Source organism: Myxine glutinosa, chromosome 2 (assembly GCF_964187855.1).
Source record: "Myxine glutinosa chromosome 2, kmMyxGlut1.1, whole genome shotgun sequence".
Classification (NCBI taxonomy): Eukaryota; Metazoa; Chordata; class Myxini; order Myxiniformes; family Myxinidae; genus Myxine; species Myxine glutinosa.
This window is the reverse complement of record NC_136262.1, coordinates 99,682,861-99,754,949: the sequence shown is the minus strand read 5'-3', so window position 1 is coordinate 99,754,949 and position 72,089 is coordinate 99,682,861.

The following is a 72,089-nucleotide window of genomic DNA, read 5'->3' as shown; positions in this document are numbered from 1 at the left end:
CATTCATCACATTTCTGAGTTAAGTATGATGATGTTCAGGAAGAAGAATAAGAAGCCTTACCACCAATTTCGACCACTTCCAGAATTGTTTGATTATAATTTGTGTTCAAATGTCTGCTAATTGTTTTGTATTTATTTATGCAAATGTGTACTTGTATATAAGTGTCATTAATCAAAAAGGTTTAGGCAACATAGAGAGATTTTTTATCCAAAAAACGAACTTTTTTTGCCTAAAACTCCCCCAGGCACTCACTGATGAACCTCAGAAAGTTTGAAGAAAATCCGTTCAGCCATCTCTGAAATAAATGGCGACACACACAGACAGACAGACAAACGGCTCTCATATATATATATATATATATATACACAGTCACGTGAAAAAGTAAGGACACCCCATGTAAAGTTTTGACTTTCTCAACATATTTCAACATACAGCTATTTGATCTTCATTTCAACAATATTGATAGATAAAGGTGATATAATATAACAAATATCATGAAACATTTACATTTTGTAGTCCATTGTAAAATTTAAATAAACATAAATGCAAATTTCGCATGTGGAAAAAGTAAATACACCCCGACATTTATCACTACTTCAAATACCTAAAATTAGAATCAGGTGCACCAGCTCAGGTGCAAATGATTAGAACATCGTTAGAGAGGATCTTGGAGGAACCTGTCTTATTTAAACCTCAGACATTTAGTTTGGTTTGCTCTTTTTTTTCTTTTTTTTCTTTTTTTTTTGTATACAAGATCGAGGCTCGTGAAAGAGCGAACATTAATCACACAGAAAGACAAACAGACACACAAAACAAATAACATCGGGAGCGGTAGACAAGATGGGGAGAGAGGGGGAAGGACACAAACACAACATTTGAGAGCAGGGACCGAGAGACATGGAGACATCGAGAGAACTGTGGGAGGGAGAGGGCTTTGGGGGGGAGGCATGGGAAGGGGGGGGGGGGTGGGAGAGGTATAAAACATATGGACACTGCCAAGACTTCCAGGAAAGAAGTTGGAATTTCAAACAAGGTGGATAGTGGGGGTAGAAAAGATCAAGGTTTTGGATGGGGGAAGATAAGAGATGGTGGTGAACAGCTGTTTTGAAGACCTGGAGGGAGGAGTGTGATTGAAGTGAGTGTGGGAGTTTGTTCCAGAGGCGGGAGAAAAGAGGAATGAAAGAGTGAAGGTGAGCAGAGAGCCGAGATTTCGGCAGTTTAACCATCAGAGGGTGGCTGGCAGATCTTGTGCGACCTGTAGGAATATTTGGGGGACAGAGCACAGAGAGAGCTGGGGGAGCAAGGCCGGAGAGGAGTCGGTAGAAGACAGAAAGACCACCTACCTGCCTGCGGTGAGTGAGTGAAAGGCCCTCAGAGATAGCTTCATCGCGGGAGATTCCAAAGATTCTGAAAGCTTTGGATTCAACAGCGTGAAGCCGAGCCAGGTGTGAGGCAGGAGCACCAGCCCATAGGGGAGAACAGTATTCCATTGAGCTGCGGATGAAAGCCTTGTATGTGGTGAGGAGCTCAGGTGTGCCTAGGAAGGACTTCGCACGACGGAGGATGCCCAGTCGGCGACTGGCTTTGGAGGCCAGCTTGGAAATGTGGTTTTCCCAAGAAAGATCATGGCAGATGGTGAGACCCAAAACCTTGAGCGACAGAACTTCTTGGAGAGGATTGTTGAGAAAGTAGATGGGAGGGTTGTCCAGTCGATCTTTTCGGAGAGACATAGTAAGAGTGTGAGATTTGTCAGGATTGAAAGACATGTTCCACATGTTTGACCAGTCTGTGATTTTGTCCAGGTCTTCAGAGAGTGAGGAGGCTGCAGACTGCCGATCTGAGGGAAGAGGAATGGAGCGGCAGAGAGTGGAGTCATCAGCAAAGAGATACAGAGGATTTTCCAGAGAGTCGGAGAGATCATTGATAAAGACCAGAAAAAGCACAGGGCCCAGCACACTGCCTTGGGGAACTCCAGCCTGAACGGGAAGGGGAGATGAGAGAAATCCATTCAGGGCCACACGTTGACTACGACCAGAGAGGAAGTCCGCAAGCCATGCATGGAGATTTCCATGGATACCATAGGAGGAGAGTTTGGTGAGCAGAGCTGGGTGCCAGACCGTATCGAAGGCACGTGATATGTCAAGGGAGACAGCTCTGATTTCCTGTTTGGCATTGAGGACCTCCATCCATTGTTGAGACAGCAGAAGCAGCATGTCCAGAGTAGAGTGACCTGGTCTGAAACCAAATTGATGATCAGAGATCAAGCCATTGGAGAAGAGGAAAGATTTCATATCCGAAGCAATGATGGATTCCATGACTTTGCTGATAATTGGGAGCAGGCTGATTGGTCTGTAGTTGCAAGGATCTGTTTTTGCACCTTTTTTGTGTAAAGCGGTAATGTTTGCTGATTTCCAGGATGCTGGCAGATGACCTTGAGCAAAGGATAGGGTGAAAAGAACAGAGAGAGGGTGAGATAGAGCGGCAGAGCAGGATTTTAGGACCCGTGGGCTGATGCCATCTGGTCCAGTTGCAGAATCAGAGTCGAGGTTTGACAAAAACTCCTCCACCTTGTCAGGAGAGAAGGTCACAGAGTCCAGGAGCAGTTTGGTTCGACTGGGAAAGGTGGGAACAGAGAGAGATGGGTTTGGGACTAAGGATTTTGAGGCAAACACAGAGTTGAGGCATTCGGCTTTGTCACGTGCGATGTCAACTGTGTGGCCATTTGAGGTAAGGGAGGGGATGGAGGGGGAACAAACACCAGAAACGGATTTGACCAGACGCCACCAGGATTTGGAGGAAGGAGACAGGTTTGAGAGTTCATTCTTGAGTGAGGAGAGATAGTGCTTCCTGGCACTCCTGAGGGTAGACACACACTTGTTCCGAGCTTGGTGGAAGGAACTGAGATTTCCTTCAGTTGGATTACCCTTCCAAGAGGCAAAGGCAAGTTGTTTCAGGGCAACTGCCTCACCACAAGATTCAGTGTACCATGGACGGGAGGAAGGGTAAGACAACTGAAGGCGAGATGGGATAAATCTGTGCATGAGAGAGATCAGTTTGCTTTGGAAGAATTCCCAGGAAGAATTGATGTCAGAGGCAGTGGAGATGGGAGACCAATCCAGACGATTGATGGCTGCTTGAAGACCGTCCCAGTCGGCCTGAGTGAAATGCCAGACTCGTCGACGCTGAGGAGGCTCTCTGAGAATGGCCAGAGAGATGTCCACTTTGACAAGCACATGATCAGAAGAACCGATTGGAGCAGAAGAAGAGCAGCAGACATTAGCAGGGAAGTTAGTCATAACCAAGTCGAGAAGAGAAGATACTCCATTGGCTGAGATCCGGGTCGGGAAATTGACAGATTGTGTCAATCCCAGTGAGTCACAGAAGTCCTTTGCTGAGGTGCCATGACTGGTGAGAGAGGAACCCACACCCAACCAGGTGGCATGATGACAATTTAAGTCACCACATATGAGGAAGAGAGAGTTGGGATGAGTGGATAGAAGTTGGTCCATGTTGTCAGACAGTGAAATGTAGATGGAGTCATCACTGTTTGGGGGACGGTACAGAACACATATGAACAAAAGGTGGGAGCGGAGAGGAAGCCGTAGCCAGAGGTACTCCTGGGGGTGAGGAGGAGAGAGGGCAGTGCAAGGAGAGTGAGGAAGAGAGTTTTTGATAAAGATAGCCACCCCACCACCAGGCCGAGGCTCAGGTCTATCATACCGGAGGAGGGAGTAACCAGGATGAGATATTAAGGAATCAGAGACATCTTGAAGGAGGAAAGTCTCTGTTAAGCAGATCAAGTCTGGATTGTCAGAAGCAACCTGTATGGAGAGATCAGTCAGGTTTGAGCGAAGGCCCCGGATGTTTGAGGTCCATACCGTTAATGAAGAGAGAGGGGGAGCATCGGGTACAGGACAGGGGAGGGGAGGAGTAGGGTAAGATGAAGGATGAGAGGGGGAGGTAGGGAGAGCAGTTGTTAGTGTGTCAGCGATTGCAGAAGAGTTCCAAGAAAGGGAAGGATGAGGAGGATGAAAGGTTTGAAGGTGAAGGGATGAGGCACAGAGAGGGGTTGTTTGAGGGGGGGCAGAGGAAAGAAGAAGGTTGGGGGGGGTGGAGGTATGAGATAGAAGGGAGACGAAGTGGGGAGGAGGCAGCTTTGAGGAGGAGGGGGGAGGAGGGAGAATTGGAGAGGAATGGTATGGGGGGAGATTTGAATGGGAGGGGTTGGGGGGGAGTTTTGAAGGGGAGGAGTGAGGGGGGAGTTTAGGAGGGGAAGGGCAAGGGGGGAGTTTAGGAGGGGAAGGGCAAGGGGGGAGTTCAGGAGTGGAAGGGCAAGGGGGGAGTTCAGGAGTGGAGGGGTAGGGGGGGAGTTTAAGAGTGGTGGGGCAAGGGGGGAGTTTAGGAGTGTAGGTGCAAGGGGAGGGATTTGGATGGGAGGGATTTGGATGGGAGGGGCAAGAGGGGAGTTTAGAAAGTGGATGATTAATGAAAGACGAACATTGAAAACAAATTGGGTTTGTTGTGATTTTCAAGTTAGCAATCCGGTTCAGAATGATGGAGGAGGGATGGAATGAATGTGAATTTAGACCATGTAGTGAGGGAGACGTATAAGATATTGAATTTCTTTTTTTTGAGGTGGAATGAGTTGGAGAGGAAATTGAGAAAAGCCTTTTAAATAGGAAGAAAAACAGCGTGTTGTAAAATACCACTGAATAAAACACTGAAGGGGAAAGGTTAAACATATTTAAATAATATTTAAACAGAACCGTGAACAATCTTATGTGCACAAAAATACCAACGGGGGGAGAGCCGAGAGGGACCACCACGAGTCACGTGAAGGGCAAACGGTGGATGAAGTGTGCATAGTGTGCAGTGTGCATCTTTGTTGTTGAAGTGTGCGGCATCACCATGCCGAGATCAAAAGAGCTCTCTGAGGCCTTCAGAAAGAAGGTTATAGATGCCAACGAGTCTGGGAAGGGATTTAAAAAGATCTCCAAACAATTTGAAATCAATCATTTGACTGGCCGGAAGATCATCTACAAGTGGAGAAGATTCCAAACAACTGCCAACTTGTTCAGGCCAGGCCGCCCCAGCAAGTTCATCCCGAGAGCAGACCGCAAGATGCTGAAAGAAGTCTCTAAGAACCCCAGAATGTCATCACGGGACCTACAGATAGCTCTTGCCACTGTTTATGTCAAAGTGCACGAGTCTACCATTAGAAAGAGGCTGCACAAATTTGATCTACGTAGGAGGTGTGCCAGGAGGAAGCCTTTGCTGTCCAGAAAGAACATCAGGGCAAGACGAAAGTTTGCCAATGAACACCTAGGCAAAGACCAGCACTTCTGGAACAATGTGCTCTGGACAGATGAGCCAAAGGTAGAGCTATTTGGCCACAGTACCAGAAGACATGTTTGGCGAAAACCAAAGACAGCATTTGACCACAAGAACCTGATACCAACTGTAAAGCATGGTGGTGGAAATATTATGGTTTGGGGCAGCTTTGCTGCATCAGGGCCTGGGCAGCTCACCATCATATAATCCACTATGAATTCTTCATTGTACCAGAGGGTGCTTGAGGATAATGTGAGGCCATCTGTCGGAAAGTTGAAGCTCAACCGAAGGTGAACCTTGCAACATGACAATGACCCTAAACATACCAGTAAATCCACCAAGGAATGGCTGAAAAGAAATAAATGGAGGGTTCTGGAATGGTCAAGTCAATGCCCGGATCTAAATCCCATCGAGATGTTGTGGGGTGATTTGAAACGAGCTGTGCATGCAATTGTGCATGCTGTGCAACATTTTTTCGTTGAATAAATTATTGCAAAGTCAATTTTCCATTGTTTTTTGTTCAATTTTTTTTTTTTTATTTTTTTTTTTTTTGGATACAGAGTCGAGGCTCGTGAACGAGCTAACATTCATCAAAGAAACAAATCAAACAAACAAGCAAACAAAGTATATAAAAAGGGGAGCGGTCGACAAGATGGGGAGAGAAGGAGAGGAAGCACACAAACACAACATTTGAGAGCAGGGACATCCGGAGATGTGTGGGATAGTCAGGTTCACTTTGTTAACAAATATAATTTCGTTCAAAATTTTGGTAGATTAGCAAAACTATACATTTTTGGAATATTCAGAGCATGAGGAATCCAAAAATTAATGTTTACATTTGCGTAGACACCATTGCGAAAATGACACTCAGGACAGTGATGAAGAGTCAGGTTCACTATGTTAACAAATATAATTTCTTTCAAAATTTTGGGATTAGCAAACCTGTACATTTTTGGAATCTTCAGAGCATGGAGAATCTGAAAATCAATGTTGGCATTTGCACAGACACCTGCATGGCCGCCATTTTGGATTTTGAAAATGGCCGCCATAAAATACATATTTTGCGCGATCTCGGCTTCTCGTCAACCTCGAGACTTCATTAAATATGCTAATCCTATGTTTTCTGGGTCAAGGAATCCAATAAAGGCCTCAAAATAGTGCTCAGGATTATAGAAAAGCAACAAACAAAGGTAATTGAAAACCATTGTCTTTATATTTGTGATATAACTGTATTACATAATACATGATATTGCAAGTCCTTTGAAGTTATAGGTTGTTATAGGTTGTTATAGGTAGTATCAGATTGAACTATAAGTCCTATACACAGGATCTACGAGGTCTATACCGTTCAGGAATATGCTTTTACAGATCTTCATCACTGTCCTGAGTGTCATTTTCGCAAAGGTGTCTACGCAAATGTAAACATTAATTTTTGGATTCCTCATGCTCTGAATATTCCAAAAATGTATAGTTTTGCTAATCTACCAAAATTTTGAACGAAAAAACATTGTGAACCTGACTATTTCTGTATGGCAATTTCTTTGCTTTTCAGCTTTATAAACTCAAACTAGTGGGGCATCCTTGCAGACTGCAAGCAGAAGCTGGCGTGCATCCTGTGTGCAGACATAATAAACATACGCTTTCTATATTTCATGAAGTAGATTGTGCTTGCATTCTGAAAGCAGCTAAATAAATTGAGTAAATCAAGAATGAGTTATTTATTCAACAATTTACAAGTATAGTAATGTTAAGGTAAAAGGTCAAAACTACTTCTGAAACAAAACTATCGTTAATGGGTTGCTCGACAACATTAAGAGGCGCCTCTTCTTTGGTGGTGCAGATGTATTTGGTCTCGGCCATGTATTTCACCCCCAGGGAAATACAGCAATGCAGGGACTAATAAAATGATTGTTTCTTTTGATATTTTTGATAATTACTTTTGGCAATCTCATCTTTATTTTGACGATTTACTTAATGTAGGTCCTTGTTTTGTGTTGAACTTGCCAGGACAAAGTGATCATTATTTCTGGGTTTTCCAGCGATGTGGGTCATGATAACAGGATGAATATGCATTGAGGAAAACATGTTCTGAATGTCACGATCATTATATTAGAAGCGGGATTTTGTTATAACCAGGGTGCTGAACACAGATGTCTGACTCCAAATGCAAACAGCCAATACTTAAAATATGCACTGTAACCCTTACCAATGTACACCGACCATTAACAATAAATGATTACGACTTCCTAAAATATAACAAAAATTCGTGAAATAAAATAAAGTTCTAAAATGAAACAATTGTTTCCATTGTTGGGGGTTGCCAAGCAACATTAACAAGCAGAGATTGTGATTCTAAGTTAGAGATGTGTAAAGGGACCAAGCTGTTCGAGTTATCATCATGTTAAGTTAGCATCTTTCATTTTTGATATGTTGATTGAATTTAGATTAGTAATAATTGTATTAGATTAGTAATGGCTGCTAAAGAGAGAGTGATTCTTTGTCTGGTCTGGGTTCAATTCCTAACCGACGATAACATTTCAGATTGGTGATTCATTGCCTCCAGAATATCATGTACAGACTGCCCCAGGCCATGATATTCTGCCCCCTCTCTCCCGGGAACAAGAACGAAGCAAAACCACCAGGCTTTTCTTTATGGATATTTCTTCATTTATGGACATTTTCCAACTGCTTTGTGATTTTGTTTTCCTGTAACATTGGCTTTAGTTTGCATCAGTATGCAAAGCTTCAGCATTCTACCCCACCTAGAAGGTACTAAACATTTATATCAGTGAGTCACAGTCAGTGGTTATAGAAAGCGCTTTATATATTAGATATGATCACTGCTCACCCCCACCCATTAGTTCCTTTCTTTTCCCACCTTTGGGACCAACTTCCACATTTTCTTCAATCTCGTTCCTCCCTCCACGTACTCAAAACAGCTGTTCACCACCATCTCAGAACATCCCCCATCCAAAACCATGATCTTTTCTACCCCCATTGACCTTCCTCAAACCCACCTCATTCCAAGTTTTCATTCCTGAGAGTTTGCTTCTGTATCAATTTTGCCCACCCATGCATGTGTGTTTTGCATCCTGTTTTTTTCTGTTATGTCCTGATTTATTTACTTGTTTTTCCTGGGCCGGTGCAGTAGCGGAGTCTGAATCGAGGGTTGAAAGAACCTCCTCTACCTTCTCCGGTGAAAAAAAAGGTCACAGAGTCAAAATATATTGTTATGAATTTTGGGGTAGAGTGACATATAGATCAGGTAGATCTGTGTAGGTATCATGCTCCGACTGTTGTGAAGAAGAAGAACCATTTCGATGTACATAAGTAGAGGACCTGTTTAGCCCGGATGTCGGTTTAAGCTTGTATATTTGTGGTCATACGAGGATGGTCCTGTGCTAATTATCGTAGGGATTATGCTAATTCCCTTGTGTGTGAGACCTGGTGATTTATCCTTCGTCCTGTATGGCAACGCACTAGACACGTAGAGCAGGAAAGGCCCATTAGCAACACACACACATACTAATTAAATTCCCACCCCAAAATAAAACTCACCGGAAGGGCAGGCAGGAAGCGCCCACGCATTGGGCTGAGGCCATGCCCACCTCGCAATGGATTGGTTGAGGGGTTGATGGGGAGATCACACCATTGGGCCAGTCGCTGTCTGGGAATCTTCTGTCGTGCAAATTCCTTTCTGGGCACTTCTGATCCTCACTTCAGCACATACAAAGCTTTCATCCGCAGCTCAATGGAATACTGCTCTCCCCTCTGGGCTGGTGCTCCTGCCTCACACCTAACCCGGCTTCACACGGTTGAAACCAAATCATTCAGAATAATTGGTATCTCCCACGATGAAGCTGATTCTGAGGGGCTTTCTCTCTCTCTCACCGCAGATAGGTAGGTGGTCTTTCTGTCTTCTACTGACTCCTCTCCGACCTTGCTCCCCCTGCTCTCTGTGCTCTGTCCCCCAAATATTCCTGCAGGATGCACAAGATCTGCCAGCAACCCTCTTCTGGTGAAACTGCCAAAATCAAGACTCTCTGCTCACCTTCACTCTTTAATTCCTCTTTTCTCCTGCCTCTGGAACAATCTCCCAAACTCTCTTCGATCCCTCTTTTCCCTCCATATCTTTAAAACAGCTGTTCACCGCCATCTCTTATTGTCCCCCGTCGCACCGCGGAGTGAAAGGGGGACTATGGTTTTCCCTTCCGTCCGTGTGTGCATCAGTGCGTGCGTCCGTGCGGACGTGCGTGCGTGCGTAAGCGAAGGACCGAATTCTAATTTGGTGTGTGGGTGCAACTAAGCATAAGGAAGAATGCTATTGAAAATTGGGTCGCCACGTCAAATGCCAAGATGGCCGCCACCATATATATGTCTGAAACTTGTGAGTGAAATATCTTGAAATATAAGCGAACTACTAACTTCTAATCTGGTGTGTGGGTGTATCTACGCATAAGGAAGAACGCTATTGAAAATTGGGTCGCCACGTCAAAATCCAAAATGGCCGCCTTGCGTCTTCCACTTTGTCAACTCACTTCACTTCACCGAGGGGGGACCTAAGCGTAACGCATGTTGTATGTTTTATTTGGCTGTGCCTGTTTTCATGTTCAATGTGTTAGCTCTCACACGAGCCTCGATTCTGTATACAAAAATAAAAAACCCAACTCCTCTCAACCCCTTTATTTCCTCCAAATTCCTACTCCATATACTCCAAACCGTCTCCCCTGCCCCTTCCCATCCATCCCATTCCACCTCATCTGAGAATCGACACCAATCTCACGCTTGGCCTTTTCAGTTTTGAAATTGAAAACTATGTTGACAATACATGAATCCTACTCTCCTCAAGGAAGTCTGTTTTCCATTTCTCAAACATGCAATTATCGGAATTTAATGAATAGCCATACAGTCCATATAATTCCTTACTCTGAATAATAATAGAATAAAGATTGAAACTTTTGTTAAAATATGTGGACAACTTACAAATAAACGGAAAAGCGTGTTTCAAAGGCAAGAAAGCATTTCAGCAGAATGAACAAACGCAAATGAAAAGAGAAATGCAATTTATATTATAAAATGCAACAAAGAGAGTCTGGTGTCTTTTGTAACTTACACAAAGATACAACGAAGAGTAACTTATTCTTACAGAACAGGTCATTATAGCTCCACAGTCACCATGTGATGAATGACTGCTCTGCTAATGGTACCGCAGCATATTTACTCTCGACCCTAACCCTCACAAATATGACATGCCACATATAAATGCATTCTTTTACATACACGACCTAAATACACATAATCATGAAAAAACAAAATATTGTCACCTTCAAACACGAAATAATACTCTTGGGTATTATGGTGTGGAAAAAAATGGTGGTTCCATCAGCTACATACAAAATTAAAGTTAGAGTATCTTCTCTAAAAAGTTGTTTAAGCTACATATGAGAACCTAGATGCTCTGTTCAACTGATTGTCAAGGCAGGGTGTTATATTTTTTATATTTTCATTTTATTTTCAGTGTTATATTTATGAAAATACAACATGCGTTACGCCTAGGTCCCCCGTCAGTGACGTGATGTGAGTTGACAAAGTGGAAGACGCAAGGCGGCCATCTTGGATTTTGACGTGGCGACCCAATTTTGAATAGCGTTCTCCCTTATGCCTAGATACACCCACACACCAGATTAGAAGTTAGTACTTCGCGTATTGTCCCCCGTCGCACCGTGGAGCGAAAGGGGGACTATGGTTTTCCCCTCTGTCCGTGTGTGCGTGCGTCCGTCCGTGCGGGCGTGCATGCGTGCGTACGTGCGTGCGTGCATAAGCGAAGGACCGAGTTCTAATCTGGTGTGTGGGTGTAACCCACGTCAAAATCCAAGATGGCCACCGCCATGTATGTCTGAACCTTGTGAGTGGAATATCTTGAAAAATAAACGAACTACTAACTTCTAATCTGGTGTGTGGGTGTATCTAGGCATAAGGAAGAACGCTATTGAAAATTGGGTCGCCACGTCAAAATCCAAGATGGCCGCCTTGCGTCTTCCACTTTGTCAACTCACATCACTTCACCGACGGGGGACCGAGGCGTAACGCTTGTTTTTCAAGATATTTCGCTCACAAGGTTCAGACATATATATATGGTGGCGGCCATCTTGGATTTTGACGTGGCCACCCTGTTTTTACCTTTGTCACCGAAGATGGGCCACGGTTATGCTTTCACCCCTGTCTGTCTGTCTTTCTGTCTGTTGCTTGGCAAAAAAAAAAGTTTTTTGACAATTATGTTGATCACTCCGGTTTGTGTGTGTTTGTTTGTTTGTGTGTTTGTCTGTCCGCTCTCTTATACTTGTCTACAGGTCACAATTTTAAACTGATCTTCACAAAACTTCACCAAACGGTAGAGTTAGTGGTCTGACAAAATCCTATATATTTTTGAGGTCAAAAGGTCAACATAGACCAAAGGTCAACCACTTTTCTTCAAATTTCTAAAATCCTCAATTGATTTGAAATCTGAATAGGATTTGCATATCAGCTTACTGAAACCAACCACTAACTATTTTTGAGGTCAACATCAACATCCATCCACAACATCAGCCCCTGGGCGATCATCTGGTAGAATTATGCGGTACACTACACTGACTAAAGGTATTTTAAACAGTATCACAGTATTTTAAACCAATTTCAATGGTTGCTAGAACACAGGGCAGCATGTAGAATTATACTAACATAACCATAAGACTTTAAAGAAACAAACAAAATTACCTATTTTGTGGGGCAACCCCCCACCCCTCAAACCCCCTCAGACCCAGATTTTTCAAATGCCATGAACAAAATTGTGTCTAGTTTTGGAGAAGAGAGAAAATACCTAGTTTAGGGGTCAAACACCCCACACACCCCTTACACCTTGATCATTTATGCCATGAAGAAACGTTGATGCATCACGGGTGATGAAGGTTGGGGTCAAGTTTAATCAAAATCATGTGTGTAGTTTCTGTGAAGAAAGCAAATATCTATTTTGGGGTGTCAAACCTGGACCCAGTTTGCCCTTGGTAGACCCCATAGAGCCCGATTTTTAAAATGCCGTGAACAAACTTGAGTTGTAACAGACTAAATAACATTTGTGCCAAGTTTGGTCACAATCGCATCAGCAGTTTCGGAGAAGAAGTTGCAAGTGTTTACGGACTGACGGACGATGCGCCATCCCATCAGCTCCCCGAAACTACATTGGTCATCAGGAAGTCTCTTGGTCCACATACAGAGAACAGCTCAAGTCTCTTGAACTTTACCACCAACAAGCTCTCCGTGATGTATTTTTTTTTTTTCCATCAACCTCCTCCTGGTTAAATTACTAAAATTCAGGTTGATTGCACAGGCATGGTGAGGAGCAAATTAATGTGTGTGCCTCCAGGCATGGTGAGGAGGAAATCAATATGTGTGTGCCTCCAGGCAGGGCAAGGAGGAAATTAATGTGTGTGCCTCCAGGCAGGGCAAGGAGGAAATTAATGTGTGTGCCTCCAGGCATGGTGAGGAGGAAATTAATGTGTGTGCCCTCCAGGCAGGGCGAGGAGGAAATCAATGTGTGTGCCTCCAGGCAGGGCAAGGAGGAAATTAATGTGTGTGCCTCCAGGCAGGGCAAGGAGGAAATTAATGTGTGTGCCTCCAGGCAGGGCGAGGAGGAAATCAATGTGTGTGCCTCCAGGCATGGTGAGGAGGAAATCAATGTGTGTGCCTCCAGGTAGGGCGAGGAGGAAATCAATGTGTGTGCCTCCAGGCAGGGCGAGGAGGAAATCAATGTGTGTGCCTCCAGGCAGGGCAAGGAGGAAATTAATGTGTGTGCCTCCAGGCAGGGCGAGGAGGAAATCAATGTGTGTGCCTCCAGGCAGGGCGAGGAGGAAATCAATGTGTGTGCCTCCAGGCAGGGCGAGGAGGAAATCAATGTGTGTGCCTCCAGGCATGGTGAGGAGGAAATTAATGTGTGTGCCTCCAGGCAGGGCGAGGAGGAAATCAATGTGTGTGCCTCCAGGCATGGTGAGGAGGAAATCAATGTGTGTGCCTCCAGGTAGGGCGAGGAGGAAATCAATGTGTGTGCCTCCAGGCAGGGCAAGGAGGAAATCAATGTGTGTGCCGCCAGGCATGGTGAGGAGGAAATCAATGTGTGTGCCTCCAGGCATGGTGAGGAGGCAATCAATGTGTGTGCCTCCAGGCAGGGCGAGGAGGAAATCAACGTGTATCCCTCCAGGAAAGGCAAGGAGGAAATCAACGTGTGTCCCTCCAGGCAGGGCAAGGAGGAAATCAACGTGTGTGCCGCCAGGCAGGGTGAGGAGGAATATCAATATGTGTGTTCCTCCATCAGATGGTCGTTAAACTGGACGCCCCCGGTCGAGAAACCAATGCCCGTCTACAGACATTAGTTGGTAAATGTAAGAGATCCCACGGTGTCCTTCGCGGAGAGTTGGCGAGCTATCGCCTGCACCCTGAACAAATTCCAAATTCCCGCTCTAACCTGCAGGGGGAACTGCATCGGCGGCACAACTGCCCTCCTCCCTCTCTTATAATATTAGTCAATGATGCTGCTCATCGCAGCCTTGTTCTGCATACGGAAGAAGAAGCATAGATCTTGTAGAAAAGAAATACAAAAAAAATGCAGTTTCCATTGTCAAGCAAACAATTAATGGAAGTTGGTTTTAGAATAAAGGGTAAAAAATAGGATGTTCATGTTATGTTCACATCTGACATGTTGCTAAATGTGAGTGAAAGATGCAGAAACGAAAGGGAAGGTTGATCAAAGAGTGAGCAGAAGCTCTGACAATCATCAAATGAAAGCTCAAGGGTACTGGAAGGGTGGGAGAGGGGAAGACGGGGTATGGGGGCAGGAGGGGTGAGGGTAGGGGGGATTCCGTGCCATAATTAACGTTGTCTACTTAGTGTAGCGTAAAAGAATGGCTTTGCAGGTGGCGGTGGAACGGAGATACGTAATGGGTTCGAGACATGCAGTAAGCTTTTCCTCCCTAATGAGACTAGGTAATTAGAATTTGGTGTGCATGCGCCAGCTCGTTCATAATGAAGAAGACCATGTGTACGTGCGCATTGCACACGCACTGACATGTGTGTATAAGGGGACTGGAGGTGGGATATTTGATTTTAAACAACCCCCATATCTGCACTGTTCATTAGCACAGGTGTGCGTGCCTATGTAACTATTTGAGCATGAATGAATTACCATGTGCGCCAATAAGGTTCTCAGACTGCATTTTTAAAGAGATTTTCTGAGAAGCATTTAAAAGATGCAACATTCCAGGGATGGATACTTTGCCTGGAAGATTGCTGGAGGCTGCGCTTATTGTTGTGCTGGAGGCTGCGCTGATTGTTGTGCTGGAGGCTGCGCTGATTGTTGTGCTGGAGGCTGCGCTGATTGTTGTGCTGGAGGGTACACTGATTGTTGTGCTGGAGGGTATGCTGATTGTTGTGCTGGAGGCTGCGCTGATTGTTGTGCTGGAGGGTACACTGATTGTTGTGCTGGAGGCTGCGCTGATTGTTGTGCTGGAGGCTGCGCTGATTGTTGTGCTGGAGGGTACACTGATTGTTGTGCTGGAGGGTACGCTGATTATTGTGCTGGAGGGTATGCTGATTATTTTGTTGGAGGGTACACTGATTGTTGTGCTGGAGGCTGCGCTGATTGTTGTGCTGGAGGGTATGCTGATTATTTTGTTGGAGGGTACACTGATTGTTGTGCTGGAGGCTGCGCTGATTGTTGTGCTGGAGGGTATGCTGATTATTTTGTTGGAGGGTACACTGATTGTTGTGCTGGAGGCTGCGCTGATTGTTGTGCTGGAGGGTATGCTGATTATTTTGTTGGAGGGTACACTGATTGTTGTGCTGGAGGCTGCGCTGATTATTGTGCTGGAGGCTGCGCTGATTGTTGTGTTGGAAGGTACACTGATTGTTGTGCTGGAGGCTGCGCTGATTGTTGTGTTGGAGGGTGCACTGAATGTTGTGCTGGAGGGTACCCTGATTGTTGTGCTGGAGGGTACACTAATTGTTGTGCTGGAGGGTACACTGATTGTTGTGCTGGAGGGTACACTGATTGTTGTGCTGGAGGGTACACTGATTGTTGTGCTGGAGGGTACCTTTATTGTTGTGCTGGAGGGTACCCTGATTGTTGTGCTGGAGGGTACCCTGATTGTTGTGCTGGAGGGTACGCTGATTGTTGTGCTGGAGGGTACGCTGATTGTTGTGCTGGAGCGTACGTTGATTGTTGTGCAAGAGGGTACTACTGATTGTTGTGCTGATTGTTGTGCTGGAGACTGTGCTGATTGTTGTGCTGGAGGCTGCGCTGATTGTTGTGCTGGAGGCTGCGCTTATTGTGCTGGAGGCTGCGCTGATTGTTGTGCTGGAGGCTGCGCTGATTGTTGTGCTGGAGGGTACACTGAATGTTGTGCTGGAGGGTACCCTGATTGTTGTGCTGGAGGGTACACTAATTGTTGTGCTGGAGGGTACACTGATTGTTGTGCTGGAGGGTACACTGATTGTTGTGCTGGAGGGTACACTGATTGTTGTGCTGGAGGGTACCTTTATTGTTGTGCTGGAGGGTACCCTGATTGTTGTGCTGGAGGGTACCCTGATTGTTGTGCTGGAGGGTACGCTGATTGTTGTGCTGGAGGGTACGCTGATTGTTGTGCTGGAGCGTACGTTGATTGTTGTGCAAGAGGGTACTACTGATTGTTGTGCTGGAGACTGTGCTGATTGTTGTGCTGGAGACTGTGCTGATTGTTGTGCTGGAGGGTACACTGATTGTTGTGCTGAATGGTACACTGATTGTTGTGTTGGAGGGTGCACTGATTGTTGTGCTGGAGGGTACACTGATTGTTGTGTTGGAGGGTGCACTGATTGTTGTGCTGGAGGGTACACTGATTGTTGTGCTGGAGGGTACACTGATTGTTGTGCTGGAGGGTACACTGATTGTTGTGCTGGAGGGTACACTGATTGTTGTGCTGGAGGGTACACTGATTGTTGTGCTGGAGGGTACACTGATTGTTGTGCTGGAGTGTACCCTGATTGTTGTGCTGTGGGCTCTCCTCTTTGGGCTGGCTCCCATGCTTCACACCTTGGTCAGCTTGGACGCTGTGGAAACCAAGGTCTTCAAGATCATTGGAAGCTGCGTCTATGGGCCTATCACTTTCCCATCACAGACAGGTCGGTGGTCCCTCTGTCCTCTACCACCTCCTTTCTGGTTTTGCACCCTCTGCTCTTTCCTCAGGTTTCTGCAGGGCGCACATGGTCCACAATCAACAACCTTCTGGTTAAACTACATAAATCCAGGATCACTGCTCACCTCCACTCACTTGTTCCTCTTTTTCCCCACCTGTGGAACCAACTTCCACATTCTCTTTAATCTCATTCTTCCCACCAGGTTGTTCTGTTCTGTTCATCTGAGATCTTCCCTAATCCAAAACCATATTACCTCCCCTTTCTCCCCCTTTCTCCCCTCACCCGACCCCTTTTTCCAGATTTCCAGGTTTTCCCTCGTGAGTTTCCTTATTGATCCATCTTGTCCACTCCATGCTTCCTTTCCTGCCCCTCATCCTCCCCCCCCCCCCCCCCACCACCACCCATTGTTTGGCCTAGTCTACCTCTATCTTGTCCTTCATCTCTGCTGTTGATGCTCCCCCTCCCTTTTTCAATGGTTCTTTTTGTCCTGCAACGTCCTGATCTGTTCAGTGCACTCGCTCTTCCATGAGCCTTGACTCTATAAAAGGTGTGCTGCCATGTTTATGCTCCAATCAGAATCCCTGGATGATATGTCAGACCCAAACTGTATCACACATGTCATTATAATGAATGTAAAAGTATGCCAATGTCTCCCAAAATCTTCGTCCTGCATGTGTTTTATGTACGAGCTCCACATTAGCCTTGGATAAATGTGAGACAAAAATACATCATCAAGGACAGAATGTTAACCTACATTGTTGTGTTGACCTTCTTTCTGACATTTTACCTGTATTATCCTAGGTAGTAGTGCTAATTCTGTCTGACCTTTAAGCTGTATTGTTGCCAGGTAGCAGTGCTGATTCTGTCTGACCTTTAACCTGTATTATCCCCGGTAGCAGTGCTAATTCTGTCTGACCTTTAACCTGTATTATCCCAGGTAGCAGTGCTAATTCTGTCTGACCTTTAACCTGTATTATCCCAGGTAGCAGTGCTAATTCTGTCTGACCTTTAACCTGTATTATCCCAGGTAGCAGTGCTAATTCTGTCTGACCTTTAACCTGTATTAACCCAGGTCGCAGTGCTAATTCTGTCTGACCTTTAACCTGTATTGTTGCCAGGTAGCAGTGTTAATTCTGTCTGAACTTTAACCTGTATTGTTGCCAGGTAGCAGTGCTAATTCTGTCTGACCTTTAACCCGTATTGTTGCCAGGTAGCAGTGCTAATTCTGTCTGAACTTTAACCTGTATTATCCCAGGTAGCAGTGCTAATTCTGTCTGACCTTTAACCTGTATTATCCCAGGTAGCAGTGCTAATTCTGTCTGACCTTTAACCTGTATTATCCCAGGTAGCAGTGCTAATTCTGTCTGACCTTTAACCTGTATTATCCCAGGTTGCAGTGCTAATTCTGTCTGACCTTTAACCTGTGTTGCCAGGTAGCAGTGTTAATTCTGTCTGAACTTTAACCTGTATTGTTGCCAGGTAGCAGTTCTAATTCGGTCTGAACGTTAACCCGTATTGTTGCCAGGTAGCAGTGCTAATTCTGTCTGACCTTTAACCTGTATTATCCCAGGTCGCAGTGCTAATTCTGTCTGACCTTTAACCTGTATTGTTGCCAGGTAGCAGTGTTAATTCTGTCTGAACTTTAACCTGTATTGTTGCCAGGTAGCAGTGTTAATTCTGTCTGACCTTTAACCCGTATTGTTGCCAGGTAGCAGTGCTAATTCTGTCTGAACTTTAACCTGTATTATCCCAGGTAGCAGTGCTAATTCTGTCTGACCTTTAACCTGTATTATCCCAGGTCGCAGTACTAATTCTGTCTGACCTTTAACCTGTATTATCCCAGGTCGCAGTGCTAATTCTGTCTGACCTTTAACCTGTATTGCCAGGTAGCAGTGCTGATTCTGTCTGAACTTTAACCTGTATTATCCCAGGTAGCAGTGCTAATTCTGTCTGACCTTTAACCTGTATTATCCCAGGTCGCAGTGCTAATTCTGTCTGACCTTTAACCTGTATTATCCCAGGTCACAGTGCTAATTCTGTCTGACCTTTAACCTGTATTGCCAGGTAGCAGTGCTGATTCTGTTTGACCTTTAACCTGTATTGTTGCCAGGTCGCAGTGCTAATTCTGTCTGACCTTTAACCTGTATTATCCCAGGTCGCAGTGCTAATTCTGTCTGACCTTTAACCTGTATTATCCCAGGTCGCAGTGCTAATTCTGTCTGACCTTTAACCTGTATTGCCAGGTAGCAGTGCTGATTCTGTTTGACCTTTAACCTGTATTGTTGCCAGGTCGCAGTGCTAATTCTGTCTGACCTTTAACCTGTATTGTTGCCAGGTAGCATTGTTGATTCTGTTTGACCTTTAACCTGTATTGTTGCCAGGTAGCAGTGCTGATCTGACCCTGTGGAATCGATACTCGACTCCCTTCTCTCCTGTTTCTCCCTCTCTTTTCCAGGTGTTACCATCATCTTAAATTAACAAAAAACAACTCAATAAGTTTCAGAACAGCGAAGCTGATGTTGAACTACAAACACAAATGTTGCTTTATTTTCATGTTTAATACTAGCCTGCCACAACTCAGGTGTTAAAGCACCTCACCATAGTGAGCGCAGTGCTCGCCATGTCATCCAGGGCGACTCGAGTAGGTATAAAGACTGCAGTTTTCATTCATTGAACCGTCACTCTCAGTCTCTCGTCTTGGCCTCACGATAAAGAGACATTGACAGGTGGGAGTAAGTGTGGATGTAGATCAGGCGGGAGAAAATTTGAATTTTGTTAACGTACCAGGGCTAAGGCCCATTTTTTATAGAGATCATTACATGTATCTGATAAAACAGGTTTGCTGTAAAAATCACTGGCCCAGCTTGGTAATGCATTCATGTTGGAATTACTAACAGGGATAACAGTCTCGGTTTTGCTCTCATCGGTGATGTAAAGTTAGACTGATGAATGATTATCCACTGCAACCCTACTAGCTGGGACTGTGAAATAATCTCCTTCAATGTGGATCCAAAACAAACTCCCACAAGGAAGCAATTGCTCAAGGAAAACTCCCACAAGCTCTTCCACAATAATCAATTATCCCACAATAATCAATAATTATCCCACAATAATCAATAATTATCAATTAAAGGTCAAATTAATTAAAGGTCAAATTATCAATCAATAATAATTATCCCACAATAATCAATTATGGGAAAACTCCCACAATAATCTCCTTCAATGTGGATCCAAAACAAACTCCCACAAGGAAGCAATTGCTCGAGGAAAACTCCCATAAGCTCTCCCACAATAATCAATTATCCCACAATAATCAATAATTATCCCACAATAATCAATAATTATCAATTATCAATTAAAGGTCAAATTAATTAAAGGTCAAATTATCAATTATCAAAAATAATTATCAAAAATAATTATCAAAAATAATTATCAAAAAAAAATTATCAAATAATTATCAATTAAAGGTCAAATTAAAGGTCAAATAATTAATCAATAATTATCCCACAATAATCAATTATGGGAAAACTCCCACAATAATCTCCTTCAATGTCGATCCAAAACAAACTCCCACAAGGAAGCAATTGCTCAAGGAAAACTCCCACAAGCTCTCCCACAATAATCAATTATCCCACAATAATCAATAATTATCCCACAATAATCAATAATGATCAATTTATCAATTAAAGGTCAAATTAATTAAAGGTCCAATTATCAAATAATTATTTGAAATAATTATCAAAAATAATTATCAAAAATAAATTATCAAATAATTATCAATTAAAGGTCAAATTAAAGGTCAAATAATTAATCAATAATTATCCCACAATAATCAATTATGGGAAAAACTCCCACAATAATCTCCTTCAATGTGGATCCAAAACAAACTCCCACAAGGAAGCAAATGCTCAACGAAAACTCCCACAAGCTCTCCCACAATAATCAATTATCCCTCAATAATCAATAATTATCAATTATCAATTAAAGGTCAAATTAATTGAAGGTCAAATTATCAATTATCAAATAATTATCAAAAATAATTAATCAATCATTATCCCACAATAATCAATTATGGCAAAACTCCCACAATAATCTCCTTCAATGTGGATCCAAAACAAACTCCCACAAGGAAGCAATTGCTCAACGAAAACTCCCACAAGCTCTCCCACAATAATCAATTATCCCACAATAATCAATAATCAATAATTATCCCACAATAATCAATAATTATCAATTAAAGGTCAAATTATCAATCAATAATCATCCCACAATAATCAATTATGGCAAAACTCCCACAATAATCTCCTTCAATGTGGATCCAAAACAAACTCCCACAAGGAAGCAATTGCTCAACGAAAACTCCCACAAGCTCTCCCACAATAATCAATTATCCCACAATAATCAATAATTATCCAACAATAATCAATAATTATCAATTAAAGGTCAAATTAATTAAAGGTCAAATTATCAATTATCAAATAATTATCAAAAATAAATTATCAAATAATTATTATCAATTAAAGGTCAAATCGTCAACCCTCGACTCTGATTCTGCAACTGGACCTGACGGCATCAGCCCACGGGTCCTAAAATCCTGTTCTTCCGCTCTTTCACTACCTCTCTCTGTTCTCTTCACCCTCTCTTTTGCTCAAGGTCATCTTCCATCTGCTTGGAAATCTGCCAACATCACCGCTTTGCACAAAAAAGGTGCAAAAACAGATCTCAGCAACTACAGACCAATCAGCCTTCTCCCAATTATCAGCAAAGTCATGGAATCCATCATTGCTTCAGACATGAAATCTTTCCTCTTCTCCAATGGCTTGATCTCTGATCGTCAATTTGGTTTCAGACCTGGACACTCTACTCTGGACATGCTGCTTCTGCTTTCTCAACAATGGATGGAGGTCCTCAATGCCAAACAGGAAATTAGAGCTGTCTCCCTTGACATATCACGTGCCTTCGATACGGTCTGGCACCCCGCTCTGCTCACGAAACTCTCCTCTTTTGGTATCCATGGAAATCTCCACGCATGGCTGGCGGACTTCCTCTCTAGTCGTAGTCAACGTGTGGCCCTGAATGGGTTTCTCTCATCTCCTCTTCCTGTTCAGGCTGGAGTTCCCCAAGGCAGTGTTCTGGGCCCTGTGCTTTTCCTAGTCTTCATCAATGGTCTCTCTGACTCTCTTGAAAATCCTCTCTATCTCTTTGCTGATGACTCTACTCTCTGTCGCTCCATTCCTCATCCCTCAGCTCGGCAGTCTGCAGCCTCCTCACTCTCTGCAGACCTGGACAAAATCACAGACTGGGCAAACAAGTGGAACATGTCTTTCAATCTTGACAAATCTCACACTCTTACGATGTCTCTCCGAAAAGACCGACTGGACAACCTTCCCATCCAGTTTCTGAATAATCCTCTCCAAGAAGTTCTGTCACTCAAGCTTTTGGGTCTCACTATCTGCCATGATCTTTCCATGGAAAACCACATTTCAAATCTGGCCTCCAAAGCCAGTCGCCGACTGGACATCCTCCGTCGTGCGAAGTCCTTCCTTGGCACACCTGAGCTCCTCACCACATACAAGGCTTTCATCCGCAGCTCAATGGAATAATGCTCTCCCCTCTGGGCTGGTGCTCCTGCCTCACACCTAGCTCGTCTTCACGCTGTTGAAACCAAAGCATTCAGAATCATTGGAATCTCCCGCGATGACGCTATCTCCGAGGGCCTTTCACTTACTCACCGCAGGCAGGTTGGTGGTCTTTCAGTCTTCTACCGACTCCTCTCTGGCCTTGCCCCCCCAGCTCTCTCTGGGCTCTGTCCCCCAAATATTCCTGCAGGTCGCACAAGATCTGCCTGCAACCCTCTTATGGTTAAACTGCCAAAATCAAGACTCTCTGCTCACCTTCACTCCTTCATTCCTCTTTTCTCCCGCCTCTGGAACAAACTCCCTCACTCTCTTCAATCCCACTCCACCCTCCAGGTCTTTAAAACAGCTGTTCACCACCATCTCTTATCTTCCCCCATGCAAAACATTGATCTTTTCTACCCCCGCTTATTTCACCCCAATTCCACTTTTTTTAAATACCAACTTCTGTCCTGGAAGTCCTTGGTGTCCTTGTGTTTTGTACTTCTCCCTCCCCCCCCCCCCCCTTCCCACGCCTTCTCCCCCCAAGCCCTCTCCCTTCCACACATCTCCCTGCTCTCAAATGTTGTGTTTGTGTGCTTCCCCTTCTCTCCCCATCTTGTCTTCCGCTCCCTCTTTTTATATATTTTGTTTGTCTGGTTGATTTGTTTGTGAAGTAAATGTTAGCTCTTTCACGAGCCTCGATTCAGTATACAAAAAAATAATAATACTAATAATAATTAATCAATCATTATCCCACAATAATCAATTATGGGAAAACTCCCACAATAATCTCCTTCAATGTGGATCCAAAACAAACTCCCACAAGGAAGCAATTGCTTAGTCCTTGGGCCTGTCTATCACGCACTAACCTTTACGAAATCCTCATATTTCTTCTTCGTGACAGATCCTCTAACTCCCCTGCTTAACATGGCAGAAAACAATCTTCCAAATGAGTGATGGAGCCATTATTTCACTGTTTCGGACAGCATTAACTGTTCCAGTTTGCTCGTCTGTCTTGTGCTCAGGCCCTCTGGAGTAGATGATTATCTAATGGGTAAATCTATAATCTCGTTAAACTCAACCAGAGAGTGAATAGTGCAAATATCTCGGAGCCAGGTGGAACTGAAGTCGGATGGATTTAAATGATGGGGAGAGATTAGGTGGAAAAGGACATTGTTACTCGGAAAATGCTTAGCAAAGTACATCTCGTATGGTGCAGGTGAACGATGGCCAAGGTAACATGCTTACGGCAGGTAGAAAAGTGGTGCTCCAGCGCAAGGAAAATTTAAATAAATGCTTCGGTAATTGTGAGCCAGAACCTGCATGGCAGGTGCCTGGGAAGAAAAGTTAATACAGGACACATGACGACAGCTTGTTTGAAGTGAGAGATGTAGAAGGTGTGCTACTGGTGTGGACAAACACATGCATGATGTGAAGACATGCTTCAGTGGCCATGACCTGCCGCAGCTTCGTTTATAAGGTATCGGTTGTCATCATCTTTAAAGGAAAAGGTTGTTGGATAACAGAAGACCAATGGAAGAGATCTAGTTGTTGAGTGCCTACCTTTCTAAGATTGTAGATTATTTCAGAATCTAACTAGAACGGAACTCGGTGGAGAGCAATCTCCGCCAGGCTGAACAGTTTACGTTTTGGATCCCACTGATAGGCCGGATCTGGATTCTTACCTGAACCAAAATCTAATTGGCTTCTTCCTGTCACCTAACCAACTCATCCCCCAAGTTTTGCCATCATCCGTCAACAACTTTTTGAAATATCATGCTACATATCGTTTCTGGCCCCATCACTCAATGGTGAAGAATCACTGAAAAAATCAAAAAAATGTCGTATCCGGATCCATTTTCAAATCTTCACTAAAACCTAATTGTTCGTCCTTGTCTCATACCCAACCTGTCCGGCAACTTTCGTCCGTATATGTCCTCAGCTTTTTGAGATATCGTGCTAGAAATCTGTTTTTGCCCTATCTCTCAGCGGTTTGTCCCCCAAATATTCCTGCAGGTCGCACAAGATCTGCCTGCAACCCTCTTATGGTGAAATTGCCAAAATCAAGACTCTCTATTCACCTTCACTCCTTCATTCCTCTTTTCTCCCGCCTCTGGAACAAACTCCCTCACTCCATTCAATCCCACTCCACCCTCCAGGTCTTTAAAACAGCTGTTCACCAACATCTCTTATCTTCCCCCATCCAAAACCTTGATCTTTTCTACCCCCGCTAATTTCACCCCAATTCCACTTTTTTGAAATACCAACTTCTTTCCTGGAAGTCCTTGGTGTCCTTGTATTTTATATTTCTCCCAACCCCCCCCCCCCCCGCCCTCCCTCCCCTTTCCCACGCCTCCTTCCCCTAAGCCATCTCCCTGCTCTCAAATGTTGTGTTTGTGTGCTTCCCCTTCTCTCCCCATCTTGTCTACCGCTCCCTCTTTTATATATTTTGTTTGTCTGTTTGATTTGTTTTTGTGATAAATGTTAGCTCTTTCACGAGCCTCGATTCTTTATACAAAAAAAATCAAAAAATCACTGTAGAACTCTCAGATCCATATTCAGATCTTCACCAGAATCGAAAAGATTCGGCCTTGTCCCATACTCAACATCTCCACCAAGTTTCGACCAAATCCGTCCATAGCGTTTTGAGATATTGCCTCACCTATATATCATCACCTCACCTCACCTATATACCTCACCTCACCTATATACCTCGCCTCACCTCACCTATATACCTCACCTCACCTCACCTAAATACCTCACCTCACCTATATAGCCTCACCTCACCTCACCTATATACCTCACCTCACCTATATACCTCACCTCACCTATATACCTCACCTCACCTATATACCTCACCTCACCTATATACCTCACCTCACCTATATACCTCGCCTCACCTATGTACCTCACCTCACCTCACCTATATACCTCACCTCACCTCGCCTATATACCTCACCTCACCTATATACCTCACCTCACCTCACCTATATACCTCACCTCACCTCACCTATATATCATCACCTCACCTCACCTATATAACCCTACCTCACCTATATACCTCACCTCACCTCACCTATATACCTTACTCACCTATATATCCTCACCTCACCTATATACCTCACCTATATACCTCACCTCACCTCACCTATATTCCTCACATCACCTATATACCTCGCCTCACCTCACCTATATATCCTCAGCTATATACCTCACCTCACCTATATACCTCGCCTCACCTATACCTAGTACCAATCCCTATATATCGTCTTTGCCCTATCACTAATAATGAAGAATCACTTTAAAATTCTGAGATCTGGATCCGGATCTTCACCAAAATCTAAATATTTCGTCCTTGTCACATACTCAACCTCTTCACCTAATTTCGTCCAAATCCATCCGCAACTTTTTGAGATATCTTGTTCACAGACAGACAGGGGTGAAAACATAACCTCCATTCACCTTCTGTGCCGGAAGTAATACAACTGTTAGAGAAATGCCTCTTATCGTGTGCAGTCATACACTAAATATTACACCAATAATTGTCACACACCAACACCTTGTTTGTAGCATCAGCTAGGTCTAATGTAGTGCACACTACTCCTACCTGGGGTTACACGAGCACACGTTTCGTGGTCTGTACCTCTCGCCACAGTCACACAAGTCGGGATCTGAGGAGAAATCCAATTTGAACGGCCATTACTGCTTTGGACCTTCCAACATCCGTTCTCAGAAGGTTTACCGTAGTCATTTCCAGATGGCCAGCTGTTCTTCCCACCTGTTGGTAGATGTTCTTCTGGTTTGAGATGTGTCTGGATGGCCTCGTCTTCCTCCACAAAGTCCTCCAGGATCCCAGATGTATTTTTATTGGAGTATCTGCAATTGGCTTTGTGGAGTTGTTGAAACTCTTCCTTGATCTCAGCTTACTCTTCACTACATTATGTTCATGGAGGAGGTGTATTTTCTCATCAATCAATCTTGATCACTCCATTCTGCTTTCTGTGGCTCTTCTGATACTTGGAGGGCATTGTGGAAAGGACCACGGGCTGTTGACATTTCCTACTTTCAGGAAATCCTGTATCATTTTGGGAGCTGCCATTCAGTGCAGGGTCTAGTTCTTTTAGCATGGAAAGATCTTTCCCACGCTGGGTCGGGATATTCTGCTATGATGTACCATTAGATCAGTGCTGTCGGTTGAAGTGTGGAGGGTTGACCATCCCCTTTCGAGTTAAGCTTTCTGAAAATCTTGTGACTGTTCACTCTAGCCTTTGCCTGCTCTCCTGTACCTTATAAGACAAAGTGCAGTCCAGTGTCATTTCCAGGTAAACTGGGCTGCATTATTGGGTAAATGGTGCCCTATTGTAGGTTTTCCGTTGGCATCACTGTTCCGTAAGTAGAAGCTGATGTATCTTGTAGTATGAGGACGGTCTAGACTTATCAGCTCTGAGATGATGGTGTAGATGTTGAAACAGCTGAGGATCTAGTACGCTGCCCTGTGGCAGGCCAACTCTATCTGTGCCACCAGCTCTGACTTTCTAAATTTTTTGGAATATAACACAGAAAAGGAAATGAGGTCAAGTGGTGGAAGGAAAATCCATATGGCTAAAGAATACTAGTTTCACCACAATGGCCTGATCTTTATTCCCGTCTTTCGTACTTCCTGCGTTGCTGCAGAAACCAGGCTGGTGGAGTCCTCCCCAGCTGTGCATTATTTCTGCAATGGGTTCCTCCATTTAATATCTCTACATTAGCCTTCCTGAACCTTCATGACCCCGAGAAATGTTGATCAGTCTGTGAGGGTCACTTCCCCACATGTCGTCAATGGCTTGTCGTTACTATGACATCAATAACCATTCTTTCTTCCTCTTTTTCCTTTAAATTTCAGGTGCACTACTCAGAAAGGGGATTGCTTGAGGCTTACCAGGTGTGTTATCACCTTGTCCCACCAATGAATGGCGTTTCACATCATCATCTACCAACGGAACGAATGTTGAACTTCCCTCGCATTCATGGCTTCCTCTCTCACTCTGTTTCCTGGAGGTCAGATATTACTTATTACTGCAGCAATGGGGCAATTATGTCATAATCTCCTTCATTAGTCTTAATTAATTGACGTTATAACATTCTCCATTCAAATGATGGCAATTCTGCCACCAGGGAGACCCGTAATTGATCTGGCGGGGTATAGCAAAGGGGCAGGTGGGGCTAGTAATTCTGCTAGACTGACCCATCGATTGATTATGGGTTATTGGCTCATTTTAAATCAGCACAGATGCCCCTCTCAGTAAGAGGAATACGTATACTCTCATCTTGCTTCCGAACACGTCCGTCACCTGATTCGCAGGAGTTGCCCAATACTATCCTCTAACATGGCGACTTCCAATACAAAAGGCTCAAATGCAGAAGGAATTTAGAGCATCGAATGGAAGTTCCAAGAGGCTCCAATCACTGACAGCAGCACAATGAATTACAAAAAAAAAAAAAAAAAATGTTTGCCTGTCCTTATCCAGGGCTTTCCTTTTGCCCTGACATTTTCACGCTCACATGGTTGGTGCTTTAATTGTACCGCCACCCCCGGTGCCCAAAAGCACGAGGAAATGGCTGTGTGTAATGACAGCTCGTCTCGCATAATAAGCACAACAAGCCTGATTATAGGCTGAGGGCTCTGGCCATGCGGAAACTGTAGCCGGCATGATGGATGCCAAGCCGGACTGTCTGATCAGCCCTAATTACTGCCAGGTTTGTTAAGCAGCCCAGAGAAAGCACTAATTATGCCAAGGGCATCTTCACCGCTGTATGCCCGAGCAGTATTTGCAGGTGGAGTGCACTCTTATTCACAACATGCTGCTTCTGTCACCCACACCTAACCTGATGTCACCCCCAAAGGTATCTCACAAGGCCCCTCACATGGGCTGCTTCTGTCACCCACACCTAACCGAATGTTGCCCCCAAAGGTATCTCACAAGGCCCCTCACAAGGGTTGCTTCTGTCACCAGCACGTCACCTGATGTTGCCCCCAAAGGTATCTCACAAGGCCCCTCACATGGGCTGCTTCTGTCACCCACACCTAACCTGATGTCGCCCCCAAAGGTATCTCACAAGGCCCCTCACATGGGCTGCTTCTGTCACCCACACCTAACCTGATGTTGCCCCCAAAGGTATCTCACAAGGCTCCTCACATGGGCTGCTTCTGTCACCAGCACGTCACCTGATGTCACCCCCAAAGGTATCTCACAAGGCCCCTCACATGGGCTGCTTCTGTCACCCACACCTAACCTGATGTTGCCCCCAAAGGTATCTCACAAGGCCCCTCACATGGGCTGCTTCTGTCACCAACACGTCACCTGATGTTGCCCCCAAAGGTGTCTCACAAGGCCCCTCACATGGGCTGCTTCTGTCACCAGCACGTCACCTGATGTTGCCCCCAAAGGTATCTCAGAAGGCCCCTCACATGGGCTGCTCCTGTCACCAGCACATCACCTGATGTTGCCCCCAAAGGTGTCTCAAGGCCTCTCACATGGGCTGCTTCTGTCACCAGCACCTAACCTGATGTTGCCCCCAAAGGTGTCTCACAAGGCCCCTCACATGGACTGCTTCTGTCACCAGCACCTAACCTGATGTTGCCCCCAAAGGTATCTCACAAGGCCCCTCACATGGGCTGCTTCTGTCACCAGCACGTCACCTGATGTTGCCCCCAAAGGTATCTCACAAGGCCCCTCACATGGGCTGCTTCTGTCACCAGCACGTCACCTGATGTTGCCCCCAAAGGTATCTCACAAGGCCCGTCACATGGGCTGCTTCTGTCACCAGCACGTCACCTGATGTTGCCCCCAAAGGTATCTCACAAGGCCCCTCACATGGGCTGCTTCTGTCACCCACACCTAACCTGATGTTGCCCCCAAAGGTATCTCACAAGGCCCCTCACATGGGCTGCTTCTGTCACCCACACCTAACCTGATGTTGCCCCCAAAGGTATCTCACAAGGCCCCTCACATGGGCTGCTTCTGTCACCAGCACGTCACCTGATGTTGCCCCCAAAGGTATCTCAGAAGGCCCCTCACATGGGCTGCTCCTGTCACCAGCACGTCACCTGATGTTGCCCCCAAAGGTGTCTCAAGGCCCCTCACATGGGCTGCTTCTGTCACCAGCACCTAACCTGATGTTGCCCCCAAAGGTGTCTCACAAGGCCCCTCACATGGACTGCTTCTGTCACCAGCACCTAACCTGATGTTGCCCCCAAAGGTATCTCACAAGGCCCCTCACATGGGCTGCTTCTGTCACCCACACCTAACCTGATGTTGCCCCCAAAGGTATCTCACAAGGCCCCTCACATGGGCTGCTTCTGTCACCAACACGTCACCTGATGTTGCCCCCAAAGGTATCTCACAAGGCCCCTCACATGGGCTGCTTCTGTCACCCACACCTAACCTGATGTTGCCCCCAAAGGTATCTCACAAGGCCCCTCACATGGGCTGCTTCTGTCACCAACACGTCACCTGATGTTGCCCCCAAAGGTATCTCACAAGGCCCCTCACATGCGACTACTAGTGCTAGGGACAACTAATTAGTCCGTGGGAGCCATCTTTGAGCATGCCATGACCTTACATGTATTGATCCACTTTCAAAAAAAGAACATTCTACATTGGTCTAAGATCCTCATGGAGTAGTTTGTACATACATTTCACTTGTGTAATCCTCATGGTGGCTCATGTACACAGGACATTTGGAGACGTGTTCTTTACTTGAATTAAATGAAAAAAATATTTGTATACATAGTCGGGGCTCGTGGAAGAGCTATGGTACTAGTGAACAGTAATTATATGGGGGAAGCACCAACAGCTGAGGAGGACAAACAATGGGTGTATGGAGGAATGGGGGGCAGCAGAGGATGCATGGGGTGGACAAGATGGAAACTTTCAGGTGGGACAACTAGAAATTTGGAGAGAAGAGGGATTGGGAGGGGGTTCACGAGGGTAGAAAAGATCATGGTTTTGGATTGGGGATGATCTGAGATGGTGGTTACATCCAGTAAATTAGTCTAATCAAATAAACACGGTGTATGATTTGATGAGAGCACAACCCTTTTTGATGGTATTTATTTTTAAAATCGCACCCACATCCGAAGGAAGGGATTCGGTTTGGCATTTTTAAATATTAAATATGCAAAGCCTAGAAACGAATGAAACCCATTTGAATTGCCCTTTAAAACACTTTGGAACCCATTAGAACTACCCTGTAGAACCCCTTAGAATTACCCTATAGAACCCTCTCGAATTACTCTTTAAAACCTTTCAGAATTACCCATTAAAACCCTTTAAATTACCTGTTAGAACCCATGAAATTACCCTTTAGAACCCTCTCGAATTACTTTGGAATTACCCTTAAGAACCCTTCAGGATTACCCTTTAGAATTACCCTTTAGAATCATTCTTTAGAACCACTCTTTAGAACCCTCTAGAATTACCCTTTAGAACCCTTTAGAATTCCCCCTTAGAATCCTTCAGGATTAAAAAAAATTCTAACACGGTGGGTTAAAAAGGTTCTTATTCATTTTTGATGGACAGAAGGACAAAGCCAAATATTGAAGCGACTTCACCGCTTAAAATTGTAAATTAAGTTCAAAGCGCCTTTGGGCTTCATGAAAAGCGCTATACAAATAAATAAATAAATAAGTGAAAATGCGCCTTGCTCCAGTCTACCCCATCCTACCTGACTGACCTCCTCCAGACACACTCCCACCCGCAACCTCCGCTCTGCTGGTACTAACCTCCTGATCCCCCCCCCCCCCCCCCCCCATGCGGACCAAATTCAGATCCCGGGGGGACAGGGCCTTCTCCATCGCTGCTCCACCCTCTGGAACTCACTACCTCACACCATCAGAGACTCCTCCTCACTCACCACATTCAAAACATCACTCAAGACCCACCTGTTCAACACTGCATTCAACCCCTGACCGTCTCTTCTCCTTCTCCTTCCTTTTGCTTTGATTATTTACCTATTGATTTTTGTCTTTTTGCACTTGTTTTTTGTACTCTGTCAAAGCGTCTTTGGGCTTCTTGAAAAGCGCTATATAAAATAAATGTATTATTATTATTATTATTATTACCTTGTGAGAAGCAATTTTGTTCTGGTCAGCCAAAAATTAGTAGAGTAATGGTATAAAATGTAAAAAACATTTCTATAATAATAACCTCAAAAAGTCGGTCGAGGTGAAAACATTTAGGTCAACCTGACATACTTTGTATGCCCATTATTGATGCAAAATTTCATTCTGAAAGTCTCAGCCAGATGCGACCTCGGAACATTGGAAGAAAATAAAACGAAGAAATAAGAAAACCTAACTAATGGTTTACTACTGCTCGGGGTCGAAGAAACTCTCAGGTACCATTAAACATAGGGGCAATACCCCTGGTGCTCACATGGTAGATTAAAAGGTATTTTAATCCAATTTTAATGGTTGCTAGAAGACAGGGCAGCATGTAGAATCATATTAACGTCTAACATAATCATAAGACTTTAAACAAACAAACAAAAAAATACCTATTTTGGGGGGCAACCCCTCTTCCCCTAACCCCATATACCTCCGAAGACCCCAATTTTTCTAATGCCTTAAACATTGGTACATCATGGGTGATTAAGGTTGTGCTGAAGTTTCATCGAAATTGTGTGTAGTTTGTGATAAGAAAGCAAATACCTATTTTGGGGTTCAATCCCCCCCCTCCCAGCCCCTCCCGCCGCCCCTCCCCCCCCCCCCCCCCTAGACCTCCAAAGAGGCAGATTTTTTTTAATGCCGTGAACAAACTTCGGTACATCACAGGTGATGAAGGTTGTGGTCAAGTTTAATCGAAAGTGTTTGTAGTTTCAGAGGGAATAACAAATTCCTATTTTGGGGGTCAAACCTGGATCCACTTTGACCCCGCTAAACCCCCTTCGACCCCGATTTTTTTAATGCCGTGAACAAACTTTAGTCATAACACAACAAATATAATTTGTGCCAAATTTGGTCGCAATCCCATCAGCGGTTTCGGAGAAGAAGTTTCAAGTGTTGACGGACGGACGGACGGACGGATGGACGGACGGACGACGCGCTATCGCATAAGCTCCCCTGAACTTCGTTCCAGGTGAGCTAAAAATTGGGGGCACTATTTGTAGAAACGAAGCCGACAACATGTATAATTCTCCCCCTATAATTAGAGGGATGGTTAATTACAAAGAGAACATGGTGAAGAAGTAGGGACAGAAGCTCAGAAGGGAGACATGGGAAGAGTTTATAGTATCTCCAGACTGTTACACAAAGACAGAACACGAGGGATAAGCCAGTAAAAGATGAACAAGGACATGTATTCATTTTAGAGAGGGAAAAGTCGGAAAGATGGGCACAACACTTGAAGGAGGTTTTGAATAGAATGAACAATGACAGACAAGATGAGATAGAAGAACCGACAGGAAGGTATCTACCAATACTTTTGAAATATAAATATATAAATATAAATATATATATAAATATATATATATAAATATATATATAAATATATAAATATAATTATAAATAAATATAAAATATAAAATTAAAATACTTTTGAAATAATGTAATGTGCCCCAAATGCTCAGTACAGAACCCCTTGCCAATGAAATAAGTTGGGGTGGCCTGGATATATTTCATGCCTCCCAGGTAAGGATTGCAGAATGAAACGGTAAAAAACACTTTTGATGATATAAAGATTAACTGGTTAGAATTTGGGGTCAACAGGTCAAATGTCAAAGTCTGTTATAGGTCTATAACTTGAGAATGGCTAAAGTGATCTAATTTAAACTTGGTACAGGTATGTATAATGATGTAAACATGAAGTTATTAAATTTTGGGGTCAAAGGCCTGAGGTCATGTCAGGTACAAATGTGATAACTTGTGAACACCTGAATGGATTTAAATCAAATTTGGTACAGGTATGTATAATGATATAAAGATTAAATGATATAAAGATTAACTGGTTAGAATTTGGGCTCAAGAGGTCAAAGATCAGAGGTCGTGCCAGGTAAAAATGTGATAACTTGAGAACAGCTGAATGGATTTAAATCAAACTTGGTACAAGTATTATAAAGATGTAATAATGTGTTGGAGGCATATCGGTCGACGTCGTGACGTCAGTGTCGTTCTAGTTCACTATTGATACCAAATCCATGTACGCGGTGATTCCTGATGGCAAGGGTCGTCGGGAACTCGCACACCGTTTTGATCCCCATTGCCATCGAGGAACCGAGAACTGAAAATCCACCTCGTTCATCAAATTTGTTATCCCTGTGATTTCCTTCCATTTTCTGAATAATTCTACAAGCAAACCAATTGGGTGGCCGTGGCCACTAAGATGTGTCCCCAGTGAGATTCGTTTGATTTGGTCCCACACCAGAACATCTCGGGCGCTGTCGATTTACACTGATTACTGCATCGGTGCACCTTCCTGTAGGAGACGGAAACATGAACACTCTGTCGATTTTGTCAATTCCTTTCATTCTGTCCCTTCATTTCACCTGGGACGTGTCTGTCCTTTTTTTCAGCACAGACGTTTCAGTAAATGTCAATGAATGGCCACCACTGTCCACTACAAGCCTACAGTGATTTCCACAGTTATCCGTTAAATGCATCCTCTCACTCTGTCGACCTTAAAAGTTCTATTCCCTGTTCTCAATTCCTTAGGCAGCGATGATTCCGTTTGTGCAGCGATAACTCGGACTTCAAATCAGAGACTGATGAGACGTGTCTATTCTTCGCCGAGCATGGTTATCCCATTTCCATTGAGGGCACTGTGGCCACTGCATTGGACCGTGCTCACAACATTGCCAAAGCTTGCTGTTGGCCGGATGGTTAAGGTGGTTGCCTTAAGATCTCATGGTCTTGAGTTGGAGCCCTGTGCTGCCCTAGAAATAACACCAGGTGGGTTGCCTCAACCTGTCCTCCTTCCTCGGTGGGCAAAATGTGTACCAGCTTACTGGTAACTGGGGCGTTGCATCAGTGGCGCAGTGGCGCTTCCAGAAAAACGATGCAACCAGCAGCCACAGGCTGAATATGAAACATAAACAACACTGCCAGAGGGGGCAGCTTAATACAACTTCCGGAGCCAGAGACCGAAAAAAGAAGATTCCACTCACGTTGACCGATCATACGAATAACCTTTCAGTCAAGAACGACATTCAGAGAAAGTTTAAGTTGCTGCAAAATTATCCTGAAACCACCTCGGCTTTTCTTATTCCTTCTAAACGTGGCAGGAATTTGTGGAATTCTCGGGTTTAAGGACCATAACTCAATGACCTCCTACCAGGATCCTTTGGATGTGCAAATAATTAATTGCTGCACCACCTGTGCTTTTATAAGGACAACCACCCCAACGTCAGGGTCGAAAAGCTCCTCAAAGCTACAAACCTTGACGACCTACCTTGACTGCACTTCCACTAACATTGCATGTATTGTCTAGCCAGGTGTAGTCTTTGCGACAAACGATACATCAGTGACACAAGGGAGAGACTGGAACTTCATAATCCTCACCATCATATACAGCACCCTTTTTTTTTTTTTTTTTTTTGTATACTGAATCGAGGCTCGTGAAAGAGCTAACATTTACTTCACAAACAAATCAACCAGACAAACAAAATACCCAAAAAGAGGGAGCGGAAGACAAGATGGGGAGAGAAGGGGAAGCACACAAACACAACATCCGAGAGCAGGGAGATGTGTGGAAGGGAGAGGGCCCGGGGGGAAGAGGAATGGGAAGGGGGGGGGGGGGGGGAGGGAGAAGTATAAAACACAAGGACACCAAGGACTTCCTGGACAGAAGTTGGTATTTCAAAAAAGTGGAATTGGGGTGAAATTAGCGGGGGTAGAAACGATCAAGGTTTTGGATGGGGGAAGATAAGAGATGGTGGTGAACAGCTGTTTTTAAGACTTGGAGGGTGGAGTGGGATTGAAGAGAGTGAGGGAGTTTGTTCCAGAGGTGGGAGAAAAGAGGAATGAAGGAGTGAAGGTGAGCAGAGAGTCTTGATTTTGGCAGTTTAACCATAAGAGGGTTGCAGGCAGATCTTGTGCGACCTGTAGGAATATTTGTGGGACAGAGCCCAGAAAGAGCTGGGGGGGCAAGGCCAGAGAGGAGTCGGTAGAAGACGGAAAGACCACCAACCTGCCTGTGGTGAGTGAGTGAGAGGCCCTTGGAGTTAGCTTCATCGTGGGAGATTCCAATGATTCTGAATGCTTTGGTTTCAACAGCGTGAAGGCGAGCTAGGTGTGAGGCAGGAGCACCAGCCCAGAGGGGAGAGCAGTATTCCATTGAGCTGCGGATGAAAGCCTTGTATGTGGTGAGGAGCTCAGGTGTGCCAAGGAAGGACTTTGCACGATGGAGGATGCCCAGTCGGCGACTGGCTTTGGAGGCCAGATTTGAAATGTGATTTTCCCAGGAAAGATCATGGCAGATAGTGAGACCCAAAAGCTTGAGTGACAGAACTTCTTGGAGAGGATTATTCAGAAAGTGGATGGGAGGGTTGTCCAGTCGGTCTTTTTGGAGAGACATCGTAAGAGTGTGAGATTTGTCAGGATTGAAAGACATGTTCCACTTGTTTGCCCATTCTGTGATTTTGTCAAGGTCTGCAGAGAGTGAGGAGGCTGCAGACTGCCGATCTGAGGGATGAAGAATGGAGCGACAGAGAGTAGAGTCGTCAGCAAAGAGATAGAGAGGATTTTCAAGAGAGTCAGAGAGATCATTGATGAAGACCAGAAAAAGCACAGGGCCAGAACACTGCCTTGGGGAACTCCAGCCTGAACAGGAAGAGGAGATGAGAGAAACCCATTCAGGGCCACACGTTGACTATGACTAGAGAGGAAGTCCGCCAGCCATGCGTGGAGATTTCCATGGATACCAAAAGAGGAGAGTTTGGTGAGCAGAGCGGGGTGCCAGACCGTATCGAAGGCACGTGATATGTCAAGGGGCCCCGTGCTTTTTCTGGTCTTCATCAATGATCTCTCTGACTCTCTCGAAAATCCTCTCTATCTCTTTGCTGATGACTCCACTCTCTGCCGCTCCATTCCTCTTCCCTCAGATCGGCAGTCTGCTGCCTCCTCACTCTCTGAAGACCTGGACAAAATCACAGACTGGTCAAACAAGTGGAACATGTCTTTCAATCCTGACAAATCTCACACTCTTACTATGTCTCTCCGAAAAGATCGACTGGACAACCCTCCCATCTACTTTCTCAACAATCCTCTCCAAGAAGTTCTGTCGCTCAAGATTTTGGGTCTCACTATCTGCCATGATCTTTCTTGGGAAAACCACATTTCCAAGCTGGCCTCCAAAACCAGTCGCCGACTGGGCATCCTCCGTCGTGCGAAGTCCTTCCTCGGCACACCTGAGCTCCTCACCACATACAAGGCTTTCATCCGCAGCTCAATGGAATACTGTTCTCCCCTATGGGCCGGTGCTCCTGCCTCACACCTAGCTCGGCTTCACGCTGTTGAAACCAAAGCTTTCAGAATTATTGGAATCTCCCGCGATGAAGCTATCTCTGAGGGCCTTTCACTCACTCACCGCAGGCAGGTAGGTGGTCTTTCTGTCTTCTACCGACTCCTCTCCGGCCTTGCACCCCCAGCTCTCTCTGTGCTCTGTCCCCCAAATATTCCTACAGGTCGCACAAGATCTGCCAGCAACCCTCTGATGGTTAAACTGCCGAAATCTCGGCTCTCCGCTCACCTTCACTCTTTCATTCCTCTTTTCTCCCGCCTCTGGAACAAACTACCTCACTCCCTTCAATCCCACTCCTCCCTCCAGGTCTTTAAAACAGCTGTTCACCACCATCTCTTATCTTCCCCCATCCAAAACCTTGATCTTTTCTACCCCCGCTAATTCACCCCAGATCCACCTTGTTTGAAATTCCAACTTCTTTCCTGTAAGTCCTGGCAGGGTCCATATGTTTTATACCTCTCCCACTGCCCCATTCCCACGCCCCCCCCCCCCCCCAAAGCCCTCGCCCTCTCTCAGATCTCTCAGATCTCTCGATGTCTCCATGTCTCTCGGTCCCTGCTCTCAAATGTTGTGTTTGTGTCCTTCCCCCTCTCTCCCCATCTTGTCTACCGCTCCCTATGTTATATGTTTTATGTGTCGGTTTGTCTTTCTGTGTGATTAATGTTCGCTCTTTCACGAGCCTCGAACTTGTATACAAAAAAAAAAAAAGAAAAAAAAAGAAAAAAAGGAGACTGCGCTAATTTCCTGTTTGGCATTGAGGACCTCCATCCATTGTTGAGAAAGCAGAAGCAGCATGTCCAGAGTGGAGTGTTCAGGTCTGAAACCAAATTCATGATCAGAGATCAAGCCATTGGAAAAGAGGAAATATTTCATATCTGAAGCAATGATGGATTCCATGACTTTGCTGATAATTGGGAGAAGGCTGATTGGTCTGTAGTTGCTGGGATCTGTTTTTGCACCTTTTTTGTGCAAAGCGGTGATGTTGCTGATTTCCAAGCAGATGGAAGATGACCTTGAGCAAAAGAGAGGGTGAAGAGAACAGAGAGAGGGAGTGAAAGAGCAGAAGAACATGATTTTAGGACCCGTGGGCTGATGCCGTCAGGTCCAGTTGCAGAATCAGAGTCGAGGGTTGACAGAAACTTTTCCACCTTGTCAGGAGGAAAGGACACAGAGTCCAGGAGCAGCTGGGTACGACAGGGTACGGTGGGTACAGAGAGGGATGGGTTTGGGACACAAGATTTAGAGGCAAACACAGAGTTGAGGCATTCAGCTTTTTCACGTTCGGAGTCAGCCGTGTGGCCATTTGAGGTGAGGGAGGGGATGGAGGGGGAACAAACACCAGAAACAGATTTGACCAGACGCCACCAGGATTTGGAAGAGGGAGACAGATAAGAGAGTTCGGTCCCTTGGCTCCAATAAGTGGTATTGCCCCCTTTGGCAGAAACAACCTCAAGTACGCGTTTCTTATAACTGTCTACCAGTCTCTGACATCACTGGGGGAAATTTTTGCCCACTCCTCCATGCAGAATTCTTTCAGCTGTGCGATGTTTGAGGGGTTTCTTGCATGCACAGCTCGTTTCAAATCCCCCCACAACATCTCGATGGGATTTAGATCTGGGCTTTGACTTGGCCATTCCAGAACCCTCCATTTCTTTCTTTTCAGCCATTCCTTGGTGGATTTACTGGTATGTTTAGGGTCATTGTCATGTTGCAAGGTCCACCTTCGGTTGAGCTTCAACTTTCCGACAGATGGCCTCACATTATCCTCAAGCACTCTCTGGTACAATGAAGAATTCATAGTGGATTCTATGATGGTGAGCTGCCCAGGCCCTGATGCAGCAAAGCTGCCCCAAACCATAATATTTCCACCACCATGCTTTACAGTTGGTATCAGGTTCTTGTGGTCAAATGCTGTCCTTGGTTTTTGCCAAACATGTGTTCTGGTAATGTGGCCAAATAGCTCTACCTTTGACTCATCTGTCTAGAGCACATTGTTCCAGAAGTGCTGGTCTTTGCCTTTCCAGAAGTCCATTGGCAAACTTTAGTCTTGCCCTGATGTTCTTTCTGGACAGCAAAAGTTTCCTCCTGGCACACCTCCCATGTAGATCAAATGTGTGCAGCCTCTTTCTAATGGTAGACTCGTGCACTTTGACATCAACAGTGGAAAGAGCTACCTGTAGGTTCCGTGATGACATTCTGGGGTTCTTACAGACTTTTTTCAGCATCTTGCGGTCTGCTCTCGGGATGAACTTGCTCTGGCGGCCTGGCCTGAACAAGTTGGCAGTAGTTTGGAATCTTCTCCACTTGTAGATGATCTTCCGGACAGTCGAATGATTGATTTCAAATTGTTTGGAGATCTTTTTAAATCCCTTCCCAGACTCGCAGGCATCTATAAACTTCTTTCTGAAGGCCTCAGAGAGCTCTTTTGATCTAGGCATGGTGATGCCACACACTTCAACAACAAAGAGCAAACCAAACTAAATGTCTGAGGTTTAAATAAGACAGGTTCCTCCAAGATCCTCTCTAACAATGTTCCTCCAAGTTCCTCCAAGAACAATGTTCCTCCATGGTTCCTCCAAGATCCTCTTGCACCTGAGCTGGTGCACCTGATTCTAATTTTAGGTATTTGAAGCAGTGATAAATGTAGGGGTGTACTTACTTTTTCAACATGCGAAATTTGCATTTATGTTTATTTAAATTACACAATGTACTACAAAATGTAAATGTTTCATGATATTTGTAATGTTATATCACCTTTATATATCAATGTTGTTGAAATGCAGATCAAATGCTGTATGTTGAAATATGTTGAAAAAGTCAAAACTTTAAATGGGGTGTACTTACTTTTTCACGTGACTGTATATATATATATTTATATATATATATGAGCCTGTTTTGAGCAAACTTTTGAACAAAGTGTTCCCTTTACTCATGTTGGGGATGCACTTGGCAAATGTGAGTTGGTGAGAGAGTTGCGACAGAAATTTGGAATTTATTCGGACTTCCGGCAATAACTCGCTTACCCTTTGCCAAAGACACTACGGGATGTTTCACGTCCACCAACAACGAATGCTAGGCAGAAGGGCCTGCCAATTTAACGTCCGACCGAGGGATGGCACACGCATTGATGAATCACCCTGCCTAAGAAACACCAGGGTGACCTTTTATAGGTGGGTCAGAATTCAAACCCAGGCTAGACAGCTCAGAGACCAGTGTGCGTACCGATTGGCTATCCTTGTAGCCTCATGAATACATACTTGATGTATAAAACCTAACAAGACAGATCCATATGAGCTAATTGCCGGACCCTTCAATCTTCCGGAACATTCTACAACCCCATGCCTATTTGCCCGCCTCTGTTCATCATGATCACTACAACCTGGCGGAGATGGTTGTGTGAAGTTCTAAGTCACCCACCATGGAGTCCAGACTTGTCACATTGTGATTGACGTCTCTTTGTACCACCAAAAGAACATCCAACTCATTCTGGCATAAATGTACTAACATTGTCAATGGCCACCTACCTGAAAAATGGCTGCATCCCCATACCGAAGACTTCTACGCAGGTGGCACCGATCACTGCCTGGTGGCAGCAATTGGTGCCACCTGTGTAGAAGTCCGTAGAAGTCCTGCCACCTGCGTAGAAATAACTCAACCTGGTGTGACATCCATAAAATTACTCTTTGAAAACCACACACATAATCATTTCCGTTGTGCTCAAATCTCCTATGCCGTTGCATGACCACACAATTCATGTTCACATATTTACCAAGCTCATGTATATATATATATATATATATATGTTGGAAATAATGCACGCATTCTATTTATTTTAGTGTTCTCCTACTCCTGCAATCAAGACTACATTTGTAATGCATTGCGAAGGGGTTTCCCAATCGGGATGCACATTGCACAGTTTGAATGATTGAAGAGGTCGAGAAGACGCAAAGCTGCAACAAATTAGAGACTCGCTTCCCGGCAACATATCGCGCGCACCAAGCGATTGTCAAAGCGACTATAAGCATTCACGTGGAACGTCTTCATGCCAGGAAAAGGGAAGATTGAATCACCGCCGATAATGGCAATCCGTCGTTGAGTGACAATCCTATTTGACCATCAGAGGCGCATCTGATCTGTCTTTCCAGTTTACGGTCTAATTCAAGTCGTGAATCTATTAGCATCTGCTCCAAGTCGCCCTGATTGCCTTGCCTGACAGCTCGTGATGCCAGCGGGGTAGACAGGCCCCGGTAAATACAAACCCGACAATGGCAGCATCCCTGTCATTTGGGATATGCGATAGGGTTCACCCCTGAAGGTCTTCTTCATAAGGCTCGGTGATTAGCTGGCGCTATTTGCCCTTTTCAAAGGTGGGTGAAGGTCACGATTTTATAAGGGCAAAGGAAAATGTTAATGAATGTACATCTTGCGATGCAAGTCAAAGCCTCTGAGCTTGGTAATGGTCATTTAACATTTCTTGAGTGTGTTGCTCAGCACACGACGCACTATTAGGCAGAGGAACTCCAATCCAAACGATGTTGATTGCAATAATGTGTCAAACGGTCGCCCTCTGTATGAAAGGATGGCACCGAGAAAAAAATGGCCGCCCCATCAAATGTGTGCAAAATGATACATGAAAAGAATATACATAATGACTACGTGGGTTCTTAACATGCTGCAGGTCATAGGGTCGCCATTGAGGGAGCTCCATAATATAATACAGGACAGTCGCATTTATTTAGTGCACATGATTTTTTTTCTAAATCTGGTACTAATTCACAATAACCACAGTTATAAAGACAACTACCAAAAACTTGAATGTTAATGGAATACTGCTCTCCCCTCTGGGATGGTGCTCCTGCCTCACACCTAGCTCGGCTTCACGCTGTTGAATCCAAAGCTTTTAGAATCATTGGAATCTCCCGTGTTGAAGCTGATTCTGAGGGCCTTTCACTCACTCACCGCAGGCAGGTTGGTGGTCCTTTTGTCTTCTACCGACTCCTCTCCGGCCTTGATCTCCCTGCTCTATCTGGGCTCTGTCTCCCAAATAATTCTGCAGGACACACAAGATCTGCCAGCAACCCTCTTATGGTGAAACTGGCAAAATCAAGACTCTCTGCTCACCTTCACTCTTTCAATCCTCTTTTCTCCCGCCTCTGGAACAAACTCCCACACTCTCTTTAATCCCACTCCTCCCTCCAGGTCTTTAAAACAGCTGTTCACCACCATCTCTTCTTATCTTCCCCCATCCAAAACCTTGATCTTTTCTACCCCTGCTAATTCACCCACCTCCATCAAATTCCATTTTCTTTCCTGAAATCCCCTGTGGTGTCCATCTTGTTTATCCCGTGTACCTTGCCCCAGCCCTCTCCCTTCCGCAGATCCCCCGATGTCCCTGTTCTCTACTGTTGTTGTGCTTTCTTTTCTCTCTCCCCCTCTTGTCTCCCGCTCACATTTTTTTTTGCATGTTCCATGTGTTAGCTCTCATACGAGCCTCACATTAGTATACAAAAAAAAAACGTGTACCAGTACTCACAATTCTCGGATCGACTAGTGTTTACATTTCTGTCCTTTCCTTGCATCGTTCAGAAGTTTTTTGTTCCCCACGAATTGAAAGTACATGTCTCTGAATCTACTGAAAATTTAATGCAGATTTGGAGCTGTGCTTTCACACCGTCCACTTCCAGTCTGTTCCTGTCTTCTCCAAAAGCTGGTCATCATTGAATAATCCCGTTCTGTGTGAACATTGCTGCATGGCATTGAGAATATGTAGGAGATCATTATCCTCATGTTCTTGAAGTGTATCTGGGCTTTGCTGAAAAGTTTCTCACTCATCTGGCAGTCTTTCATTTCGGGAGAGCGCATAACAGTTTCTCCAATTCCTGTGACCAATAGGATATTTATTGTAATTCACAGAACCAATACAAACAAATAATTAATTAAACTCGCAACGGTACCTGCCCTATGGGCGGGGCTTCAATTGGGAGGCCCAAATGAAAAGGCAAAATATCAGAAATTGAAGGGTTTTTTATTTTAAACAATTCATATAAATATCCGTTAAATCATATCACATGCAAATCATCAAAATCTAAACAGTATTTGTAGAATTTCAATAAAAGCCACATCACTGTTCATATCGGTAAATATTATTCCATCGTGTTTGGAAAAACTGGAAAATTGGAAAAAATTTCCTAATTGGAAAAACAATATAGCCTATTTTACTCCAGGGGGTCCCAGGATTACCCACCCAAAATTTCGTTGCGATCGGTTCAGCCGTTTTTCCGGTACCTGGGAGCAGACAGACATTTGGTGAATTATAGTAAGATGACAAATGTAATATTAACCAATGAAGATCAACAATGAAAAGTTAAATTGTGGGTCAAGAGGTCAAGAGGACAGAAGATAGGGCAGCAGAAAACCTGTCCAAGATAAAACTGGAAGAATGGCCGCCCTTGCTGTATTCCTCCCAGAAAAGATGAAAACCAGAGGAAAAGAAGATATTGAACTCGGAGGCGTAAAGAAGAGGAAAGGCTCTGTGGGTGGGCAAGTTAAAAAGTTTTTAAGTGTACAGGTAATGTGCATTGTGAGATGTAAGGAAGCATTCATGAGAGTTTGAATGAGGTATTGTGAAGTTTATTATACCAATTAAAGTCCCATTTTGAGTGTTTGTTGTGAGTGCAAAGAATGAGAGTCGGTCTCATAAAGCCTTGGATTGCTGGGCTTACCGAGTTCTTTGTTGTTAATTCCTGATGTATTCTCGTTACAAATCTTGTGCTAATGTAATTAACCACAGGCGTGTTCCCCTCAATTCCTCTCCATCCAATCCGTATGTATATTTCTCCCTATTCTGTACATCTTTTATGCTACTCGGAAAAATATCCATTTACAGTGACGGGAAAAGTTCAAGGTAATCTGTCAATTTAAATTATTCCATGTACTTCCAAAAGGTTAATTGTGTTGCACTTTTAGTTTCACTCAGAGCCAAAGCTCTGAGCTACTTATACCGCCCATCACAAAATGGTGGTGCAACATCTGGCGGCGGAGGTTCAAATGAAGACCTTAGTGGAAGAAGTACTTAGAGTTTGAACCATCTACATTATCGAAGAAGTAAGTTAGAACCATCTACATTATGGCAACAATCCATGTCTGTAATATTTTTGCATAGTGTTCTTCAGTACTTCTTCCGCTCAGGTCTTCAATTTGTCAGAAAAGAAGGCAAAATATCCTGCTTGTGAAATTAAAATTGACATCAACATTGTTCATGTCTTCTTCCTTCGTTGCCTCCGCCACCGAAGGTGGGTCGATGTCATGATTTCACCCCTGTCTGTCTGTCTGTCTGTTTGTGAGCAAAAGTTGTGGATGGATTTGGACAAAACTTGCTGAACAGGTTTGGTGTGTAACGAGGAAGAATTCATTAAATTTTGCTGAAGATCCAAATCCGGATCAGATAATTTTTTTAATGATTCTTCACCATTGAGTGATAGGGCTAAAACAATATATAGCATATGTCAAAAAGTTATTGATGGATCGGCCGAAACTTGGTGGACAGGTTGGGTGTGTGACAAGGACAAATCAATTCGAATTTTGTGAAGGTCCGAGTCCTGATCCGGATACGACAGTTATTTAAATTTTGCAAGTGATTCTTTACCATTGAGCGATTGGGCCAAAAACGATATATAACATGATATTTCAAAAAGTTGTGGACGGATTCTGACAAATCTAGGTGGAATTGTTAGTTGGGCGACAATAGGCGATTTTTGTTCAGGTCCGAATCCAGACATCATGGTGTCTGCGTTTGAAACGCAGACACGGGCAGACAGCACGTTTCACAATCATAATATAATAGGTGACTTCCCTTCTAAGGAACTTCAACACAAAGATACAATTCGTCCCTTGGAGCCTGCACAATGGTTGCCAATCTATGACAGCCTTTTTTGTATACAATCAAAGCTAATGGAAGAGCGAGAACACTGAATGGATCAGAACACAAAAGGAACAGGAGAGAGGGAGGAGGTGGAATACCAACAGCGGAGGTAAAGGACAAAATAGAGGGAGACTTGGACAAACGATGGGGATGGGGCGGAATGGGGTGGACAGGATGGATACACAAGGAAACTTATTCCACTCCTCCCCCCCCCCCCCCATCCCCCACCTAATTTGTCATAACTCAACTACATATTTTTGAAATTTCATGCTATAAGCCTATAATATTTTTGGCCCCATCTCTCAATGGTGAAGAATCACTTAAATTAAAATATTTAAAAATTCTCCTATCCGGATCAGGATTCGCATCTTCACCAAAATCGAATCAATTCGTCGTTGTCACACACCCAACCTGTCCACCAAGTTTTGTCTGAATCTGTCCACAACTTTTTGAGATATCACATTCAGAAATCAACAGACAGACAGACTTGCAAAAAAGTGCAAGACAGACAGATGAAAAATCACTCATCGAGCGACACTTGGTAAAACAGAACAACGCAAAATGGCACTCAGTAGCGCATCCTTTTGACCTCAAAAATAATTCGTGGTTGAATTCAGTGACCTGATATGCAAATTGTCTTCAAATTTTAAGTTAATCGGATGAAAATTGACAATTTTAGAAATTTGACATGTGAATGTCACCACCATCTGCTATCAATTTTCATTTTGGCCAATTTGACCTTTTGGCCAATGTTGACCTCAAACATAATTACCTACGCCACCAAAGGTGGATGGAGGTTATGTTTTCACCCCCTGTCTCTTTGTCTGTCTGGTTTTTTTATGAACAACATATCTCAAAAAGTTGTGGACGGATTCGGACGAAATTTGGCAGAGATGAAGCGTATGTGACAAGGACGATTCGATTTTGATGAACATCTGAATATGAATTCGGATATGAGAATTTTTTAAGTGGTTCTTCACCATTGGAAGATAGGGCCAAAAACGATACATAGCAGGATATCTCAAAAGAGTTATGGATGGATTTGGACGAAACTTGTTGGACCGGTTGTGTGTGTGACAAGGAAGAATCGATTCAATTTTGGTGAAGATCCGGATCCGGATCGACATACGAATTAAATTTTTTAAAGTGATTCTTCACCATTGAGAGATGGAGCAAAAACGATATGTCGGACGGTATTTCAAAAAGTTGTCGAATGATTATGACAAAACTAGGTGTATGAGTTGGTTAGGTGACAAGAACAAGCTGATTGCGTTTTGGTTGAGGTCTGAATCCAGATCCGGCCTATCAGTGGGATACAAAACGTAAACGGTTCAGCCTAGCGCAGGTGTGCTCTATACCAAGTACCATTCTCTTCTTAAATGTATATGTCACCCTGCATGGAAAACACCAGGGTGGCAGTTTACAGTTGGGTTGAGATTCGAAATCATTTCTAACTAGACAGCAGAAGGTTGAGCACCACCAGGCAAGGCAATCCTGCTCCCCCTGCTTTATGTGACGCAGAAGGTCATGCAAATGAAATGTGATAATTCCGTGTTTGACATTTGTGGTTTTTTTTACAATTCAAAATGTACAAACATAATCGTTTGGATAATTGATTAATTTTTGCCCGAGCACGACGTGCTTCGGTTCGGGCATCGCAGCGTGAGCCTCGGGGGAAATTGCCGTTAATTAAACAATTTGCGCTCGACGGGTCATTGCGATCGAAATTTCTGCTGCACCTCCTGTCCAAAGGCGGGACCAGTAGGGGAAACGGAACAAAATGAGTATAACACACCTTATAATACTCGGAGCTTAGATTCCTTCAACCATGTCGCAGAGTAATTAGGAGGCACCGTCCGTTACTCACAAAATGGCAGCAAACTGTTTGCATGTGGGATTCAAGCTGCGAAACTCGTTCGTGCAGCAGCGAATACTCAATGGGTGTTGAACTTGCGAGCATTCCTCGTTTCCTACTAAGTTGTCCATCCGTAGGCAGATATTGTGTTCTCTCCTCGAAAATGAATAAGGAAATCAAATGGTTCGCACTGGCGTCCTGATGTATGGCGCAGCTTGATACGAGCAGCTCTGACAAGTTCCACGAGTAGATCTTTCTAATCAAAGAGCTTACTAGCTTACATCACGTGGCTTAGTGCTTAATGCACGTGGCTTTCCTGTGCTCCGTGCACGGGGATCAAACTGCATCTCCAGTTGAACCCGAGGATCATTTTTGTCCGTCCTAGTAGCAGCGGGTGAGTCTGCGTCGCATCCATCCTTGTCTGTCTTCCCAGGGGAACTCCGTCAACAGGACACAAGGTACGGGAGTTAAAGCCTTCAGTACTGGAGCTTACACAGGGCTAGGTGTTCAGGACTTGGCGACACTTTGCTGGAAGTTCGACCCACTTTCACTGAAAACTAGGGCGTGCCTACAAGTCGCTTCGCTCGTGGGTTTAATCAAAAGGCAGCAATTTGTGCTTCACAAACATATTGCATGTCTATCTGAGAGTCTACATTAGGATGTAAAATGAAATGAAACTCTCGAAAAACTCATACGTTTTTCTTATACAAGGCCAAATAGAAGAAATTATTAGTTTCTCATCCCAGAAATTATTAGTTTCTCATCCCAGAAATTATTCGTTTCTCATCACAGAAATTATTAGTTTCTCATCCCAGAAATTATTAGTTTCTCATCCCAGAAATTATTAGTTTCTCATCCCAGAAATTATTAGCTTCTCATCACAGAAATTATTAGTTTCACATCCCAGAAATTATTACTTTAACATCCCAGAAATTATTAGTTTCTCATCCCAGAAATTATTAGTTTCTAATCCCAGAAATTATTAGTTTCTCATCCCAGAAATTATTCGTTTCTCATCCCAGAAATTATTCGTTTCTCATCCCAGAAATTATTAGTTTCTCATCCCAGAAATTATTAGTTTCTCATCCCAGAAATTATTAGTTTCTCATCCCAGAAATTATTAGTTTCTCATCCCAGAAATTATTAGTTTCACATCCCAGAAATTATTACTTTAACATCCCAGAAATTATTAGTTTCTAATCCCAGAAATTATTAGTTTCTCATCCCAGAAATTATTAGTTTCTCATCCCAGAAATTATTAGTTTCTCATCCCAGAAATTATTAGTTTCTCATCCCAGAAATTATTAGTTTCTCATCCCAGAAATTATTCGTTTCACATCCCAGAAATTATCAGTTTCTCATCCCAGAAATTATTGTTTCTCATCTCAGAAATTATTAGTTTCTCATCCCAGAAATTATTGTTTCTCATCTCAGAAATGACTAGTTTCTCATCCCAGAAATTATTAGTTTCTCATCCCAGAAATTACTAGCTTCTCATCTCAGAAATTATTAGTTTCTCATGCCAGAAATTATTAGTTTCTCATCCCAGAAAATATTAGTTTCTCATCCCAGAAATTGTTAGTTTCTCATCCCAGAAATTATTCGTTTCTCATCCCAGAAATTATTAGTTTCTCATCCCAGAAATTATTAGTTTCTCATCCCAGAAATTATTATATTCTCATCCCAGAAATTATTAGTTTCTCATCCCAGAAATTATTAGTTTCTCATCCCAGAAATTATTAGTTTCTCATCCCAGAAATTATTAGCTTCTCATCCCAAATTATTAGTTTCTCATCCCAGAAATTATTAGTTTCTCATCCCAGAAATTATTAGTTTCTCATCCCAGAAATTATTAGTTTCTCATCCCAGAAATTATTCGTTTCACATCCCAGAAATTATCAGTTTCTCATCCCAGAAATTATTGTTTCTCATCTCAGAAATGACCAGTTTCTCATCCCAGAAATTATTAGTTTCTCATCCCAGAAATTATTAGTTTCTCATCCCAGAAATTATTAGTTTCTCATCCCAGAAATTATTAGTTTCTCATCCCAGAAATTACTAGCTTCTCATCTCAGAAATTATTAGTTTCTCAACCCAGAAATTATTAGTTTCTCATCCCAGAAATTATTAGTTTCTCATCCCAGAAAATATTAGTTTCTCATCCCAGAAATTATTAGTTTCTCATCCCAGAAATTATTAGTTTCTCATCCCAGAAATTATTAGTTTCACATCCCAGAAATTATTAGTTTAACATCCCAGAAATTATTAGTTTCTCATCCCAGAAATTATTAGTTTCTCAAACCCGAAATTATTAGTTTCTCATCCCAGAAATTATTAGCTTCTCATCACAGAAATTATTAGTTTCACATCCCAGAAATTATTTGTTTAACATCCCAAAAATTATTAGTTTCTCATCCCAGAAATTATTCGTTTCTCATCCCAGAAATTATTAGTTTCTCATCCCAGAAATTATTCGTTTCTCATCCCAGAAATTATTAGTTTCTCATCCCAGAAATTATTCGTTTCTCATCCCAGAAAATATTAGTTTCTCATCCCAGAAATTATTAGTTTCTCATCCCAGAAATTATTAGTTTCTCATCCCAGAAATTATTAGTTTCACATCCCAGAAATTATTAGTTTAACATCCCAGAAATTATTAGTTTCTCATCCCAGAAATTATTAGTTTAACATCCCAGAAATTATTAGTTTCTCATCCCAGAAATTATTCGTTTCTCATCCCAGAAATTATTAGTTTCTCAACCCCGAAATTATTAGTTTCTCATCCCAGAAATTATTAGCTTCTCATCACAGAAATTATTAGTTTCTCATCCCAGAAATTATTAGTTTAACATCCCAGAAATTATTAGTTTCTCATCCCAGAAATTATTCGTTTCTCATCCCAGAAATTATTAGTTTCTCATCCCAGAAATTATTCGTTTCTCATCCCAGAAATTATTCGTTTCTCATCCAAGAAATTATTAGTTTCTCATCCCAGAAATTATTAGTTTCTCATCCCAGAAATTATTAGTTTCTCATTCCAGAAATTATTAGTTTCTCATCCCAGAAATTATTAGTTTCTCATCCCAGAAATTATTCGTTTCACATCCCAGAAATTATCAGTTTCTCATCCCAGAAATTATTAGTTTCTCATTCCAGAAATTATTAGTTTCTCATTCCAGAAATTATTAGTTTCTCATCCCAGAAATTATTAGTTTCTCATCCCAGAAATTATTAGTTTCACATCCCAGAAATTATTAGTTTAACATCCCAGAAATTATTAGTTTCTCATCCCAGAAATTATTCGTTTCTCATCTCAGAAATTATTAGTTTCTCATCCCAGAAATTATTAGATTCTCATCCCAGAAATTATTAGTTTCTCATCCCAGAAATTATTAGTTTCTCATCCCAGAAATTATTAGCTTCTCATCCCAAATTATTAGTTTCTCATCCCAGAAATTATTAGTTTCTCATCCCAGAAATGATTAGTTTCTCATCCCAGAAATTATTAGTTTCTCATCCCAGAAATTATTGTTTCTCATCTCAGAAATGACTAGTTTCTCATCCCAGACATTATTAGTTTCTCATCCCAGAAATTACTAGCTTCTCATCTCAGAAATTATTAGTTTCTCGTCCCAGAAATTATTGTTTCTCATCTCAGAAATGACTAGTTTCTCATCCCAGACATTATTAGTTTCTCATCCCAGAAATTACTAGCTTCTCATCTCAGAAATTATTAGTTTCTCATCCCAGAAATTATTAGTTTCTCATCCCAGAAATTATTAGTTTCTCATCCCAGAAAATATTAGTTTCTCATCCCAGAAATTATTAGTTTCTCATCCCAGAAATTATGAGTTTCACATCCCAGAAATTATGAGTTTCACATCCCAGAAATTATTAGTTTAACATCCCAGAAATTATTAGTTTCTCATCCCAGAAATTATTCGTTTCTCATCCCAGAAATTATTCGTTTCTCATCCCAGAAATTATTAGTTTCTCATCCCAGAAATTATTAGATTCTCATCCCAGAAATTATTAGTTTCTCATCCCAGAAATTATTAGTTTAACATCCCAGAAATTATTAGTTTCTCATCCCAGAAATTATTCGTTTCTCATCCCAGAAATTATTAGTTTCTCATCCCAGAAATTATTAGATTCTCATCCCAGAAATTATTAGTTTCTCATCCCAGAAATTATTCGTTTCTCATCCCAGAAATTATTAGCTTCTCATCCCAAATTATTAGTTTCTCATCCCAGAAATTATTAGTTTCTCATCCCAGAAATTATTAGTTTCTCATCCCAGAAATTATTAGTTTCTCATCCCAGAAATTATTAGTTTCTCATCCCAGAAATTATTGTTTCTCATCTCAAAAATGACTAGTTTCTCATCCCAGAAATTATTAGTTTCTCATCCCAGAAACTACTAGCTTCTCATCTCAGAAATTATTAGTTGATCATCCCAGAAATTATTCCTTTCTCATCCCAGAAATTATTAGTTTCTCATCCCAGAAAATATTAGTTTCTCATCCCAGAAATTATTAGTTTCTCATCCCAGAAATTATTAGTTTCTCATCCCAGAAATTATTAGTTTCACATCCCAGAAATTATTAGTTTAACATCCCAGAAATTATTAGTTTCGCATCCCAGAAATTATTAGTTTCTCATCCCAGAAATTATTCGTTTCTCATCCCAGAAATTATTAGTTTCTCATCCCAGAAATTATTAGTTTCTCATCCCAGAAATTATTAGATTCTCATCCCAGAAATTATTAATTTCTCATCCCAGAAATTATTAGTTTCTCATCCCAGAAATTATTAGTTTCACATCCCAGAAATTATTAGTTTACCATCCCAGAAATTATTAGTTTCTCATCCCAGAAATTATTAGGTTCTCATCCCAGAAATTATTAGTTTCTCATCCCAGAAATTATTGTTTCTCATCTCAGAAATGACTAGTTGCTCATCCCAGAAATTATTAGTTTCTCATCCCAGAAATTATTAGTTTCTCATCCCAGAAATTATTAGTTTCTCATCCCAGAAAATATTAGTTTCTCATCCCAGAAATTATTAGTTTCTCATCCCAGAAATTATTAGTTTCTCATCCCAGAAATTATTAGTTTCACGTTCCAGAAATTATTAGTTTAACATCCCAGAAATTATTAGTTTCTCATCCCAGAAATTATTCGTTTCTCATCCCAGAAATTATTCGTTTCTCATCCCAGAAATTATTAGTTTCTCATCCCAGAAATTATTAGTTTCTCATCCCAGAAATTATTGTTTCTCATCTCAGAAATGACTAGTTTCTCATCTCAGAAATTATTAGTTTCTCATCCCAGAAATTACTAGCTTCTCATCTCAGAAATTATTAGTTTCTCATCCCAGAAATTATTAGTTTCTCATCCCAGAAATTATTAGTTTAACATCCCAGAAAATATTAGTTTCTCATCCCAGAAATTATTCGTTTCTCATCCCAGAAATTATTAGTTTCTCATCCCAGAAATTATTAGATTCTCATCCCAGAAATTATTAGTTTCACATCCCAGAAATTATTAGTTTCTCATCCCAGAAATTATTAGTTTCTCATCCCAGAAATTATTAGTTTCACATCCCAGAAATTATTAGTTTAACATCCCAGAAATTATTAGTTTCTCATCCCAGAAATTGTTAGTTTCTCATCCCAGAAATTATTAGATTCTCATCCCAGAAATTATTAGTTTCTCATCCCAGAAATTATTAGCTTCTCATCCCAAATTATTAGTTTCTCATCCCAGAAATTATTAGTTTCAAATCCCAGAAATTATTATTCTCATCCCAGAAATTATTAGTTTCTCATCCCAGAAATTATTGTTTCTCATCTCAGAAATGACTAGTTTCTCATCCCAGAAATTATTAGTTTCTCATCCCAGAAATTACTAGCTTCTCATCTCAGAAATTATTAGTTTCTCATCCCAGAAATTATTAGTTTCTCATCCCAGAAATTATTAGTTTCTCATCCCAGAAAATATTAGTTTCTCATCCCAGAAATTATTAGTTTCTCATCCCAGAAATTATTCGTTTCTCATCCCAGAAATTATTAGTTTCTCATCCCAGAAATTATTAGTTTCTCATCCCAGAAATTATTAGATTCTCATCCAAGAAATTATTAGATTCTCATCCCAGAAATTATTAGTTTCTCATCCCAGAAATTATTAGTTTAACATCCCAGAAATTATTAGTTTCTCATCCCAGAAATTATTCGTTTCTCATCCCAGAAATTATTAGTTTCTCATCCCAGAAATTATTAGTTTCTCATCCCAGAAATTATTAGTTTCTCATCCCAGAAATTATTAGTTTCTCATCCCAGAAATTATTAGTTTCTCATCCCAAATTATTAGTTTCTCATCCCAGAAATTATTAGTTTCTCATCCCAGAAATTATTAGATTCTCATCCCAGAAATTATTAGTTTCTCATCCCAGAAATTATTAGTTTAACATCCCAGAAATTATTAGTTTCTCATCCCAGAAATTATTCGTTTCTCATCCCAGAAATTATTAGTTTCTCATCCCAGAAATTATTCGTTTCTCATCCCAGAAATTATTAGTTTCTCATCCCAGAAATTATTAGTTTCTCATCCCAGAAATTATTAGTTTCTCATCCCAGAAATTATTCGTTTCTCATCCCAGAAATTATTAGTTTCTCATCCCAGAAATTATTAGTTTCTCATTCCAGAAATTATTAGTTTCTCATTCCAGAAATTATTAGTTTCTCATCCCAGAAATTATTAGTTTCTCATCCCAGAAATTATTAGTTTCACATCCCAGAAATTATTAGTTTAACATCCCAGAAATTATTAGTTTCTCATCCCAGAAATTATTAGTTTCTCATCCCAGAAATTATTGTTTCTCATCTCAGAAATGACTAGTTTCTCATCCCAGACATTATTAGTTTCTCATCCCAGAAATTACTAGCTTCTCATCTCAGAAATTATTAGTTTCTCGTCCCAGAAATTATTAGTTTCTCATCCCAGAAATTATTGTTTCTCATCTCAGAAATGACTAGTTTCTCATCCCAGACATTATTAGCTTCTCATCTCAGAAATTATTAGTTTCTCATCCCAGAAATTATTAGTTTCTCATCCCAGAAATTATTAGTTTCTCATCCCAGAAATTATTAGTTTCTCATCCCAGAAATTATTAGTTTCACATCCCAGAAATTATTAGTTTAACATCCCAGAAATTATTAGTTTCTCATCCCAGAAATTATTCGTTTCTCATCTCAGAAATTATTAGTTTCTCATCCCAGAAATTATTAGATTCTCATCCCAGAAATTATTAGTTTCTCATCCCAGAAATTATTAGTTTCTCATCCCAGAAATTATTAGCTTCTCATCCCAAATTATTAGTTTCTCATCCCAGAAATTATTAGTTTCTCATCCCAGAAATTATTCGTTTCTCATCCCAGAAATTATTCGTTTCTCATCCAAGAAATTATTAGTTTCTCATCCCAGAAATTATTAGTTTCTCATCCCAGAAATTATTAGTTTCTCATCCCAGAAATTATTAGTTTCTCATCCCAGAAATTATTAGTTTCTCATCCCAGAAATTATTCGTTTCACATCCCAGAAATTATCAGTTTCTCATCCCAGAAATTATTAGTTTCTCATTCCAGAAATTATTAGTTTCTCATTCCAGAAATTATTAGTTTCTCATCCCAGAAATTATTAGTTTCTCATCCCAGAAATTATTAGTTTCACATCCCAGAAATTATTAGTTTAACATCCCAGAAATTATTAGTTTCTCATCCCAGAAATTATTCGTTTCTCATCTCAGAAATTATTAGTTTCTCATCCCAGAAATTATTAGATTCTCATCCCAGAAATTATTAGTTTCTCATCCCAGAAATTATTAGTTTCTCATCCCAGAAATTATTAGCTTCTCATCCCAAATTATTAGTTTCTCATCCCAGAAATTATTAGTTTCTCATCCCAGAAATGATTAGTTTCTCATCCCAGAAATTATTAGTTTCTCATCCCAGAAATTATTGTTTCTCATCTCAGAAATGACTAGTTTCTCATCCCAGACATTATTAGTTTCTCATCCCAGAAATTACTAGCTTCTCATCTCAGAAATTATTAGTTTCTCGTCCCAGAAATTATTAGTTTCTCATCCCAGAAATTATTGTTTCTCATCTCAGAAATGACTAGTTTCTCATCCCAGACATTATTAGTTTCTCATCCCAGAAATTACTAGCTTCTCATCTCAGAAATTATTAGTTTCTCATCCCAGAAATTATTAGTTTCTCATCCCAGAAATTATTAGTTTCTCATCCCAGAAAATATTAGTTTCTCATCCCAGAAATTATTAGTTTCTCATCCCAGAAATTATGAGTTTCACATCCCAGAAATTATGAGTTTCACATCCCAGAAATTATTAGTTTAACATCCCAGAAATTATTAGTTTCTCATCCCAGAAATTATTCGTTTCTCATCCCAGAAATTATTCGTTTCTCATCCCAGAAATTATTAGTTTCTCATCCCAGAAATTATTAGATTCTCATCCCAGAAATTATTAGTTTCTCATCCCAGAAATTATTAGTTTAACATCCCAGAAATTATTAGTTTCTCATCCCAGAAATTATTCGTTTCTCATCCCAGAAATTATTAGTTTCTCATCCCAGAAATTATTAGATTCTCATCCCAGAAATTATTAGTTTCTCATCCCAGAAATTATTCGTTTCTCATCCCAGAAATTATTAGCTTCTCATCCCAAATTATTAGTTTCTCATCCCAGAAATTATTAGTTTCTCATCCCAGAAATTATTAGTTTCTCATCCCAGAAATTATTAGTTTCTCATCCCAGAAATTATTAGTTTCTCATCCCAGAAATTATTGTTTCTCATCTCAAAAATGACTAGTTTCTCATCCCAGAAATTATTAGTTTCTCATCCCAGAAATTACTAGCTTCTCATCTCAGAAATTATTAGTTGATCATCCCAGAAATTATTCCTTTCTCATCCCAGAAATTATTAGTTTCTCATCCCAGAAAATATTAGTTTCTCATCCCAGAAATTATTAGTTTCTCATCCCAGAAATTATTAGTTTCTCATCCCAGAAATTATTAGTTTCACATCCCAGAAATTATTAGTTTAACATCCCAGAAATTATTAGTTTCGCATCCCAGAAATTATTAGTTTCTCATCCCAGAAATTATTCGTTTCTCATCCCAGAAATTATTAGTTTCTCATCCCAGAAATTATTAGTTTCTCATCCCAGAAATTATTAGATTCTCATCCCAGAAATTATTAATTTCTCATCCCAGAAATTATTAGTTTCTCATCCCAGAAATTATTAGTTTCACATCCCAGAAATTATTAGTTTACCATCCCAGAAATTATTAGTTTCTCATCCCAGAAATTATTAGGTTCTCATCCCAGAAATTATTAGTTTCTCATCCCAGAAATTATTGTTTCTCATCTCAGAAATGACTAGTTGCTCATCCCAGAAATTATTAGTTTCTCATCCCAGAAATTATTAGTTTCTCATCCCAGAAATTATTAGTTTCTCATCCCAGAAAATATTAGTTTCTCATCCCAGAAATTATTAGTTTCTCATCCCAGAAATTATTAGTTTCTCATCCCAGAAATTATTAGTTTCACATTCCAGAAATTATTAGTTTAACATCCCAGAAATTATTAGTTTCTCATCCCAGAAATTATTCGTTTCTCATCCCAGAAATTATTCGTTTCTCATCCCAGAAATTATTAGTTTCTCATCCCAGAAATTATTAGTTTCTCATCCCAGAAATTATTGTTTCTCATCTCAGAAATGACTAGTTTCTCATCCCAGAAATTATTAGTTTCTCATCCCAGAAATTACTAGCTTCTCATCTCAGAAATTATTAGTTTCTCATCCCAGAAATTATTAGTTTCTCATTCCAGAAATTATTAGTTTAACATCCCAGAAAATATTAGTTTCTCATCCCAGAAATTATTCGTTTCTCATCCCAGAAATTATTAGTTTCTCATCCCAGAAATTATTAGATTCTCATCCCAGAAATTATTAGTTTCACATCCCAGAAATTATTAGTTTCTCATCCCAGAAATTATTAGTTTCTCATCCCAGAAATTATTAGTTTCACATCCCAGAAATTATTAGTTTCACATCCCAGAAATTATTAGTTTCTCATCCCAGAAATTGTTAGTTTCTCATCCCAGAAATTATTAGATTCTCATCCCAGAAATTATTAGTTTCTCATCCCAGAAATTATTAGCTTCTCATCCCAAATTATTAGTTTCTCATCCCAGAAATTATTAGTTTCAAATCCCAGAAATTATTATTCTCATCCCAGAAATTATTAGTTTCTCATCCCAGAAATTATTGTTTCTCATCTCAGAAATGACTAGTTTCTCATCCCAGAAATTATTAGTTTCTCATCCCAGAAATTACTAGCTTCTCATCTCAGAAATTATTAGTTTCTCATCCCAGAAATTATTAGTTTCTCATCCCAGAAATTATTAGTTTCTCATCCCAGAAAATATTAGTTTCTCATCCCAGAAATTATTAGTTTCTCATCCCAGAAATTATTCGTTTCTCATCCCAGAAATTATTAGTTTCTCATCCCAGAAATTATTAGTTTCTCATCCCAGAAATTATTAGATTCTCATCCCAGAAATTATTAGATTCTCATCCCAGAAATTATTAGTTTAACATCCCAGAAATTATTAGTTTCTCATCCCAGAAATTATTCGTTTCTCATCCCAGAAATTATTAGTTTCTCATCCCAGAAATTATTAGATTCTCATCCCAGAAATTATTAGTTTCTCATCCCAGAAATTATTCGTTTCTCATCCCAGAAATTATTAGCTTCTCATCCCAAATTATTAGTTTCTCATCCCAGAAATTATTAGTTTCTCATCCCAGAAATTATTAGTTTCTCATCCCAGAAATTATTAGTTTCTCATCCCAGAAATTATTAGTTTCTCATCCCAGAAATTATTGTTTCTCATCTCAAAAATGACTAGTTTCTCATCCCAGAAATTATTAGTTTCTCATCCCAGAAATTACTAGCTTCTCATCTCAGAAATTATTAGTTGATCATCCCAGAAATTATTCCTTTCTCATCCCAGAAATTATTAGTTTCTCATCCCAGAAAATATTAGTTTCTCATCCCAGAAATTATTAGTTTCTCATCCCAGAAATTATTAGTTTCTCATCCCAGAAATTATTAGTTTCACATCCCAGAAATTATTAGTTTAACATCCCAGAAATTATTAGTTTCGCATCCCAGAAATTATTAGTCTCTCATCCCAGAAATTATTCGTTTCTCATCCCAGAAATTATTAGTTTCTCATCCCAGAAATTATTAGTTTCTCATCCCAGAAATTATTAGATTCTCATCCCAGAAATTATTAATTTCTCATCCCAGAAATTATTAGTTTCTCATCCCAGAAATTATTAGTTTCACATCCCAGAAATTATTAGTTTACCATCCCAGAAATTATTAGTTTCTCATCCCAGAAATTATTAGGTTCTCATCCCAGAAATTATTAGTTTCTCATCCCAGAAATTATTGTTTCTCATCTCAGAAATGACTAGTTGCTCATCCCAGAAATTATTAGTTTCTCATCCCAGAAATTATTAGTTTCTCATCCCAGAAATTATTAGTTTCTCATCCCAGAAAATATTAGTTTCTCATCCCAGAAATTATTAGTTTCTCATCCCAGAAATTATTAGTTTCTCATCCCAGAAATTATTAGTTTCACATTCCAGAAATTATTAGTTTAACATCCCAGAAATTATTAGTTTCTCATCCCAGAAATTATTCGTTTCTCATCCCAGAAATTATTCGTTTCTCATCCCAGAAATTATTAGTTTCTCATCCCAGAAATTATTAGTTTCTCATCCCAGAAATTATTGTTTCTCATCTCAGAAATGACTAGCTTCTCATCCCAGAAATTATTAGTTTCTCATCCCAGAAATTACTAGCTTCTCATCTCAGAAATTAATAGTTTCTCATCCCAGAAATTATTAGTTTCTCATCCCAGAAATTATTAGTTTAACATCCCAGAAAATATTAGTTTCTCATCCCAGAAATTATTCGTTTCTCATCCCAGAAATTATTAGTTTCTCATCCCAGAAATTATTAGATTCTCATCCCAGAAATTATTAGTTTCACATCCCAGAAATTATTAGTTTCTCATCCCAGAAATTATTAGTTTCTCATCCCAGAAATTATTAGTTTCACATCCCAGAAATTATTAGTTTAACATCCCAGAAATTATTAGTTTCTCATCCCAGAAATTGTTAGTTTCTCATCCCAGAAATTATTAGATTCTCATCCCAGAAATTATTAGTTTCTCATCCCAGAAATTATTAGCTTCTCATCCCAAATTATTAGTTTCTCATCCCAGAAATTATTAGTTTCAAATCCCAGAAATTATTATTCTCATCCCAGAAATTATTAGTTTCTCATCCCAGAAATTATTGTTTCTCATCTCAGAAATGACTAGTTTCTCATCCCAGAAATTATTAGTTTCTCATCCCAGAAATTACTAGCTTCTCATCTCAGAAATTATTAGTTTCTCATCCCAGAAATTATTAGTTTCTCATCCCAGAAATTATTAGTTTCTCATCCCAGAAAATATTAGTTTCTCATCCCAGAAATTATTAGTTTCTCATCCCAGAAATTATTCGTTTCTCATCCCAGAAATTATTAGTTTCTCATCCCAGAAATTATTAGTTTCTCATCCCAGAAATTATTAGATTCTCATCCCAGAAATTATTAGATTCTCATCCCAGAAATTATTAGTTTCTCATCCCAGAAATTATTAGTTTAACATCCCAGAAATTATTAGTTTCTCATCCCAGAAATTATTCGTTTCTCATCCCAGAAATTATTAGTTTCTCATCCCAGAAATTATTAGTTTCTCATCCCAGAAATTATTAGTTTCTCATCCCAGAAATTATTCGTTTCTCATCCCAGAAATTATTAGTTTCTCATCCCAAATTATTAGTTTCTCATCCCAGAAATTATTAGTTTCTCATCCCAGAAATTATTAGATTCTCATCCCAGAAATTATTAGTTTCTCATCCCAGAAATTATTAGTTTAACATCCCAGAAATTATTAGTTTCTCATCCCAGAAATTATTCGTTTCTCATCCCAGAAATTATTAGTTTCTCATCCCAGAAATTATTCGTTTCTCATCCCAGAAATTATTAGTTTCTCATCCCAGAAATTATTAGTTTCTCATCCCAGAAATTATTAGTTTCTCATCCCAGAAATTATTCGTTTCTCATCCCAGAAATTATTAGTTTCTCATCCCAGAAATTATTAGTTTCTCATTCCAGAAATTATTAGTTTCTCATTCCAGAAATTATTAGTTTCTCATCCCAGAAATTATTAGTTTCTCATCCCAGAAATTATTAGTTTCACATCCCAGAAATTATTAGTTTAACATCCCAGAAATTATTAGTTTCTCATCCCAGAAATTATTCGTTTCTCATCCCAGAAATTATTCGTTTCTCATCTCAGAAATTATTAGTTTCTCATCCCAGAAATTATTAGATTCTCATCCCAGAAATTATTAGTTTCTCATCCCAGAAATTATTAGTTTCTCATCCCAGAAATTATTAGCTTCTCATCCCAAATTATTAGTTTCTCATCCCAGAAATTATTAGTTTCTCATCCCAGAAATGATTAGTTTCTCATCCCAGAAATTATTAGTTTCTCATCCCAGAAATTATTGTTTCTCATCTCAGAAATGACTAGTTTCTCATCCCAGACATTATTAGTTTCTCATCCCAGAAATTACTAGCTTCTCATCTCAGAAATTATTAGTTTCTCGTCCCAGAAATTATTAGTTTCTCATCCCAGAAATTATTGTTTCTCATCTCAGAAATGACTAGTTTCTCATCCCAGACATTATTAGTTTCTCATCCCAGAAATTACTAGCTTCTCATCTCAGAAATTATTAGTTTCTCATCCCAGAAATTATTAGTTTCTCATCCCAGAAATTATTAGTTTCTCATCCCAGAAAATATTAGTTTCTCATCCCAGAAATTATTATTTTCTCATCCCAGAAATTATGAGTTTCACATCCCAGAAATTATGAGTTTCACATCCCAGAAATTATTAGTTTAACATCCCAGAAATTATTAGTTTCTCATCCCAGAAATTATTCGTTTCTCATCCCAGAAATTATTCGTTTCTCATCCCAGAAATTATTAGTTTCTCATCCCAGAAATTATTAGATTCTCATCCCAGAAATTATTAGTTTCTCATCCCAGAAATTATTAGTTTAACATCCCAGAAATTATTAGTTTCTCATCCCAGAAATTATTCGTTTCTCATCCCAGAAATTATTAGTTTCTCATCCCAGAAATTATTAGATTCTCATCCCAGAAATTATTAGTTTCTCATCCCAGAAATTATTCGTTTCTCATCCCAGAAATTATTAGCTTCTCATCCCAAATTATTAGTTTCTCATCCCAGAAATTATTAGTTTCTCATCCCAGAAATTATTAGTTTCTCATCCCAGAAATTATTAGTTTCTCATCCCAGAAATTATTAGTTTCTCATCCCAGAAATTATTGTTTCTCATCTCAAAAATGACTAGTTTCTCATCCCAGAAATTATTAGTTTCTCATCCCAGAAATTACTAGCTTCTCATCTCAGAAATTATTAGTTGATCATCCCAGAAATTATTCCTTTCTCATCCCAGAAATTATTAGCTTCTCATCTCAGAAATTATTAGTTTCTCATCCCAGAAATTATTAGTTTCTCATCCCAGAAATTATTAGTTTCTCGTCCCAGAAATTATTAGTTTCACATCCCAGAAATTATTAGTTTAACATCCCAGAAATTATTAGTTTCGCATCCCAGAAATTATTAGTTTCTCATCCCAGAAATTATTCGTTTCTCATCCCAGAAATTATTAGTTTCTCATCCCAGAAATTATTAGTTTCTCATCCCAGAAATTATTAGATTCTCATCCCAGAAATTATTAATTTCTCATCCCAGAAATTATTAGTTTCTCATCCCAGAAATTATTAGTTTCACATCCCAGAAATTATTAGTTTACCATCCCAGAAATTATTAGTTTCTCATCCCAGAAATTATTAGTTTCTCATCCCAGAAATTATTAGTTTCTCATCCCAGAAATTATTAGGTTCTCATCCCAGAAATTATTAGTTTCTCATCCCAGAAATTATTGTTTCTCATCTCAGAAATGACTAGTTGCTCATCCCAGAAATTATTAGTTTCTCATCCCAGAAATTACTGGCTTCTCATCTCAGAAATTATTAGTTTCTCATCCCAGAAATTATTAGTTTCTCATCCCAGAAATTATTAGTTTCTCATCCCAGAAAATATTAGTTTCTCATCCCAGAAATTATTAGTTTCTCATCCCAGAAATTATTAGTTTCTCATCCCAGAAATTATTAGTTTCACATTCCAGAAATTATTAGTTTAACATCCCAGAAATTATTAGTTTCTCATCCCAGAAATTATTCGTTTCTCATCCCAGAAATTATTCGTTTCTCATCCCAGAAATTATTAGTTTGTCATCCCAGAAATTATTAGTTTCTCATCCCAGAAATTATTGTTTCTCATCTCAGAAATGACTAGTTTCTCATCCCAGAAATTATTAGTTTCTCATCCCAGAAATTACTAGCTTCTCATCTCAGAAATTATTAGTTTCTCATCCCAGAAATTATTAGTTTCTCATCCCAGAAATTATTAGTTTAACATCCCAGAAAATATTAGTTTCTCATCCCAGAAATTATTCGTTTCTCATCCCAGAAATTATTAGTTTCTCATCCCAGAAATTATTAGATTCTCATCCCAGAAATTATTAGTTTCACATCCCAGAAATTATTAGTTTCTCATCCCAGAAATTATTAGTTTCTCATCCCAGAAATTATTAGTTTCACATCCCAGAAATTATTAGTTTAACATCCCAGAAATTATTAGTTTCTCATCCCAGAAATTATTCGTTTCTCATCCCAGAAATTATTCGTTTCTCATCCCAGAAATTATTAGTTTCTCATCCCAGAAATTATTAGATTCTCATCCCAGAAATTATTAGTTTCTCATCCCAGAAATTATTAGTTTAACATCCCAGAAATTATTAGTTTCTCATCCCAGAAATTATTCGTTTCTCATCCCAGAAATTATTAGTTTCTCATCCCAGAAATTATTAGATTCTCATCCCAGAAATTATTAGTTTCTCATCCCAGAAATTATTCGTTTCTCATCCCAGAAATTATTAGCTTCTCATCCCAAATTATTAGTTTCTCATCCCAGAAATTATTAGTTTCTCATCCCAGAAATTATTAGTTTCTCATCCCAGAAATTATTAGTTTCTCATCCCAGAAATTATTAGTTTCTCATCCCAGAAATTATTGTTTCTCATCTCAAAAATGACTAGTTTCTCATCCCAGAAATTATTAGTTTCTCATCCCAGAAATTACTAGCTTCTCATCTCAGAAATTATTAGTTGATCATCCCAGAAATTATTCCTTTCTCATCCCAGAAATTATTAGCTTCTCATCTCAGAAATTATTAGTTTCTCATCCCAGAAATTATTAGTTTCTCATCCCAGAAATTATTAGTTTCTCGTCCCAGAAATTATTAGTTTCACATCCCAGAAATTATTAGTTTAACATCCCAGAAATTATTAGTTTCGCATCCCAGAAATTATTAGTTTCTCATCCCAGAAATTATTCGTTTCTCATCCCAGAAATTATTAGTTTCTCATCCCAGAAATTATTAGTTTCTCATCCCAGAAATTATTAGATTCTCATCCCAGAAATTATTAATTTCTCATCCCAGAAATTATTAGTTTCTCATCCCAGAAATTATTAGTTTCACATCCCAGAAATTATTAGTTTACCATCCCAGAAATTATTAGTTTCTCATCCCAGAAATTATTAGTTTCTCATCCCAGAAATTATTAGTTTCTCATCCCAGAAATTATTAGGTTCTCATCCCAGAAATTATTAGTTTCTCATCCCAGAAATTATTGTTTCTCATCTCAGAAATGACTAGTTGCTCATCCCAGAAATTATTAGTTTCTCATCCCAGAAATTACTGGCTTCTCATCTCAGAAATTATTAGTTTCTCATCCCAGAAATTATTAGTTTCTCATCCCAGAAATTATTAGTTTCTCATCCCAGAAAATATTAGTTTCTCATCCCAGAAATTATTAGTTTCTCATCCCAGAAATTATTAGTTTCTCATCCCAGAAATTATTAGTTTCACATTCCAGAAATTATTAGTTTAACATCCCAGAAATTATTCGTTTCTCATCCCAGAAATTATTCGTTTCTCATCCCAGAAATTATTCGTTTCTCATCCCAGAAATTATTAGTTTGTCATCCCAGAAATTATTAGTTTCTCATCCCAGAAATTATTGTTTCTCATCTCAGAAATGACTAGTTTCTCATCCCAGAAATTATTAGTTTCTCATCCCAGAAATTACTAGCTTCTCATCTCAGAAATTATTAGTTTCTCATCCCAGAAATTATTAGTTTCTCATCCCAGAAATTATTAGTTTAACATCCCAGAAAATATTAGTTTCTCATCCCAGAAATTATTCGTTTCTCATCCCAGAAATTATTAGTTTCTCATCCCAGAAATTATTAGATTCTCATCCCAGAAATTATTAGTTTCACATCCCAGAAATTATTAGTTTCTCATCCCAGAAATTATTAGTTTCTCATCCCAGAAATTATTAGTTTCACATCCCAGAAATTATTAGTTTAACATCCCAGAAATTATTAGTTTCTCATCCCAGAAATTGTTAGTTTCTCATCCCAGAAATTATTAGATTCTCATCCCAGAAATTATTAGTTTCTCATCCCAGAAATTATTAGCTTCTCATCCCAAATTATTAGTTTCTCATCCCAGAAATTATTAGTTTCAAATCCCAGAAATTATTCTTCTCATCCCAGAAATTATTAGTTTCTCATCCCAGAAATTATTGTTTCTCATCTCAGAAATGACTAGTTTCTCATCCCAGAAATTATTAGTTTCTCATCCCAGAAATTACTAGCTTCTCATCTCAGAAATTATTAGTTTCTCATCCCAGAAATTATTAGTTTCTCATCCCAGAAATTATTAGTTTCTCATCCCAGAAAATATTAGTTTCTCATCCCAGAAATTATTAGTTTCTCATCCCAGAAATTATTCGTTTCTCATCCCAGAAATTATTAGTTTCTCATCCCAGAAATTATTAGATTCTCATCCCAGAAATTATTAGTTTCTCATCCCAGAAATTATTAGTTTCTCATCCCAGAAATTATTCGTTTCTCATCCCAGAAATTATTAGTTTCTCATCCCAGAAATTATTAGATTCTCATCCCAGAAATTATTAGTTTCTCATCCCAGAAATTATTCGTTTCTCATCCCAGAAATTATTAGCTTCTCATCCCAAATTATTAGTTTCTCATCCCAGAAATTATTAGTTTCTCATCCCAGAAATTATTAGTTTCTCATCCCAGAAATTATTAGTTTCTCATCCCAGAAATTATTAGTTTCTCATCCCAGAAATTATTGTTTCTCATCTCAAAAATGACTAGTTTCTCATCCCAGAAATTATTAGTTTCTCATCCCAGAAATTACTAGCTTCTCATCTCAGAAATTATTAGTTGATCATCCCAGAAATTATTCCTTTCTCATCCCAGAAATTATTAGTTTCTCATCCCAGAAAATATTAGTTTCTCATCCCAGAAATTATTAGTTTCTCATCCCAGAAATTATTAGTTTCCAATCCCAGAAATTATTAGTTTCACATCCCAGAAATTATTAGTTTAACATCCCAGAAATTATTAGTTTCGCATCCCAGAAATTATTAGTTTCTCATCCCAGAAATTATTCGTTTCTCATCCCAGAAATTATTAGTTTCTCATCCCAGAAATTATTAGTTTCTCATCCCAGAAATTATTAGATTCTCATCCCAGAAATTATTAATTTCTCATCCCAGAAATTATTAGTTTCTCATCCCAGAAATTATTAGTTTCACATCCCAGAAATTATTAGTTTACCATCCCAGAAATTATTAGTTTCTCATCCCAGAAATTATTAGTTTCTCATCCCAGAAATTATTAGTTTCTCATCCCAGAAATTATTAGGTTCTCATCCCAGAAATTATTAGTTTCTCATCCCAGAAATTATTGTTTCTCATCTCAGAAATGACTAGTTGCTCATCCCAGAAATTATTAGTTTCTCATCCCAGAAATTACTGGCTTCTCATCTCAGAAATTATTAGTTTCTCATCCCAGAAATTATTAGTTTCTCATCCCAGAAATTATTAGTTTCTCATCCCAGAAAATATTAGTTTCTCATCCCAGAAATTATTAGTTTCTCATCCCAGAAATTATTAGTTTCTCATCCCAGAAATTATTAGTTTCACATTCCAGAAATTATTAGTTTAACATCCCAGAAATTATTAGTTTCTCATCCCAGAAATTATTCGTTTCTCATCCCAGAAATTATTCGTTTCTCATCCCAGAAATTATTAGTTTGTCATCCCAGAAATTATTAGTTTCTCATCCCAGAAATTATTGTTTCTCATCTCAGAAATGACTAGTTTCTCATCCCAGAAATTATTAGTTTCTCATCCCAGAAATTACTAGCTTCTCATCTCAGAAATTATTAGTTTCTCATCCCAGAAATTATTAGTTTCTCATCCCAGAAATTATTAGTTTAACATCCCAGAAAATATTAGTTTCTCATCCCAGAAATTATTCGTTTCTCATCCCAGAAATTATTAGTTCTCATCCCAGAAATTATTAGATTCTCATCCCAGAAATTATTAGTTTCACATCCCAGAAATTATTAGTTTCTCATCCCAGAAATTATTAGTTTCTCATCCCAGAAATTATTAGTTTCACATCCCAGAAATTATTAGTTTAACATCCCAGAAATTATTAGTTTCTCATCCCAGAAATTGTTAGTTTCTCATCCCAGAAATTATTAGATTCTCATCCCAGAAATTATTAGTTTCTCATCCCAGAAATTATTAGCTTCTCATCCCAAATTATTAGTTTCTCATCCCAGAAATTATTAGTTTCAAATCCCAGAAATTATTATTCTCATCCCAGAAATTATTAGTTTCTCATCCCAGAAATTATTGTTTCTCATCTCAGAAATGACTAGTTTCTCATCCCAGAAATTATTAGTTTCTCATCCCAGAAATTACTAGCTTCTCATCTCAGAAATTATTAGTTTCTCATCCCAGAAATTATTAGTTTCTCATCCCAGAAATTATTAGTTTCTCATCCCAGAAAATATTAGTTTCTCATCCCAGAAATTATTAGTTTCTCATCCCAGAAATTATTCGTTTCTCATCCCAGAAATTATTAGTTTCTCATCCCAGAAATTATTAGTTTCTCATCCCAGAAATTATTAGATTCTCATCCCAGAAATTATTAGATTCTCATCCCAGAAATTATTAGTTTCTCATCCCAGAAATTATTAGTTTAACATCCCAGAAATTATTAGTTTCTCATCCCAGAAATTATTCGTTTCTCATCCCAGAAATTATTAGTTTCTCATCCCAGAAATTATTAGTTTCTCATCCCAGAAATTATTAGTTTCTCATCCCAGAAATTATTCGTTTCTCATCCCAGAAATTATTAGTTTCTCATCCCAAATTATTAGTTTCTCATCCCAGAAATTATTAGTTTCTCATCCCAAATTATTAGTTTCTCATCCCAGAAATTATTAGTTTCTCATCCCAGAAATTATTAGGTTCTCATCCCAGAAATTATTAGTTTCTCATCCCAGAAATTATTGTTTCTCATCTCAGAAATGACTAGTTGCTCATCCCAGAAATTATTAGTTTCTCATCCCAGAAATTACTGGCTTCTCATCTCAGAAATTATTAGTTTCTCATCCCAGAAATTATTAGTTTCTCATCCCAGAAATTATTAGTTTCTCATCCCAGAAAATATTAGTTTCTCATCCCAGAAATTATTAGTTTCTCATCCCAGAAATTATTAGTTTCTCATCCCAGAAATTATTAGTTTCACATCCCAGAAATTATTAGTTTAACATCCCAGAAATTATTAGTTTCTCATCCCAGAAATTATTAGTTTCTCATCCCAGAAATTATTAGTTTCTCATCCCAGAAATTATTAGTTTCTCATCCCAGAAATTATTAGTTTCTCATCCCAGAAATTATTAGTTTCTCATCCCAGAAATTATTAGTTTCACATCCCAGAAATTAGTTTCTCATCCCAGAAATTATTAGTTTCTCATCTCAAAAATGACTAGTTTCTCATCCCAGAAATTATTAGTTTCTCATCCCAGAAATTACTAGCTTCTCATCCCAGAAATTATTAGTTTCTCATCCCAGAAAATATTAGTTTCTCATCCCAGAAATTATTAGTTTCTCATCCCAGAAATTATTAGTTTCTCATCCCAGAAATTATTAGTTTCTCATCCCAGAAATTATTAGTTTCTCATCTCAAAAATGACTAGTTTCTCATCCCAGAAATTATTAGTTTCTCATCCCAGAAATTATTAGTTTCTCATCCCAGAAATTATTAGTTTCTCATCCCAGAAAATATTAGTTTCTCATCCCAGAAATTATTAGTTTCTCATCCCAGAAATTATTAGTTTCTCATCCCAGAAATTATTAGTTTCTCACCCCAGAAATTATTAGTTTCTCATCCCAGAAATTATTAGTTTCACATCCCAGAAATTAGTTTCTCATCCCAGAAATTATTGTTTCTCATCTCAAAAATGACTAGTTTCTCATCCCAGAAATTATTAGTTTCTCATCCCAGAAATTACTAGCTTCTCATCTCAGAAATTATTATTTGATCATCCCAGAAATTATTCCTTTCTCATCCCAGAAATTATTAGTTTCTCATCCCAGAAAATATTAGTTTCTCATCCCAGAAATTATTAGTTTCTCATCCCAGAAATTATTAGTTTCTCATCCCAGAAATTATTAGTTTCACATCCCAGAAATTATTAGTTTAACATCCCAGAAATTATTAGTTTCGCATCCCAGAAATTATTAGTTTCTCATCCCAGAAATTATTCGTTTCTCATCCCAGAAATTATTAGTTTCTCATCCCAGAAATTATTAGTTTCTCATCCCAGAAATTATTAGATTCTCATCCCAGAAATTATTAATTTCTCATCCCAGAAATTATTAGTTTCTCATCCCAGAAATTATTAGTTTCACATCCCAGAAATTATTAGTTTACCATCCCAGAAATTATTAGTTTCTCATCCCAGAAATTATTAGTTTCTCATCCCAGAAATTATTAGTTTCTCATCCCAGAAATTATTAGGTTCTCATCCCAGAAATTATTAGTTTCTCATCCCAGAAATTATTGTTTCTCATCTCAGAAATGACTAGTTGCTCATCCCAGAAATTATTAGTTTCTCATCCCAGAAATTACTGGCTTCTCATCTCAGAAATTATTAGTTTCTCATCCCAGAAATTATTAGTTTCTCATCCCAGAAATTATTAGTTTCTCATCCCAGAAAATATTAGTTTCTCATCCCAAATTATTAGTTTCTCATCCCAGAAATTATTAGTTTCTCATCCCAAATTATTAGTTTCTCATCCCAGAAATTATTAGTTTCTCATCCCAGAAATTATTAGGTTCTCATCCCAGAAATTATTAGTTTCTCATCCCAGAAATTATTGTTTCTCATCTCAGAAATGACTAGTTGCTCATCCCAGAAATTATTAGTTTCTCATCCCAGAAATTACTGGCTTCTCATCTCAGAAATTATTAGTTTCTCATCCCAGAAATTATTAGTTTCTCATCCCAGAAATTATTAGTTTCTCATCCCAGAAAATATTAGTTTCTCATCCCAGAAATTATTAGTTTCTCATCCCAGAAATTATTAGTTTCTCATCCCAGAAATTATTAGTTTCACATCCCAGAAATTATTAGTTTAACATCCCAGAAATTATTAGTTTCTCATCCCAGAAATTATTAGTTTCTCATCCCAGAAATTATTAGTTTCTCATCCCAGAAATTATTAGTTTCTCATCCCAGAAATTATTAGTTTCTCATCCCAGAAATAATTAGTTTCTCATCCCAGAAATTATTAGTTTCACATCCCAGAAATTAGTTTCTCATCCCAGAAATTATTAGTTTCTCATCTCAAAAATGACTAGTTTCTCATCCCAGAAATTATTAGTTTCTCATCCCAGAAATTACTAGCTTCTCATCCCAGAAATTATTAGTTTCTCATCCCAGAAAATATTAGTTTCTCATCCCAGAAATTATTAGTTTCTCATCCCAGAAATTATTAGTTTCTCATCCCAGAAATTATTAGTTTCTCATCCCAGAAATTATTAGTTTCTCATCTCAAAAATGACTAGTTTCTCATCCCAGAAATTATTAGTTTCTCATCCCAGAAATTATTAGTTTCTCATCCCAGAAATTATTAGTTTCTCATCCCAGAAAATATTAGTTTCTCATCCCAGAAATTATTAGTTTCTCATCCCAGAAATTATTAGTTTCTCATCCCAGAAATTATTAGTTTCTCACCCCAGAAATTATTAGTTTCTCATCCCAGAAATTATTAGTTTCACATCCCAGAAATTAGTTTCTCATCCCAGAAATTATTGTTTCTCATCTCAAAAATGACTAGTTTCTCATCCCAGAAATTATTAGTTTCTCATCCCAGAAATTACTAGCTTCTCATCTCAGAAATTATTAGTTGATCATCCCAGAAATTATTCCTTTCTCATCCCAGAAATTATTAGTTTCTCATCCCAGAAAATATTAGTTTCTCATCCCAGAAATTATTAGTTTCTCATCCCAGAAATTATTAGTTTCTCATCCCAGAAATTATTAGTTTCACATCCCAGAAATTATTAGTTTAACATCCCAGAAATTATTAGTTTCGCATCCCAGAAATTATTAGTTTCTCATCCCAGAAATTATTCGTTTCTCATCCCAGAAATTATTAGTTTCTCATCCCAGAAATTATTAGTTTCTCATCCCAGAAATTATTAGATTCTCATCCCAGAAATTATTAATTTCTCATCCCAGAAATTATTAGTTTCTCATCCCAGAAATTATAAGTTTCACATCCCAGAAATTATTAGTTTACCATCCCAGAAATTATTAGTTTCTCATCCCAGAAATTATTAGTTTCTCATCCCAGAAATTATTAGTTTCTCATCCCAGAAATTATTAGGTTCTCATCCCAGAAATTATTAGTTTCTCATCCCAGAAATTATTGTTTCTCATCTGAGAAATGACTAGTTGCTCATCCCAGAAATTATTAGTTTCTCATCCCAGAAATTACTGGCTTCTCATCTCAGAAATTATTAGTTTCTCATCCCAGAAATTATTAGTTTCTCATCCCAGAAATTATTAGTTTCTCATCCCAGAAAATATTAGTTTCTCATCCCAGAAATTATTAGTTTCTCATCCCAGAAATTATTAGTTTCTCATCCCAGAAATTATTAGTTTCACATTCCAGAAATTATTAGTTTAACATCCCAGAAATTATTAGTTTCTCATCCCAGAAATTATTCGTTTCTCATCCCAGAAATTATTCGTTTCTCATCCCAGAAATTATTAGTTTCTCATCCCAGAAATTATTAGTTTCTCATCCCAGAAATTATTGTTTCTCATCTCAGAAATGACTAGTTTCTCATCCCAGAAATTATTAGTTTCTCATCCCAGAAATTACTAGCTTCTCATCTCAGAAATTATTAGTTTCTCATCCCAGAAATTATTAGTTTCTCATCCCAGAAATTATTAGTTTAACATCCCAGAAAATATTAGTTTCTCATCCCAGAAATTATTCGTTTCTCATCCCAGAAATTATTAGTTTCTCATCCCAGAAATTATTAGATTCTCATCCCAGAAATTATTAGTTTCACATCCCAGAAATTATTAGTTTCTCATCCCAGAAATTATTAGTTTCACATCCCAGAAATTATTAGTTTAACATCCCAGAAATTATTAGTTTCTCATCCCAGAAATTGTTAGTTTCTCATCCCAGAAATTATTAGATTCTCATCCCAGAAATTATTAGTTTCTCATCCCAGAAATTATTAGCTTCTCATCCCAAATTATTAGTTTCTCATCCCAGAAATTATTAGTTTCAAATCCCAGAAATTATTATTCTCATCCCAGAAATTATTAGTTTCTCATCCCAGAAATTATTGTTTCTCATCTCAGAAATGACTAGTTTCTCATCCCAGAAATTATTAGTTTCTCATCCCAGAAATTACTAGCTTCTCATCTCAGAAATTATTAGTTTCTCATCCCAGAAATTATTAGTTTCTCATCCCAGAAATTATTAGTTTCTCATCCCAGAAAATATTAGTTTCTCATCCCAGAAATTATTAGTTTCTCATCCCAGAAATTATTCGTTTCTCATCCCAGAAATTATTAGTTTCTCATCCCAGAAATTATTAGTTTCTCATCCCAGAAATTATTAGATTCTCATCCCAGAAATTATTAGATTCTCATCCCAGAAATTATTAGTTTCTCATCCCAGAAATTATTAGTTTAACATCCCAGAAATTATTAGTTTCTCATCCCAGAAATTATTCGTTTCTCATCCCAGAAATTATTAGTTTCTCATCCCAGAAATTATTAGTTTCTCATCCCAGAAATTATTAGTTTCTCATCCCAGAAATTATTCGTTTCTCATCCCAGAAATTATTAGTTTCTCATCCCAAATTATT